Raw genomic sequence first — 72,089 nt, 5'->3', positions numbered from 1 at the left:
TCATCATGGACGAAACCGTGACGGTGCTCGGGATTTCTCAACGGCGGCGGGTGCTGCTTACGAGTTTGTGGTTTTCGCTAAACGTGCTTACTGAGACTGTGTATGTGTCCGTGAGGTGCACCTGCTCGGTTTTATTAGCTGAACTACCGTACATCAGGAATATACCCAGCGGCATTGTGAGTACTTTGAAAGGTATTTTTCTTTGTGATAAGGATGTCAGTTGTCCCTGTTTGATGTGATCCCTTTCGTCTACAGCTCCTTGCGCCGGGTTTGAACAAGCGTTGCTTTTTGAGTTATAATCTGCATGTAAAACTAAATGTCGGCAATAAATTTTCAGTGTTTTGACCTGCATTTTTGTCTATGGTTCACAGTCATTTGGGCGTCTAAAGGGTTGATGGGCTAAAGGGCCTGACGGGTTAAAGGGCTGTGGGGCTAAAGGGTTTTTCTATGGGGTATCCTTGAAGGGTTTTTCTGTGGGGTATTTTTGAAGGGTTTTGAAGGCCTGTGAGGTCCCATAATCCTTCAAGGCTGACGGGCCCTTTAGAAATATTTTCAATAGGGATGTAAAAGCTAAAGATAACTTCAATGGATCTCGAAATTACCGTTCTTACACTGTCTAAATGCAATTACCATATTAAATGTTCAGAAAAGAAAGCGCCCAAAACTTGTTACGTAACATGTTCAATGATTTCCCTTTTAAAATAAATTTGTTTTTCCCGTTGAATACGTTTACTTTGTGGTGAAAATATGATGTAATTGCTTTTATTATTACTTTTAAATTTTATTCTCCCCAGAAGTATTTTTTTACAAAATCATATAAATGTATATTTTGTGTTTGCAGTTTCCTTATAGTGCCATTCATGAAAAAAAAATAGTTTGAAAATGAACCCCTGCGCGACGCCATATTTTATTCTACCCCTATTTGACTTTCCGTGATTAGCGTATGTGAATTCTGAAAGATTTGATAAATAGCGTTTTATTAATCTGGGCGATTTTGAGCCCATTTTATGTTTTGAGATTTTTTCCGTAAGAACATTATGCTTCACTGAATCGAAAGCGATCTTTCAATAAAGAAACGCTATTAATGTATACAGCTTCGCCTAGAAATTGTCGATTATATAATTTTTTTTATGTTTAACAACACAAATATAGACGATTTATGCTCTTGAAACCAGTACCGTTGCTCAGTTATTACGTTGTTTTGTTTGCGTAAATTTAAGAGTCATTACAATCGCTAGAACCGAGATTGGTCTACAATTTGTTTAAGTGTTTTCTGTCTCCTCCTTTGTAAACCACCAACAGCCTTGCAATCTAGAATTTAAAACAAAATATCCCGGTACTGAAATCTAGGTTACATATGTGTAGGAGTGACCCACTGATGAAGTAACTTATTTTATAGGCTGAGCTTTTCTATACTGCTTCACGGACAAACGAGAGAAGACGATGAATAATGAACTGAAAGTAGAGGTTTAATCGGCGAACCTGTGTTGAAGGAAAAGAAGGAAAAAGCGTCCAGAAAGCAGCAGGGAACGCCGGAGCGTCGACGTGACGGCTGGCTGTCGCGAGGATGAATCATTGAAATGAGTCGGCAAGACCATCGCTCAGCTCCTTCTCTCCTACTTTCGGTCAGCCGAATATTCGACCTCGAAAGTTCGGGAGTAAGCTAGTGCGAGGCTGAGAAGGCAGGGTCCCTCTGTCTTCCTTATATTTTACACTCGGTGGAAAGAGGAAACACGAGTCTTCTACCATTCGTTCTCGGTGACTCACGCGGCAATATTTCTAATTGAATAGGAGGAAAGAAAAAGAAGAAAAAAATATATATATATACATTTACATGTTCTGTGTAGAGAATCATAGATGTCAATCGTATTATTATTATTGAAAGCACCATATATAAACAAATAGGCATTAAGTTAATTAGGGTGCATAGTCCGAGTACAAAACACGCCCTTAATTACAAGTTAACAAATAGCCCTTCTGTTACTTTTCGCGTTAATTCGTTTACAGATTGCCAGCCGTTCGTCGGGTTACTGCATTTTTTGAAGACTTGGTTTCATGATAGGCACTCCGTGCTCGTTTAACAAGAAAACCTAATTTTTAAATTGAGCACATATTTCGACTATGCTCTTTTTATAAAAAAAGATGTAGAGCTTATTGCACTGTTTTATTATTTTAAGGAAGTGCTGCATCGTTCGACGTCTTTCAAGATTTTTGTTATTTTTTTAATTCTACTTTTTTGAAACGCTCGAACGTACAGTCGCGTAACAACTGCTTGAAAGAGGTCGTGTGATTCAATGATACCATCCAAATGAAAGACATTTCTCCTGTTTGTTTTATGGAATAAATTATGAAACAATATAATTGTTGTAAACACGAATTGTCCTATACATAATTGGCGCCTACATTGAGCGTTGTTTACGATCTGTAGAATAAGGTGCGAAAACTAAAATTGGTAAATAGTTACTAAGACCCCATATTAGTACCCTTGATTCCGAATCATTCATTTGATAGTTTAAAATGCTCAAGCCGTGCAATGTTTGAGACACATCAGTTACACTCGACGGGACGTCAATTATATTTTATGAACAGAATATTAAAAAATATCGAGCAGTTTTTGTTTGCCTGATTCTGCAGATAAATGTATATACTGAAGTTCCCAGAGTTAATAGCATGTTTAAAAAATTGAGCGCACCATTGCAGCATATTTTACAGATATCTTAAAATCTGTGATACAGTACCGCAAGGTACAGTCATATACAGAATTACAAGAACGGTACCTGCACAACTTATTATAAGATATTCGTAATACGGATCAATTACGGTAGAGCCTCATATAGCGTTGAAATTTAAGTGCTCTTTATCATAGAGCGCTTCATTTCTCCTATTATAATATCTAGGAATACTGAAGTGCATTTGTGTCCCGCGCAGTGAATAATATAGCAGCCATTTGGGGGGGGGGGGGGGAACCAGGTTTCAGTAGAAGCTAACAAATTAAAATAATGTCTAGCTGATTTAGCAATATTTAATTGCACTGTCTATACTCATTATGTTTTATCATTTCCTTTCTTATTCGCTTAAATGTGTGTAGGTGTTCTGTTGTTCTTTGAATAGGTGTAGCTTACCTTAAGAATAAGACGTCACAAACCTTCTTGTATGGGCATCGAACTTCTGTGACTGCCTGGCTCTCGTAAAGAGCTAATAAAAGCATACAAATAGGAATTTAAAAAAAGAAAGTTTCAAAACCTTTTGCTTATTTTTGAGTTTTAGTGAAGCAACTTAAATTCATTGTCGTCAATACGTCATTAAAGCAAATGAAAGAATCATAGTCATAATAAGAAAAAGGCTATGGAACAGCGCCTCGACGAACAGGGCGGATGGGGTGACGTGTTTCTATTCAACGACAAACTTAATATCAATAATCAGACATATGAATGAGACCTGAAGCAGGATGAACGCGTCCTTGTAAGAAACCGCAGTGAACGGGGTAAATGACAAAAAAAGCAAGAATACGACCCGGCCGAACTGCGAGTAATCAATTTAAACGCACGAAGTATATTAAACAAAGTCACTGACGTAGAAAGCGTATTTCTCTGTCCCGCACCACATATACTCATTATAACAGAAACATGGCTTACGCCCGACGTAACGAGTGACTGTGTCATCCCGCGTAATTACAAATTAATAAGAAAGGATAGGGGCTCTCGGGGAGGAGGTTTCGCTATTGCTGTTAAGAGTGATTTACATTGTATTGTCTTAAAACATTGTTTGGGTGAGATGCTCTTTTGTAAAATAAAGTATTGTGACTTATCTTTTCTTGTTGTCGCGGCATATCGTGCCCCGAACATCCCCGTTAATTTTTTGAAGATCTCGGTCTAATACTGCATAAATGCGTTAATGACGATACGAGAGTAATTTTGGCGGGTGATTTTAATTTGCCTTCTGTTAATTGGGAACTTTTGCAAGCTGGATGTGTGGACAAAATAAATGGCGAAGAAATGCTCAAGAATGCCTTCAACCACAGCATTACCCAAAAAGTAAAAGAATTCACTAGAGTAGCTGACACTAGTCAATCAGTGTTGGACTTAATTTTTGTAAGTGATAATATTAGTGAATACAAAGTGTTTGTGGCTAATGGAATATCTGATCATAAGATGTTTAGTTTTTTATAAATTGTGAGAAAACATCTACGACTTCAGTACCAAGCAAGTTTACGTACAAGGACTATCAAGGTGCAGACGACACAAGCATTCTTGATCATTTGAAAATATCATTTAACTCCCTCGAGTTATTGTGTGGTAGTGGTTATATTCAGCGTGCACCAAATTACTTCAAGGACACAGTTTCTCAATGCATCGATAAATACGTACGCAATAGAGCGAAAAAGCCTTGGAGGAATAATCCTTGGATCACAAGTAATATAATACACATTAAACGAATATTGAAAAGATGTAGAAAAAAGAAGAATTTAAGTGTTAGCATACGGCAGCTAAGCCAACAACTTAAAGAAATGCTAAAAGCGTCAAAACATATTTACCTTTCAGTAACGCTTCATAACTTCCTATGTAACAACCCCAAAAAATTCTGGCGATACCTAAACCCGAAAAAAGAAAATATTGAACAAATCATCCTGGACGGAAAGGTATATAGTTACAGATATCAGCGTACTTGCAGATAGTTTTAACCTGTTTTTTCAGTCGGTATTTACACGCGAGACACCACACGGTAATCCGCAGAACACGACTAAAAGAAAGGCAGGACAGGATGTCGGTGATATAGAAACAGGGCCAGAGATAGATCGAGTAAGTGATACCGTACCCCCCTGCCACAACTGACAATAACAAAAGAAGGAATTCTGACAAACTGTTAGACCTCGACGCAAAAAAGCATGTAGTCCAGATAAAATACCGACTACTTTTTTCAAGAGGTACGCGGAATGGATTTCGTTTTATTTACATTGTTTTTTAGTAAGTCCTTTACAGTCATCGCAGCTTCCCTCTGATTGGCGGTGTGCACGTGTTGTCCCGATCTTTAAAACGGGCGATAGACTGGCCATAGGCAACTACACGCCAATTTCTTTAACAGCAATAGCATGTAAAGTCATGGAGCATATAATAACAAAACACATATTTCATCACCTTGAAACAAACAAGTTGCTTTATTCTGATCAGCATGGGTTCCGGTCTGGACTTTCGGCAATAACGCAACTGGTTGAGGTAATCCATGACATAGCTTCGAATTTGGGGGTTTTACGTGCCAAACTTATGACGGGCATCTGACACGCCCCAGCGGAGGACTGAGGATTAATTTCGACCACCTGGGGATATTTTGATGTGCAACCGAAAGCTCAGTTACACTGTGCCTTCTCCGCAATAAGCCTCCGTCAGATTGCGGGCGCCTCGGCCGGGATTCAAACCCGCCACATGGGGATCCGTAGGCCGGCGCTCTCGCCTGGGAGCCACCGAGGCACATGACATAGCTTTCACACTTAATAATAAACAACAATCTAATGTAATTTGTATAGACTTTTCTAAAGCCTTTGATCGCCTGCCTCACAGGAAACTAATATTAAAGCTTAAAACAATCGGAATTCACTCAACGTTCACCGGGTGGATAGAGTCATCTCTAATAGAAGCCAGTATGTAGAAATTAGCGGCCACGCCTCAAACCTTCTTCCAGTTTACTTGGGCGTGCCCCAGGGCTCTGTGTTGGGGTCGTTGGTGTTCTTAATATATATAAATAACATAGTACATGAGACTCCATCAGACATTCATATAAGGCTCTTCGACGATGACTGTATTATTTACTCAGCTGTTAATTCAACCGATCGACAAAGTTCACGAAATAAATATCTTAAACGCATTAAAGAGTGGTGTGACAAATGGGATATGAAAAGAAACTACACACAGTCCGTGTATTGCCATATCACTAAGAAACGAAGCGTTCTGCCATTTAAGTCATGCATTGGAGACATAGAATTGAGCAATATAGAGCACTTTAAGTACCTTGGTGTCACGTTTTCTAAAGACCTAACCTGGACCGAGCAGGTTGACACCGTGTGCACTACGGCATATAAAAAGCTTTGTTTTTTGACACACAAGTTAAAACATACAACGAAAGAGATCAAAACGGTTGCTTATAAAATATACGTTAGGACCATTTTGGAATATGGTAGTGTCGTCTGGGATCCTTACACAAAAAAAGACATCGATAGGCTAGAAACGGTCCAGCGACAAGCTGCGCGTTTTATTCAGTCTAACTACAGACGGACAGCATCCCCAAAGGAAATGCTCAGATCTAGTAACATAGAACCTCTGCACATAAGGCGAGAAGTCTCACGTGTGAAATGGCTTTATTTAATGATCAACGACAAACTAAATTTAAGCCCGAATAAATACGTTCTCCCATCCAGCTCAAAACGATCAAGTAAATTGAATTATACAAAAACATGTCAAACTTATAAAAGCCAAACGTGAAAACAGCGCAACAAATTGAACAAAGGACAAGTGAAAGAAGTGCACGGACAAAGCGCTGACTGTCAACTGAAGTTTAATTTTCAGGCGAACAAGAAAAATAAACACAGGGCATAGGAAAAAACCAATAAAATCACGAAAATTATACAACCCAACCGACACCATTTCTACCACGTCATCACCCTCACACATGCCTGCCATTCTCCCTGATAAAATGGACCTCATCATCCCCCAAGCCGAATAGATACCTTTAAAGACTCTTTCATTTAAAAAACTATTGAGGCTTGGAACTCCTTGCCCAATGATGTTGCAAATTTGGAAACCGTGTCCTCATTTGAAGATTCCATTGCAGAGCTGTTAACATAATGAGAGCTTAAAGTGATCTCCTTTAAGTGTACAATTTGTAATAATTATGTTGGTTAATTTGTTCAATTTGTTTATTTGTTTAGAGGACCAAGGTTGTGCATTGCTGTCATTGCTCTTCGAAGAGCAGTGTCTGCTACATTAACAATTTCTTATGCTTGCGTTCTTTTATGTGTCATAACAACGATGGATACTCTTCCTCTAATAGCCCTCAAGACAGGGCTGACAGTATTTTCAAAAATAATAAATAAATAAATAAATAACAACAGTGTGATTTTAATCCAAAAACATGAAAGACGTTTACAAACCCCTGTAGCGCGTAATTGGGGCGCAGCTCTTGAGGAAAAGGGAAGGGTATTGAGGGGAGGGTATTCCCCTCGTCCCTCCTCCTCCCCCTCTTCCTCCTTCCCTCCCCCTCGTCCTCCTTCTCCTCCTCCCCTCTTTCTCCTCCCCCTCCTTCCAACACCTCCTTGAGAAGAAGGCCTAGAGCTCTTCTCGTGACGTCGGAAAAGAAGGCCATCGGGGGCGCGCGTCGAGGCGAAGGCAAGGCGCGTGGATCGACCGTCGTAAAGCGATTTAGTCTCATACGCGTGTTATGTTAGCCAGAATAAAAGCTGCACTTAGCAACGGGTCTAGAAAACATTTTATTACACAGCTCAATAACTGGTACGAAATGACACGAGGTATGCGTATCAGACGTCTATAGAAAAATGTGATTGTTTTAAGTCGAAAACATTGAGTCACGAAATTATTGTTGTAGGAATGCATATTTTATACAGAAATACTTCGACAATATGGCGAGACACGCAGTGATTGGAAACAGCAAAGCAGATCAGTTAAATATCAGGTAGACGTAGTCAACACGGACAAGGCAAGAAAATTGTGTCACTTACGATCATGTAAGCGACGTTATCGCGTGCAGTCACTGAATTCTTGCATCATACCCCGCCCACATGGCAAAATTAATGTAATTTCGATCGAATGACATTATGGGGCCGACAAATCCGCTTACGGCGCTCGTGTAATCACTCAAGACTGCGAGCTGATTAAATCCTATATCACTGATTGTAAATATATTAACTTTTCAGTGTGGCAGTGGTACTAAACTTACTACTTAGTCCACTAATTTACTTCTCCCTATCGGCTCGAGCTGCATTAGAACAAAATATCTTATTTTGTATACAATAATACTATTACCTTAATACAGTTAAGATTCTTGTAGAAACGCGGTAAAGGCAATAAAATAAAATTGGTATAAATAAACACAGAACAACAAACAATGCACTTTCAATAATCGCACAAACGTGTTTTTCACCTTCCAGTGAAAACTAGATTGCCGCGCATATTTACAAATGTTGACACAACTGCACACGAATAACGACAAAGGACAAAATGCCAATTTATCACGCGATTAAAAAAAAATTGCAGCATTTTATTTGCGTCCTCTATGACCAAGAAAGCCCGTAAATAAGTTGCTCTTCACCTGTCGATCGTATCCATACGTCTCACAATATCCGCGACGAAAATATTTGAACACGAACTCCAAGAAGCCTCTCTCTGTCGAGAGAGGTCTATCGATTAATCGACCTGAGTCATCGTTGGCTAGTTGTCACACATGGCACTCAAACCGTAGAAGGACTTGTTTCACGAATCCGTGTAAATGCCATAGTATCAAGCGAACGCAAAAAAACTACCCGAGACTACGGTGATGACATAAATACAACGAGAAACAAGTCTCAAAAATACGATACACGATAAAATACATACACGAGAGCAGAGGCGAAGAAAGGCCGAACGTTGTCGACCCATCTCTTGCTCGTGTGCGCTCCCTGCGACAATGACTGGATGTTTTTTTTCGATTTCCTCCCCTTCTGAAATGTCTCAGCGTTCCTTTTCAGACAGTCAGCAGCTCACACACAACGTAAATTTACCAAAATCGGAGCTCGTATGAGGGAAGATGTCGCATGGGAGTGATCAGAGCCGGTTCATTCGAAAAGTGTGGGGAGCTGAGGGACTGCACGTAGCCCCGCGGTTACGGGGATACTCATAAATATAAAATTGGTACTCTCAGCCTTGGTAACGCGCTGTATATTACGTTTATATTATATATATAATAAATTCAACAAGAGTGCGCATTTAAAACGTATACTAATATCGGATAAACGTGCACGAACACCACCGCGCCGCTTGAAAATAAACATTTTTTTTTCACGTCGATAGCATCGATAGCAGATTTTTTTCTCACGTAGTTGCGCCATGGCCTTGTTTAATTCGACATTGTGACGCATCCTCTCAGAGAGCTATGACCTTCTTCTCCAGGAGGTGTTGCTCCTTCTCCCCCTCCTCCTACCCTCCCCCTTGTCCTCCTTTCCCTCCTCCTTTCCCTCCTCCTCCTCCCCGCGCGGTGCATTATGGGACATTTTCCATCATGCACCGCGTGGTTACACCGACGGGGCGACACCTACGGCGACGCCGTTCAAGCCTCAAACGGGCGCCTAAGAGCTGCGCTCTAAAAAAATCATCTTCATTAAGTAAAAAGGAGCATGGGTAGCCATTGAAAAGGAATTTTTATTATTCATACATACATACCTCTAGGGCTGTTAGGCATTGGAGAGGAGATTGGTACATAACATAAAACAAAAAATCCAGAGTAAAATGAAGGTCCCAGTCAATACACAGTAAGACACAATATCTATGAAAAGGTTAGTCAATTACAACATTAACGGCGGCTCGAAATAAGTCTAACTCGTGAAGGGTGGCGATTTAAAGGGAAAGGTGGTTTAAGTCATCAGGGGCGCGTAAGATCAAAAAGAAATGAAAAAATGATTAATGTTGCATGAAATGCCTACTTTATTATGGTGATCCAACCGCGACTATATATTTAAGGGTAAGTGGGTTGTGTACTGCCATAAAATGTGTGATAATATATATTTTCGAAAAGTCCATTATTTCTTAAAGTTTACTAGATGATGTTAATATTTGCAGAACCAAGTTAGATATGATTGAATATATACTCGCATTACGTTGATAGTGGGAATAAAGTAAGCGAAGTGAGTTGTTTTGTATTATTTCTCATTGACTTACGAGAATTTTGATGTCAGGATATCATATGGAAGAGGCCTACTCTTGCTGGGAACGAACGATAAATCTGTAAACAAGTGATTTAATGAAAGTAAAGGCTGAGTAAAAATTACGTTTCAAGTAGCCGAGCATGTGATTATCTTTGCTAGTAATAAAGTCAATGCCAGCTGTCCATCTAAGGTCATATTTGATAGAGGCACCTAAAGAATTGCTTGATCTTACAAGTTCTAGGGGAACACAATTGATCTGCTAAGAAGGCAGGTAAGTCGAACTAGGAGAGATGAGTATAAATTTACACATACTAACATGTTGGATCATCCGCCGACTGTTTCAGGAACACAGGTACAGCGTTAACACCTAATTCGCGCGCACGTAAGTCCCTGTCAGTAAAGGCTTCACGGAAACCGACACAATCGTCGGCAAACAAATGAATCGAAGGAAACAAACATTTAGGAAAATGAATATTATAAAAACGCTGAGACCCAAGGCCGGTTCCTTGGGGTACGCCAAAGATGACCGGGTGACAAAAAAAGCCACGTTGTTAGCGGAAACAACTTGCTGAATATTACTTAGGAAGTCTTCAAGCCATGGTAAAAGGCTACTTCCATGCCGATTTTTTTTTGTAGTTGCAGCAACAGGACACGACATAGGACTTTCGAAATGCCTTTGGGAATATCCCCCAAATGCCTTTGGACAATATTGTCACGAATAATAAATGATGTGGTGGCTAGTAACTGGAGGAACTAAACATTTATTAGGGCGAACTTATGTCCCTCCCCCCCCCCCCCCCCACACACACTAAAAAAAGAGAAAATATATATATGACAAGGTTGGCGTCTCAGGCGTCAATATCGTAGAAAAAGCAGGATCGAGCGCAGGGGCGTGACTGCCTTCGGAGCACCACCCTGAAAGCTTTTTCTACGCGCGTGGGTTTCTGGAACATTCGGCGTAAAACGTTCGGCGCAATCAACATTCGTACCTCGATCGGACAAGGTTCTCAAAATGTAGAGAACGCTAAATTGAAAGAAGCGGCCGTTCTCGGAATCAAACCTGGGGCCCTGCGCGAAAGCCAAGCGCGGTAAGCATTCCGCCACGCACTCGCTCGATCGGTGGCGCATGTGGCATTACTCCCCTCTTTTAAAACTCGCGGCGCCCTGATGCAACACGAAACAAAACAAGGCAATTAAAATAAACGGTAATTTGGAGCTCAAAAGGTCAACAGTCATACCGAGCGTCGAATGGCTCGAATCGAACTACGTGAACCAGCTTTGGTTGGGGTCGGCGCCGTAATGATGCTTGCCTTCCGTCGGGCACGACTTCGTAGTCGACCTCTCCGAGGCGGCGAAGTAACTTAAATGGTCCAAAGTACTGTTTCAATAGTTTCTCACTCAGGGCATGGTGGCGGTAGGGCGTCCTCGCTCACACCCTTTGCCCGGGCTGGATGTGTACGTCGCGGCAACGAAGGTTGTAGCGACCAGCGTCGAAGCGTTGCTGGTCTTGCATCCGGAGTCTGGCGAGCTGGGGGATTTCTCCATCCCGTCGGGCAACCACCTGGGCGTCGTCGATCCCATTGTCAGCTGAATTGCGGGGCAGCAACGTGTCGAGCATGGTCATCATCCTCAGACCATGTACCTGCTGGAAAGATGTAACTCCAGTAATCTCTTGACGAAAATAATCCCTGGAGAAGTGGAACAAGAGAGACAAAAGAAAGCTGGTGGGTGACCGAAAAATCCCACCTGATCCTGGTATTGAACCTGGGACCTCCTCATTTCCAGTAGAGTGCTCTGCCAACTAGGCTAACCAGGAGTTAGACGTCAGTAGAGCAGACAACTTTTTTCAGCTGCCATTAGTCTAACGCCAACAAGGGTGAACTGCTTGCATTATTTTAAGGTTATGATGATAATGCAATTAAATCCAAACGTGCAAGCGAGTTGCACAAGAATGAAGAAAATATTCCCTGGAGAAGGGGAACAAGGGGACAAAGGACAAACACAAATCTCCAGACACAGCTAGGGGACTGGTGCGCGACCAAAAAAATCCGCCTGGTCCTGGTCCTGGTATCGACCAAGGGACCTCTCCATTTACAGAAGAGCGCTCTACCAAGTGAGCCAACCAGGAGCTAGAAGTCAGTAGAGCAAAAGTGCTTTATCAGCTGCCACCTGTCTAACACCAACAAGGGTGAATTGCATTGTCACCATATCCTCCAATGAATCCAAGCCGTTCACTTCCGGTCTGGAGACAGGATGTGGGTGTGGACACCCATTCGTCGACGCAGCCTCAGCGAAAAGCTGTTTAAACGGTACTTCTTACCCTAGAAGGTAATTCTTTGCCTCGGGGAGCTCAACTACGAAGTGGTTCCCGACGTAAAGCAAACATCATCTCGACGACGCCCACACCCCAAGTTTGTTCACGTCGTTCGACTCAGGCCATTGCACGCTCGGTCGGACTACGAACTTTTCGTGTTCCAGAGAATTTCTTTAGCTTACCATTATTTTGTTTTGTTTTGTGTAGTGTTGCATCAGGCCATAGATTTTAACTGGGGGGGGGGGGGGGTGTAATGCCGCGTGCATGATCGAGAACGCAGCTGCTCCCTTCATCTAGAAGATTCGCTTATAGTCTTATCAATGAACATAAAAGATAAGGAGGCCAGAACGATGCCTAGTCATTTTCAACCTAGCTCTTTCCCGAACATTCTAGGTCGAATATTCGAGATGACGAGCATAGCAAAAAAAAAAAAAAAGCAGAGTTGTGAACCGTTTGCCGATTTATTAACTGATTGTCTCTCTCGATAGCCAGCTGTTACGCTGACACATCATCGCTTACTGCTACCACCGTCGACGCTCACTGCTGATTTCTCGACGAGTGTTCTTTTCCGTTTCTGGCGCAAGTCCCCCCCCCCCCCCCCCCCCGTTTTTAATTTGTTTAGTTTATTCCGTTTTTTTCTGCCTCATCGTCTGTTACTCGTGACAGTATTCTATTTAAGAGTAAAAAAATGCAATGATTAATTTTACTTTTTTTAATTTTTGCTCTAGTTAATCCTTTTCTTCATGTAAAGGCTGATTTGTTTTTGTATTTCCGTTCATATTCTTGTAGATATTGTGTTAAACAGTTGCTTTCCCCCGAGACTGCCATATGTCTCCAATCCGGCCCCTTATCTGAACGTTTGGAGAATCCTGTTCTAGAGTGTAACTATCGCTCTTAGCTGCCACGACGAACTTGTGGTTACGCGATAGCATTGACCTCGAAAGAAGGGAAATTTATTGATGCGCTGCTTGAGTCACCACAGCAAACGTTAGTTTTTATTTAGTTTATATGCACTTTTGTGGGCTGTTTTAACTATTGTTTAAACAATAACCTACTCCCCCATGTTGCTGCTCTAATAAAGAGCCATAGCTCTACGTGCTAAATGCACACCGTGGTACGTCTGCTCCCTAGGCAATGGAACCCCACCTGTCATCAACGAGCTGCCCGCTGGTGGCTTTAATCGACGGTGACCGGATGCTCGATTCTTCTTGTTGAAGCTGGCAAGTCCCGTTGCGGGCCGAAACGTCTTGTTCTTCTAAACCCAGAACCGCTCATCCTTAAAAAAAAAAAAAAAAAACATTTAAAAAAAGTGAATTTGGATTGAGTTACCAATGGCGAGAGCATGCAACAGTAAATGTACCAGCCCCGCCGGCTGGAAAAAGCGCCTGTTTCCCCTACCGGTCGCATAAATGGTCATTAATCTCAAAACTAAAAAATAAGACAATCACTTCTTTGCGCTAAGAGAGCTCTGCCATCTGCTCGAAGTGGTTCACATCTATGAAACCTTTCACCGAGCAAAACTGCCAAATCGCAAGACGGTCTCAAAACTTTGGGCTCATACTAATCTACGGGTTTTCCCGCCCATTTCGATCTAAATGCTGGTCAATTTAATCATAGTGCAAGTCAATTGAATCCAAACGCCATTCAATTAAATCTTAATGCCACCCATTCCCGGGGTAAGTCAATTTCATCCGCATTATATGCATGCACGTTTTTTTGTCTTTTGTGATCGTGCTTTGCTCGCTATTTGGGAAAATTAGACTAATTATTTATACAATTAGGTCGTCTTGGGAGCTACTGATATTTCCATTATTATTTGGATCACTTGTTTGACTAGTCGCACGCTTGACATGTTGATTACTGTTTTGGAAAGCTTGAGTTATTAGTGGTGCACATGAATTTCGGTTAGCTTCAGCTGAATCGCCGTTTGTTTTTCGACTTTTCGTTACTTCGACCTATTATTAATTCAATTTACATGAAAAAGTTCAACAAACATCCTTATGACTCTGTTGAATACTTAAAAGAATTATTAACAAAAATATAACTTTTTAGAAACTCATTTGACTTTGAGATATCGTTTTGGCTATATAGTCTATTATTGAGACAAACAACTTCATAGAAGCAAGTTTCGTTACCTAGTCGATTACTTTGAAATAATATTGACAAAGTGCGACTTCAAGTACAGTTAATTGGATTACACTTCTGATTAAATCGTGCTACTATTCAACAGATTCATTTTAAATTGACTCAATAAAATGTATGGTTACATTTAATTTTCCACTGAAATATTACACACAACTGAGTTGATATCACCATAACTGGCATCATGATTACTTTAATTAACTAGTGTCTTTTTACTTTAGATTTATCTAAAAGACATCCCAAGCAGCACGCTGTGAATGGGCCATCGCCCAGGCAAGCACACTATGGCCAACCAGATTTTTGATGATCCAAGACTGGGCAAAGTGCTTCGAAATAGCAGTGTTTTGGTGCTTGTCTCGGGACTGGCCGTTAACATTAAGCCAGTTGATAGCCATTCATTTTAGGTCAGTCACTGGTCATACACTTTCGGCGAGCCAGTGGCAGTTCATTTTTGACCAGTCCCTGGCCATTAAACATTGGCAAGCCACTGGCCACTAACTGTCGGTTTGTGACTAATTGAAAGCAGCTGTAGTTGTACACTTCATATTTAATTTATCACAAACTGCCAGGAAAGCGGGGCGTTCCTCAGAAGACAGACATATTTTCGGGACGTCAAGTTTCAGACCTTAACTCCGGAAACTTTTACATATTATTGACACGCGAGGCTGCTGTTAGATTGCTCAGTATTTATTTGACTTTTTGTGAGCAGCATATTCCGGGTCATAGTCCTCGGACTATGCATGTTTAAAAGTTGAAAACATAGGCTGTGCGGACTGCCTACGCGTGTGGTCTATACAAGAATTTTGTTTGTCAAGATCGTCAATTATGAGACGACGCGACAGATTTCGTGAATGAAAGATTATGTTAATGATGCTTTGTATATAATACAAGCTTCTTTGTGAGCTAAGAAAGCAGTCATTTGTTGAGGTGTGCCATGCATGAGAAGATTTGCGTGTCTATTAAGCACCAGGTGTAGACTATGCACGGCAGGGGGACTATGCACCGGGTGCGGACTATCTAAGAGAGCTTTTACTCTTGACCCCAAATTTTCTCCTGTGGACTATATGCCGGGTGTGGACTGTATCCCAGAAAATACGGTACTACGTCTTACGACGCTGGTTGCGACCACCATTTCAGTAGTCCGTGGGACAACAAGTAGTCCGTGGTCCCACCCTTAATATTTTCCCGGACTGCAACTGTAAAAACAAAATTAGTTGAAGGGACAGTGCAACGATTTTCAGTTGCAACTTTTTTTCACTTTCCACAAGCTTACTGTCACGAATGGAAAATCGAAGCCTCTAGTACCTCCGGTACGCGTCGGAGACTGCCGGAATGTAGTGGAGGAGGATGCTTTAAAACAACAAACAAATAAAAGAAACGCGACACCTTTTCGATCTCAATATTTCCTTCGATGCTTGTCAATCTAAAAAGCTTGCAAGCACTGTACGTGCTCTCATTAGATAAAAAAAAACGCCTGTGCATTGCCTTATTCTTTGGAATATTCTAAAATAAACAAGAAACAAAATCGTCGCTCAAGGAAGGGTTTACTTTATTTTCATCTAAATCAACGCAGCTTGGTTTCTTTTTTTCGACTGATCCTGTTGATATTTTTCAAGATAATAACGCAAGTGGTACAGCTCGCAGCAATATGAACAAGCACAGGTAAATACAAGCTATTAAAGTAAAATTACATTATTTGAGCACCTGGTGCATCAAGTAGTTAAAAGGAATGTAGGAATGAACGGCTGCTTTCTCTTTTTTGAGTAAAGTTTAAGTAAAACAAAAATGAACGCAATTTTTCAAATGATTAGCGGTACTTAAAATTAACTTACCGAAGGACCCATTTATCTAAACAAAAATGTCTGCATGCGGGTTGTCGTTTGAAAAAGATATGACCGTACGTACCCCCCCCCCCCCCCCCCCAGGCATCCCGCTCTTTTTCAAACATTGTTTGTAATCCAACTCTATCGACGACTCCAGTTTTCTTCCGCATAAGTTGACGACGTCCGAGGCTCTACATAAGTTCATTCGTTTATGTATCATCCAGATGTTCTGAAGAGCTTGGCTCACAATAGACCCGAAATTATTCCGCAACTTCAACCAAATCATCGTGAAGTCAAGGATGACCGGCTACATCATCAGCTGTTTCTGAAATATGAAAAAAGAAATATATCACGCAAAAGCAAATGAATAGACGCGATCGAGCCACGAAAGGCAGGGCGGGCTCATTTGCTCTAAGAGAAGCATTGGGCGCGGCATACTCTCCGCTAACCAATGCTTGTTGAAATGAATCGCTCTCAAGCTACATCCGGCACCCAGGCAAGTTATTCGCTAACCCGATATAAGTACCGTCTGGAAGGTTGGATATATCAAACTTATGTAAGGCGTCCCAAATTAAATCAACCCATTTAAAACATGGAGCAAACGCGCGGAAAAATGTACTTGCACAGGTGTAACAGGCAGGAAAACAGACACAAAAGATTGTTTTGAAATCTACTAGAAGTTTATTACACACAGCATATTCGGAAGGCAAGTACAAACGTGCAAGCGATCTGCGAAAGTAAAGAGGTACTACTAAGCTTTTATACAGCTGAGAAGATTGCAAAGCAAACAAGACCCGGGGCGATTATATTGGCTATTCCCCCGGCAGCTGGAAAAATAATTTCACCGAAATTATATCGCCCGACGCCTCTCATTGGCACTGCAATCAGTTCATCGTACGACGTTTCATCACCAGATTGTTTTACTGGCAGCTATGGTTACCTTTTTTTTTTCTTCTTTTTGGTAACAACTCTCCCTTGACTTTTGCCGCAAATGTCTTGCAAGGTTAAAGATTTTGTAATCAGCCGTCGCGAAATGTCGGCGCGAAGCTTTATGGACGTGTCTGCCGGCCAGTGACACACCCGAGTCAAAACGTCCCTGCAGCGTGCAATTCGCGTAACGAGTCTCGGTGATATGTTAGTGTCAACGAAACGTGTATATGAAACGTGTCCATGAAACGTGTATTTACGAAAAGTTGTTTATGAAGCGTGAAACGGTAGTTGTCGTTTCACGTTTCATTTCAAAAATTTTTAAAGGATGTGAAGGGGACTTTAGGAATTTCTGAGATGTTTGAAGGGGACACCGATATTTCCTGGTAGGCTCGTTGGCCCCGTCAGAGGCTCTCCTGAAATGTCTGAAGTTCTTCACACTTCCTTGAAATGTCCAAAAGCCTGTCAAGAACTTTTCTAAGGGGGTCGGGAAACCTCTAGGCTTCTTGAGATGTCTGTGGGGCCACGGCTTAGGTGGAGAAAACACACTTCGCAGAATTAGAACTTAGCTACTTGTTCGCGACGGGGAAAAATAAGTATTTGGATAATTCCGATCGTATGTGTGTACGTGCAGATTTTTATAACTGCCCTTCTATCAAACACGAGTGGGCTCCTGGAGCTGTCTGTCACTGCCCGGGTGTCCGGTCGCCAAGGTGGCCACAGGGGCAACCGCCCCATGTGGAGAATCGACGAGCCGCGGGCCGAGTGGTGTTGGTCGAGCAGAGTTTTGAGGCAAACGCAACCCTGCCCGCTCGAGGCAAGATCCGCACAACAAGCTTCGCTTGTTGCACGAATAATGAAAAAGGGGCAAGCCGAGAGCAGCGCGTTGCCCGGAACATTGACGCGGGAAAGATGGGAAGGGCGAAGCGGGAGCGGCTCGTCCCAGGAACAGGTTCCTCAGCGGGGGATAGTCCCCAAGAAGCAGAAAATAAACAGAACCATTTTGCTTTTTACCAGAGTCGGAGGTCCTCTCTTTTTCGTCGTCAAGAACACGAATAGCAACAGAAACCCACACTGCGCTTCTCTCGACCCGGCGATGGGGTAAGGGTGCAGGTACGCGCCTCCAGTGGTCGGCGGTACAGAGTGGTAAGCCGGGAGGCCAGTATAGCCATTTTTCTCAGCTCGTGGGTGGTCAGGTTGTTACCGCCGCCGCCGCCGCGGATGTCTGGAGCGGACCAATTTCCTCCAGGAAGGTGAGCATGGCTTTAAGGGCTCGCCCCTCGGTCTGTTTTGATCCGTGCAGTTTTTTCCTTGGTTCCGCAGGTGAACCCCAGTTCGGCGTTGGCCGCATTCAGCACCGCTCGAGCGCCACCGTGTTCAGCGCATTCAAGGAGATGGTGGCCATTGTCGGCCTACGCGCCGCAAGCCTGGCAGTCGGGGTCAGCGTCCCACCGCATTTTGGGCCTGTGGACCGGGATCATGGCACTGCGGGTACTGAGACGGTGGATGAAGGCCACTGTCCGGCCTTGTTCCTTGAGCGTCTTCGTCCGTCCGGCTTCAGAAGCGTCCAGCAAGCGAACAATACGCCGAAAACGGCGCCGCGACGTCATCATGGGCGAAACCGCGACTGTGCTCAGTATTTCTCAACGGTGGCGGGTGCTGCTTGCGAGTTTGTGGTTTTCGCTAAACGAGCTTACTAGGACTGCGTACGTGTCCGTGAGGTGCACCTGCTCGGTTTTATTAGCTGAACTACCGTACACCAGGAATTTACCCAGCAGCATTGTGAGTACTTTGAAAGATTTTTTTTTGTGATAAAGAACTCAGTTGACCATGTAACGTTAGTTTTTATCATCGTTTTGAGTTATAATATGCATGTACAACTAAATGTCCGCAATAAGGTTTCAATACCGTTTCCAAACGCATTTTTGTCTATGGTTCACAGTCATTTGGTCGTCTATAAGTTGATGGGCTATGGGGTTTGGGAAGAAGGGTCTGACGGGTTGAAGGGCTCTGGGGCTGAAGGGTTTTCTATGATATCCCTGAAGGGTTTTTCTGTATGGTAGTTTTGAAGGGTTTTGAAGGCCTGTGAGGTCCCATAATCCTTCAAGGCTGATGGGCCCTTTAGACTTATTTTCAATAGGGATCTAAATCTTACTACAAGGAATCTTAATTTTATGTTTAAAATTTCGTACCTAGAATTTTGCAAACATTCCCAAATATGCCTCTACAAACATCTTTGTATGAAACATTTTATTTGTTTCCGAGAATAATTTTTAGAGCATGCCATTGATGTCGATACGCCCCAGAACATATATCTGCTTTAGAGCATACGAAAGTTTATTTTCATTATTTTTTATAAATAAAAATATAACGCTGATTATGCAAATAAGAGTGCTTGGTACTCTATGTTTATTAAACCAAATTTATTCTGTGCATTCAAATAATAAAATAAGCTCCTTGCCGCAATTGATAAAAACAAAAATTGGTTCCATAGTAAGTACTCTAAAAAAATTCGAGTCCTTCTTTATAGCAACTACGTTAAAGTAACGTGACAAGATGACTCTCCTTCTTTCTTCATTTACCGCGACAGAACTTCGAAATATAAATATTTCGTGGTTAGTGTAGGAATTGTCATATTCGGGGTAGGGAGTTTACGTGGGTGCAGACGTTACCCGTGCTCTTTGAAACTAGAAAGTGAAGAATCGAATAGCGATGGTCAGAATCGCCAGAAGCAGCGGAATTCGTAGGGTAGCCTGCAAATGTCTTTGCCTGTAATAAACAAAGCATTACGGCTCGTGTCAGTATCCTCGTGAAAATCCGGCTTCGTTTCATGAGTAAATTAATTACATAAAATAACCATAGGATTTGGCACCTATAGTTTGTTGAACGTTAAGAAGAGAGAAACATTCTTTACCTAATGTGCGCTCCTCTTTTTTCACTTTAGCGGAGCGAACGCTAGAGAGGCCGGTAAGAGGAGGCAAGGACAACACCATTCATAGCATGCAGAGAGCTTTGTGAGAAAGGCTCGTTCTGCTGTTCTAACCGTCAACAGACTGGCGGCCACTTTTTTTTTTTTTTTTACAATATTAGCACTACACGTTGGAGTATGTTGAATAAGGTTTGGGTACGTAAATGCATAGAATCCTTCCTTTTAGGGTCTTACATTTTTCGAAATTCGGTGGTAAAAATCGGGTGCTTTGTTCCAATTTGGTGATCGAAGTAAAACCTGGGTTCTTAATCAATTTTATTAGAGTTCGGCTTTTTTAAGTATGTTTTAGAAATGTATGTGTAATTAACAACAAAAACATTCGTCAGTTTCAATATATTGATTAGCTTTTTTTTACAATAAATTCAATAAAGTATTTCCGATAACAGATGCATGGGATAACAACTCACACCAGAGCTTCAATTTTTAATAAACCGTGTTGCTAAGAAAGTCATATTCATGAGCAGTATCTTTGTCTCTCTCCTAGGTCGGTCCGGCTTTTAAACATGTCAGGATTGCGACAAGATATGAACAACATACTTGCTGCTTCTTTTGAAAGAAAGATTTCAGTGAATTTTTTCATCTTTTGTATTCATTATAATATTTCTGCACTGATTGAAACAGAGAAAGAAGTACAAAAGAGTGTTCACAATGGACATGAAAGCGAAATTTTGGCACCATAGCTATGTCACTGCGGTTCACTGAATACAACAAAATTTAGTTTGGTTTCCAAGGGCAGGAGCAATAAAATATTTTTTCTGAAGACAGTAGTTATTAACATGCTGAAATTCAATTTCTTAATTTGGTGAAATATGCGTCAACTCGATTTCGAAGAAACATGTTCGCAGTTCAAATATTGGGAAATGGTGGGATTTATCGGAACACGAAGGACCCTATAGTATGTGTATGTTATTGGGCCTAAAAACATAAGTTATTGGTGTCGTTTAACGGTACGCCTATCGCAACCATGTGTCCTTGGGTTTTGATTCCGGTAAAAATTGCATCCTAGAAGTTTGACTTTACAAGAATAACACAATATTGTAACCTTAAGCTCATGCGCGCGAAGGAGAAACTTGAATTTGTACTCCTAATGACCAAATATAAAATTCATTTAGAACTTTTTTTTAAGAAAAAAGAACAAGTATACATTTGAGGAATGAAACTACATTACAAGTGTAAATGATTTCATTCTATCTTAAGGGTGCAGAAATGTTCCGTTTTACCTTTCCCTCTGAATCGGCGAATCAGAAATTGTTGTAGTCTGATGCTTGTCCAGGTACTGTCGAATTCCTTTCACGTAGTTCTCCCCAGTATATTTCCCAATTAATGCAGCGAATGTCCATGTTAAAAATCTGCAAGATGTTCGGCAAAGTACGACAAGACAACTTCATGTTTTCTACGTGCTCTGTCATAATATAGATGGTAAGGGGAAATGCGTACACAAAGGAACCCAACAAGGAGATTTCGTCCTCTCCTGTACATGGAAATAGAATACGTTAAACAATAAGTTTCTCTTAATATTTCTCGATTAAATACTGCGGCCGACTATAATACACTCCGGAGCCTTGGGTTTGACAATCCCGAACCCCCAGTTTGAGAAGCGCCTAAAATAAAAGAACTTCTAAAATATCAATTGAAAATTGTAAAGCGCCTAGATCGGGCACGTGTTTCATTAAAGATTGCAACGAAATATATACTTTTGGTGCGCAATATTTATGCCGCGAGGCGCGATTTAGGAGGTATTATCCCTACTTCGCTACCACCATCATTAGCAGGATGTGCTTAGGTAGCTTAACACCACTTCTCAGATGTCATTGACTAAAGAGCTTATTTACCTGTGGAATGTAAGTTGAAAAATGTTTTCTGCCCCGCCGTGACTGTCTTCTATTCAACGTATTTTAATATTAGAGAAAATAAAATATCTCAATAAAGTAACAGCTGTTGGCAGCTATAACACTAGATCTGTGTTTATAATGTGACTTTAAACGATAAAAAACATGGCTCTCTGCGTTTCCGACGAGTGGTCCCATACACCGCGTAATTGTTGACCTGGGTTGTTTCTATGAGTGCGAGTCGTTTCTCGTTCTCCGAGATGTTTGGAGGGAGATCTCAATCAACTTGGTTTACAGCAAACATCTGTCGTAAATGAACGCCTTCAGAGGTGTTGTGCGGCTGCATGTCTTTCTAGCGGCACTTGCGTAAGCTCAGCGTTCTACTTCAACTCTTTCGCTTGATATGGCTTGATTTTTGTTTTGCTCGTCTTGATTTTGAATAAGTATGTTTGCTTCGGGAGAAGTGCCTTCGCTGCTTCGTTGAAATGTGCAAGCGTCGTTATTGTAACCATGAGCTAAGTACTGAGAGGATACCTACAGCTACAAATTGGCAGGCCACATAGCTCGAAGCCATCGGGTATTATCCTAGAATCATGTTTGCGCAGATATTCTCCTCTTGTAGCACACTGCGGCCCGTACACTTGTCTGAGTGTTTATTTTAGGCGATAGTGAACGAGGAAACTATCAAATTGATAAAACAGTTTTTTTTTTAATTACACGTAGAACAGCTTGGCGATCAAGGATCACTAGTTCGTTGGCCATCCGGGTTGCTCACAGAGTCAAGGTTTAGGCAGGCGCTTCAAATTTGAGGCTCTGTGTCCGGTCTGGAAGGTTAACGGGTGCATTCAAGGTCTAAGTCCGCGTCGAGGACGCGTTTCTCTGTGCTGTGAACGCTCGCCGCTGCAGTATTTTTATTCGCAGCTCGCAAGCTGCATGCAAGCTGGCGGTCCATTCTCGGTGTCTCTGGCAGACCCCGGGTATCCGCACTCGGCTCCTATTTTCGCCTCTTTTTATTTTCGCCCTCTTTCCCCCAAAAGTTCTTCGTCCACGACCGTGTCTCACTTCTCACCTTTCACCCTGCGCAAAGAGCTCGCACCCCTCACTTCTCCCGTCTTATTTTCCCCGCTCTGTTTCGGATCGAAGAATCCGGGAAAAGCGCAGGTGCCCTGATCAAGGTCACGCGAGGTGACCTTGATGTTATTTCTCTTGTCACTCGCGATCGCCTAGAGACGGTTAGGGGGTTCACCGTCAGTTCGCCCCGGAACAGCTTTCAAGTTTAGGATAACGCACGTGGCTTGTAGCAGTGAATATTGTTAGTTGTCCGTTTAATTGTCTTTTATGACACTAATCCACCTTGCTCGCGGACAATTGAAAGAAAAAAACATTTCGAACAAAAAAAAAAGAAGGAAGGTCTGCATAATTAATTAGTTGAATTAATGTTTTGTCCTTTCCTACGTTTTTTAGTGGGCGTCAACAGACGCTGAAAGACACTTGTATTGCGTTGTAGCTTGTGCGCGATGGATGGATAGAAAGCCGCTTTAATGGTCGAGTCTTGATGGTGTTGAAGAAGATTATAGTCGGTGGTGGAATAACACACGATGCAGGAGGCTGCCGCGAGTCTGCTCGCACTACTAGCAGGTGGTGTCATACACCAGACTAGACGCACGGGATGTCGCGACAGGGATCGACGCACTAGGCGCTTGCATGCGTTCGGATGAGCAACGAAACCGAGCAAGTAGTAATAGACGGGTCCACTGATCTCTGGGTGGGGCTTAGAGCGGCCCGTAACCTCCACGTCAATAGTGCCTTGTGGCGCAAATATTGCTCACAATACGGGCACCTTTTGATGAAATTCTCTTATGTGTTATACGAGTTTTATTGAGGTACCTTATTTTCTCATTTAAGCGTCCCTTCACAGGGCTTATTTTGGTATCTCTTCTCAAAGTAGCGATTAAGAAAGACCTCCACAAAAAGTTAAGTTCCTAATATGCTTAGAAAATGTTTCACTTACACACCTCAAACATTCTGACCTCTCAGATCACTAATGAAGTGTACATTTGGGTTTACTGCTAATGCAGGGAAAAGCATAAGCAGTAAAAAAAGGACTAATTGTTCGGCTGTACGTTTCATTGACTTGTCCCTTGTCTCTATTTGGGATGCTGCTATTCCGCCACAGGCCTTCTGCGCTCAAGCTTCGAACAAACAGTGGGGCTCTTATTTTGGGTATTATAACCTGGCCTGACTGGACCTCGCACTACTTACGTCACCTTCGCATTGCTTTTATCTTTCTTAGCAGTGCTGAAGAACGGAAGAACACTTTTCAACGTCCGAAATCGGATATATTAAACGCGGCAAGACAATTTAAAGATGAAACTTAATGCAACCCCCTCCAGGGTACGCATCTTTCATCTGTGCGTGGTGACGTCAAAGAATCTGGCGTCCCGAGGCTTTTTTTAGACATTATTTTAACCCTGGAGAGTGCGGACAAGGAGTACCGCACGACATAAATCTGTGCTGTCTTCCTTGTCTTCACATACCCGGGTAAAAATAATTTCTTTACTCTACCAGCTCACCTTCACACTTGCTTTGGATTTGCTTTTTTTTTTTTTTGAGGGGGGGGGGGGACGCGTAAAACGACGTCTTTTTTCCAAGCTTTTAGCATCTTAGTTTTGACCTGTGCTTCGACGGCGTTCAAATTTTCTTTGTGTCTTTTTATTTTTCTCTAGAGCTTGTTCTCCGCGCCAGACCAGGCGCGCTTCTCCATGCGTGGCAATTCGTTACACTCAAGTGTGCAGTACTCAAAACAAGTCCAAACGTGTCACTTTTCATAGCGTCCCTTGGAAAATTCAGAAGGCCTATATCACTCCTTTTGTGGGTAACCTTAAGGTACTCAATACCTGAGAAAGCAAATTCACGGTGAATCAACCGATAGGAATGTGTTTTATGGCTGCAGGAATTTTCAAATTCATATGTTGAAACTTTTGTAAAGATACTAACCAGTAATGGGGACTTGTGCGATATTTCAGACATCTTGTGGTGGCGTCCCAAAACTACAGGCTATTACTAAGGCTGGAAACTATTGGTCACCGTTGATAATTTGAGAGCGACATGGACGTGCATTTCCATTGATTCGTGCCAGGTCACTCTTTACGCAAGAAAATGTGAATGGTAATAACGAAGATAGGGTCCAATTTTGTATTTTGTGAATCACGTCAAAAACTACGATCCTATAGCTTTGAATAGTAAGGGTATGCTCACGCGTGCCTCGCATGCACGGGCTGGATATTAAAATGAGCTTTAAGGCGGAGCAATTATTTCTGGAGCTGTACGTTATATAAAACCTTCTATGAAGAGTGCAGCTTGCATACAAGCGCTGCCGCAACACAGCATTCGAAAGCTATTTGTGCAAATGTGCTCCTAAATATAGCCGTCGTATTCTAGGACAGCGATGGTGCCAGGCAGACGAGTAATATCAAAAGCATGAGAAAACATTAACAAGAGCTTAATTTTTGGAAATTCTGGCATGCTGTGTTATGTTTTTAAATATCCTTGCCTGTTTTCTATGAGATACGGCTTTGCACAAAGAAGTAATGAATGCCGTAAAACGTGACGAGATCAAACCCTTCCGTTACAGAATGCACGAATGTATGCGTCAAGTTGCACATGCAATAAAACATTGTATGTAATTAACTCATAGTTATTGATTACATACGATAACAAATTTACAAGATAAAACAATACTATCGCTCCAAGTTTTAGTGTTTCGAGGCAGCTCTCAATTATGCTTTTCTTTACTTTTCCGTTGTTTACGGTCGGTCGTCTTCAGGGGCATAATATTGTTAACTTTGTAAAATATCGGTGATCGGTGTCAAGCTATTGTTCGATAAGATAACTTAGGAAGTTTGCTTTTTCGCACGACTGAGCGTGTAGACATCATAATAACACCCTCCATAAACTTTCTACCAAGTACTCTCCAGCATAGTCCTTACAGAAAATTCGAAAAGGGTCTATATCTAGGTGTGTTTTTCTTTCTTTTGCCGAATGGCTTAATATTGAGCTAGGTATATATTTATTTTATTTGTTTTATTTTTATCTTATAACACAGTTAGCTTCCTGCAAAAGGTGGAGGGGTATTGTAGGAGAGGGTTACAAAATGTGCAATTGAATACAGTTCGACATGATAATGCCACTCACTTGCTATGAGGTGACCAGCCGGGGCAGAAAGTTTTCAAGTGAAACTGAATTAAGGATGCTGCAGTAAGTTTATTTCAACCTCATCTGGTTCGAGGAAGATACGTGCTTTGAAAGAAATTTATGTGAGTCTGGAATTATTGGGGTATTTCAGTGTGAAACTGCAGTGCTAAGGTCCGTTGCAACTCATGAAGATAGGGCGAGGGTTAGACAGGCTGGGAAGGAGGAAGCAGATGGAACGCTGGAGAAGAGAGGGGGAAACCTCCTTATCTCTTTAGCCCTTCCGTCTGCTTCTTCCACCCCTGCCCGCCTTACCCTTGTTCTACCTTCTTAAGCTGCAACGGACTGTAGTTCTGGTGGTATCTGGGTGATCCGGCACACAGTAATGATGCCAAGTAAAAAACTTCGGACCTAGTTGTATATTCTTGAATACATAAATTCGTCTAGAAACAAAGTCGATGTGTGCGACCTTCGTCAGTTATATCTCGTTTACGCAACACGAATAGGAGCGTCGACACCATCCCGGTGATTTCGGGAAGGGGGGGGGGGTGAGCGAATTTTTGCGCCCGCTCTTTGCTATTAATTACATTAAACTCTGAAGTATGTGAGGCGAAAAGGTCGCCCCACCATGAACCCCCTGTGTCGACGCCACTGAACACTAAATGCAAGTGACCTATTCTGCAAAATCGCCAATTATAAACTCAGACGAAGGAACAGGCGGGATAAAAGAAAGCCTCATGCACGAGAGTATACAAACCTTTCTGTCCAGCGGGGTGTTATGCGCATGGAGCTCGATAAATTTCTCGGAGTTGAATTTCCAGCTACGTGTTGTGAAGAAGCGTGTAGTGAAGAAGAAATATTGATATTTCTTCAGAATATCCACCATCCTGTGTATAGAAATAATGATCAGCATTTTATTACACGGAAACCTGCAATGGGCGAAGCTTTTTAGCATTTATTACATTTTGTTTTCAACTGAATATTTCAGGAGACAAGGGACACTTTGGGGTTAAATACAAGCCCAATCGAAATCGCTCTTTACAAGATTTGACTTTAGATCTTCATCAGGAAGCATGTAGATATTTGAAGAGAGTATTTTAAGAGAGGTACGTAGGGTAACGTTCGTATATTCATAAATATTTTTGGCTCAGTCGGAAAGCGGCGAAGAGGCTCCCCGCGCATGAGAGGAAGAGGCACGAAAAAGAGTGAAGGTGCCCTCACACGTTAAACGAAGCTCCACGCAAGCAGACTCAATTCTCCTTGGAATGTAGCAAAAAACTCACTGGTGTGTTATCCGTCCGTTGTAGCTCGTCAATAACTAATCGTCAAAAGGCAATCGGTAGGCGAGATACTCCCTTTTACTTTAAACAAACAATGAAGACGATTTGGAAGATAGTAATAACCATTGTAATAGATGAACTCAAAGTATTAACCCAAAGTTCCGCTTGCGACACACAGAAATTAATTTAACAGGTTCAGTAAATTTCACGCTGGGACCCACAACAACGACGCCCGAGTCTGATAAAACAAAGACCACATTTGATTGACGTAGAGAGTGACACCAAGTAAGGCACATCAGATGATTTGTCCAACTGAGCGGAGTCCGCTCGTCTTCGAGCAGACCACAGTGTTGAGCAGTTCATAGATTACATTGAGCGTCCTCTGCTTGACGCGCCTACCGGGAAATGATTCCACATGTTGATTACAACCATACGTAACTCGGTCTTCTGCGATAACATCCTTGTGTGACTCTGTCAGTTTTATTAATCTATTTTTTTCCAGGAGGGGAGCTACACTTCAAAATGTCACCGGTTGAAATGTAGCGCCTTAATACATTCACGGTGATAATTCAAGTGTTCTATGCGCAGGCGCAAACTTTCCCGGCTTGTTTTATAACACTCAGCTTCATGGTAATAAAGAGACTTTTCAAAAAGTGAAAACCGTGTTTTTCACCCCGGGTAAATAAAATATGCAACGCAGAAAGCTGACTTGTTTTTTAGAAGGTGACGCACGTGTTTGGGGATAGAGCGCTAAATGTTGAGAACATGACTTTTCTGGATCCAAGGATAATTATGCAAAACGAAATTTCCTTACAAGTCCACAAAAACCTAAAATTGTCAAAACAAGGAATCGCATTTCTTGGTGCATGTGTCATCCACTTAAGTGAAAAAAAAACTTGCCAGCGAAAAAAAAAAAAAAAAACGAAACGATACCATCTTTCTTACTGACAAGGTACTTTTTTTAACTTTTATTCATCGCACGGACATCCAGAGTGTCAGCTTCTGCTTCGACTATAATAAGCTTAGGTGGACGTCGGCTCGTAAGAAACTTTAGTTCATTTCAATTATCTTTTGATCCAGGCAACGTCACCTTTTCAAATTTTCGTGGCATATTCCAATCGCTAGCGTCACATTCTCGCGGCGTTTAAGATTTCGAGAGATGCATAGTTTCTTTACCGGAGCCGAAAAACACAGTTCTCTTTTCTCGGGAGCTCATTGTACATTATACCATGCAAGGAATGTATATGGATGCAACAAACCCGAGACAGAGATGTGTTTAACATTTATATCGCCGTAGAAAACCGTGACACTAAATTAGAAATTAAAAATGCGGAATGAATAGAATGCCAACCTCATATTTTGTTTTTTTCTTGGCTGCACAAGGTCAAAGAACAATGCCGGGAGATAGTTGAAGAGGAAGACGGCGACGGCCGGGTAAAATGGACTCATTGTTATGTCCATTCCTGGACGGCAGAAATTGGTCTCTGGCGTGTGCTTTTGCCCCAGCTTGGTGGTAAGGACCGCAACTTCGCCGTAGGAGATCTTGTTGATGGCGCCACTTGTGCAGTTGTACACCGGCAGATCCTGGCTGTATTGCGCTCGGGAGGTTCTTCTGCTTGGTTGCAAAAATCAAAATGAAGTTGTAACGCTTCTAATATGTTCGATAAATATGTGGTAAAATGATTATTGTATGGAAGACAAGACCTGCAGACGATCGTGTAGCAAAGAGAAGAAGAGGACCTCCCCATCGACACTAAAGATTGACACATCCTTCAAGCGACTATCTGGAGACATTTTATTTACTGCTCAGAACGGGAAACACGGAAAGCATTTATAAACAGTAATTTTGTCTTGGACTACGGGTCGGCTCATTAAAAACTCGTTAAGAAGGGCTTTCACACACCGCGGAACAGCTTTGGAATGGAAGCGGATAGGCTTAGAAAATGAAGGTGACCGTAAGACCGAATGCCACACGTGGCATGCACCTTGTGTAGGAGAGCAAAGGTGTCCAGGCCACAAAACGTAGTATGGAAAAAAGAAACGGGTAGAGATCTTTTACATAGACAGGGTGCTTCATAAATAAAAATATTAATAAAAAAACACTTTGGAAGGTTCTTTCGAGTCTCAGTGTTCTTTTCAGCAATGAGCGAAATTTCGCCCACTGTAAAGGTTAACGAGAACAACAAGGCCAAAGTGTATAATAAGCATGGTAACACGCTTATGCTTGCACTTCGGGTGCTGTGCGCGAGATTCCGCTCTCCTATAGCACCAGCTACTTCGTACAAACGGAACGCTGAGTGAACGATACATAGGCACAGTGAGCACTGCTCCTGTTTGGGAGCTCCAGTCGGAGGATGCCTTCCAATCCACTGTAGGGGATGCCTGTGCCAACCGTCCGCCTGCGACATAATCATCTTAGGAAGGCACAAACAAAGTGACTCGGGAGGTATTCGAGGCGCACTGCAGGAAGGGGGGGGGGGGTGATTCACTGATTGCATCAGTGAATCACCAGTGACGTTGTTGAGCCAGCAAATAGATTTCCTGCAGATCACATTGGGGTGCTGCACGCGCAAAGGTGGTCGCCTATAAGGGGCCGGGGTGATGGATACGAGCCCGGAGGTGTTGAATTCAGTTTCATTTCTTTTTCATCATTTAGTACAATACCATCATTAATTGCCAGTTAGCGCTTTATCCTGTCGTGTTCTTTCTGTTTTTTTGTGTGCATTTGTGTTTTCAGCGTGTTCAGTCATTGCAAACTAGATCAGCTACCAAATTCATTACTGAATTTTAGCTTCGCTATGCCATGACGAGAGAGGTTTAGTGAGCCGCTTTAACGCACACTGCTTATCCACAAACGATTCACTGAAGCCAGCGCTCATGGTCGCCTGAATTGTACAGCGCGTCTCCCCCAAGACTGTATAGGCTTTCTTCACACGAGAAATAAACTACGCGCGCCGAACGCTCAATATCCACCCAAATGTTGCACTAGCGGTATGCACCAGAGGCAAAAGATTCAAAATTAACCCAACACAAAGTTTCGAGGACATGGCGGTTTAGTTGCAGATTTTAGCGACACGTGGCCTAGCGACCTTAAAGCATTTTTGAGGCGTAGCTTCGCGCGTCGATCACAATCTCGGCATTCCTTTACCGCCGCTCCTCCCCTCGTCGTTCTGCTACTCTCCGGCAGTGCCCTCTCATTCTCAAGCCGTCCCGCTGCTTCTGCGGCCGCGTGATGCGGCATATGCAAAAAAAAAAAAAATGTTTAAGCGATAAAAAAAAAAGAAGTAAAAAACAAAGTCTGCTTATCGCGCACAGTAGCCGCTAACATTGTGGAACATAACAGAAAAGGGAAAGCAGACGCGAAAGAGATCAAGACTTCTCTGAGAAACCAGATTTATTCTAGAGGCCTATTTCACAGTTGTGCCTAATCACGTCAGGAAGATACTGAAAGGAAAGCTTTCAAAATCAATCGCTTAGGGCGTTCAGTCGTAGGTCTACGCTTTTTGTGCCTGTCTTGTCCTGGCACTACGGACTTCCACTTCTGACCGTTCATCCTCGTTCATTGTCTCACCACAAGCTGAGTTCTCTGTGTTTCTCGTCTGCTTTAGAGCAAATAGAGAACGTAATATTGAAGGGCACAATATAGTGAGCGCACCAGAAAAGGCAGGCATGCAAGCACAACATAATAAATGAAAAACACTTAGAATGAGCCAACGCAGCTATAAATTCGATATTTCACTGTTTTATTATCCTGTTTTGCTATATTGTAGTCATCCCACAGGTCCTTGTTCGTCTGATCATTATTTTAATATATCCAATTTGCTTATTTCCCCGAATCTTTTAGGTCATCTGTGGACCGTTTTATCGGGGCTCAGTAATAGTACAGGCCTCTATTCAATCCGTCGGGTAATGCCAAGCTTGCTTGTTAAAAAAAACAAAAAAACAGTCGAGTTGTTCGTTGTTATGGCTGCATTTTGAGCTTTGTCCGCAATATATTCAGCAGTTGAATATCAGCAGAGCGAACATAGTTGGGCAGTCTCCTTTATTCCCAAGACAGGTAATTGCACGTTTTCCACCATGCTGTCGAACCGAACTCAAACCGTAGCCGAAAACCTAACCAAAACTGTTTTTTTAGAAAACCGGAACACAATATACCCTTTCTGAAATTCAGTCTGGCCACTTTGATCAGTATCAGCATCTGTGGAACGGCATCTGTGCCACACCAATGGCGGCCTTCTAATGACTGATAAAGGAAGACGTTGAAGATGCTCCTAAGCGGATGATGCGAGGCCTGTATGTTTGGGGGTCAGCACGACGCGACGTAGGAACAAAACAGAAAAGCTACGTAAGTGTTTATTTCTAATAACTCAAATTCAGTCAATCTGTGGGCGGCACACTTTGCTTTAAAGCCCTTTGGTGTATAGAATTTTCTCGAGGCATCTGAGTGGATTGGAGCTTTGTTCTCAATGCAGGCTCTTCGTCACCATCGAACTGAAAGTGATCGAGAAAGAACTCGCACTAAAAAATTCCTCGCGTGCCGTTGACTTGCGAAAGTGACGGTGCCGATACGAGCTCATCTCCGCCATTGATATGGCAAAACCTAAACTGCTTTACGATCCACCAGATGGCACGAAATTTCGGAAAGGGTCTATTGAATTCGAAATCAAGCATTTGCTAATGAACCCAAACCAAAAACAAACAACAACCTTATGCGACGGTTTTCGGTTTATTTGGGAAACCATTTGGCGAAACGAAAAGCCAGTCAGTTATTAGAATCTTGCGTGCATATCGCACACATTACAGCGATAGCTGGTAGCGGAGCGGACCACATCATATAGCTGAGCGGGCGCATGAGATATCAGTCCGGGTAGCATAGGATAGCGAAGCACGCAACATACGGATAGCGGACGGGGTCGTAGAGGGTAATGTAGCGGATCTCATCGCATATCTGAACAGGTGACCTAGCAGAGAGTGGATCGGGCAGCATTGGTTAACAGATCGAATAGCATCGCGTGGCTGAGCGGGACTGAGCGGACATCAGAGTGAGCAGCATAGGACGGCGGCAAGAGGGCCATATTGAATAGCGGAGCGGGCCAGATACGGAGAGCGGGGTGGCGTAGAGAGTTGTTGGAGCGGAGCGCATCGGGAAGGGAAGCTGACAGTAACATCAGGGAGTTTTAGTGAATCTTTTCCGCTGTGCCCGCAACACACTCCGCAACCAGCTACGCTAGCCGGAGCTCTACAGTCAAGGCCATCGGCGCGCCGGCGCAGCAGCGGGTCCTTCGTTGAGGAGGGTTTAGCGGAGGGGGAATGCGGTCTACGAAAACTCCCTATCATCTCAACATTTTCATCGTAGCGTATAAAGGGACACCACGGCGTCTCTCAGAAGGACGCCGTCGTGTAAGTCATACAGTAACTGCGACGCAATTTGTAAACTTTGTCGCGCTGTGCGCAATAGCGTGAATGCGGTTGCATACGGAACGTTTGGATGATAAATCAAAATAGCGCCTTAAATTTTTTGTATGAAGGCAATAAACTACTTTATCCGCGTCAATATACACTTAAGAAACCCACGGGACGTCCCGGCAACCAGCTCCCTCATCGCCCCATGACCACAGCCTACAAAACTCTTTTCGCGGCATTTTCAAGGCGGAGCTCGGTGCTGACATGTGGAACGCAAGCCGCTTACCACGCATTTTTCTTCAGGTTGGTTTTTCGTAGAAAACTGTGGCTCGCCACAAAGTTAGACGTGTTTTGTCGGTACCGTGCCTTTTGGCCTTACTATGCATTGTTTTTTAACTCTATTTATGTTGTTCTTGTCCTTTGCTACGTGGCGCCTATTGTTATGAGAATGTTGCTGATTGTCTCAGGAGATGTCAAGGCGAATCCAGGCCCACTTACTCAGGAACAGGAGTAAAGAATGCTGGAGGTAATGCAATGCTGCCGAGCATCAAAATGACGCAAGAAGCGCTACTACCAGGAGTTACAACCATCAAACAAAAGCAGATAACGGCAGAAGAAAAGCTTATGTCGCTTTCTATGACGCTTAATTGCCTCAAAAATGACGTTGCCTCATTAAAACCACTTGAAACTGAAGTAAAGAAAATGCAAGCCACGACGATGGCAATTACTGAACAGTTGGAACAATTAGCCACCATTCACAATGATCTGGAAAATCGCTCCCGGACAAACAACATAATATTTTATGGTGTTGCCGAGGGAACAAGCGAGACGTGGGAAGTGTCGGAAGCAAAGATTGCGCAAGTCTGCGACGAACTGCTCGGATTTGAACTTAAGGGTGCACATGTTTAACGTGCTCATCGTCTCGGCCGGTCACAAACAGGAAAGTGCAGGCCGATCTTTCTGAACTTATCAACCTTCAAGATTAAACAAGGAATACTGTCTCAAGCCTTTAAGTCCAGGAACAGCAGAATAGCAGTTAAAGAGGACTTCTCTGACAACCTCCGTCATGAAAGAAGAAAACTTCTAGAATTTGCTAAATCCCAAAAAACTAAATTCCAACTGCGTTTTAACTAACTGCTTATTGGTAAAAAGACTACTATGTTGACCCAACTGACATGTGCGTCGAAGAAAAAGTTGCATAGCTACCGTCCCGGCATCCCTTCAATTCTGTAATCAAAACGACCGGACTCGTGAACGAACATGATGTATTACTTCTGAACTGCCGCAGCATTAAAAATAAAGTTGATGACTTCGCACAACTACTTGATCTGACTAGGCCTAGTATAGTAATAGGCAGAGAATCTTGGCTTGATGAAACGACCAGTGACGCGGAAGTGTTTCCGTCTGATTATGTCGCTTATCGACAGGACAGGAACAGCCATGGCGGTGGCCTATTCCTCTTGATTCATAGCAGTCTACAAAGCATCCCCATTGATTTTTCGGAATATTCATTTAAATCTGGTGTATACTGTCCTTTCGTAAGGGTAAATTTGTTGTGATCGGTTCCCTTTATACACAACCAGCGTCTAGCGTCGAATGTATCCAAACTTTATCAAATGCCCTGTCCTCAATCTCGTAAGACCATCTTGTATTGGGAGGGGATTTCGATTTTCCAGAAATACGCTGAGACGAGGGAATTCCGGCTGCCTTGAACGCATTTGTGCAGTACAGGGCGTTTGTGAACTTTGTTTCGAGTTTCGGTCAACATCAACACGTTACATTTCCTACGCGCTTAGATGCTAGGAGAAATAGTACCTTGGATATAAGATTGAGCAATGATAGTTCTATTGTGTCATCCGTTTCCACCCTTTCTGGCATGAGCGACCATCTGCCAGTAATCGAGAAAATAAAATGCGCGAAGAAACAAACGGCAAATATGCCTTTGATGGAAATTCTTCTCTACGATAAAGGTGACAACGCGAGTATAGCTGACGAGCTTTTTAATTTTTTCCCTTTGTTTAAAGAAACCAGTATTGGTGCTGATGTAGATGCATTATGAATTATGTTCAACACCAAGTTGAAGGCACTTACTGATACTTATATTCCCTCAAATGTTATCACACCGAGAAGACGGAAAGATAAACCATGGGTAAACAAAGAGCTAAGAACTATTGCCAAGAAAAAGAGGCGTGTGTATGCGAAATATATACAAAATGGCAATTTTGATTTTTTGGGCCGCCCAAGGAGCTCACAGCGCTTCTTAAGAGTAAAGTGTCTTACTTTAAAACTATATATCAAAATTTCCTTGGTGATAGGCTAAAACGAAACCCGAAGGAATTCTAGAAGTGTGTAAAAACACCAAAGAAAGACCTCACAGGCAGACCTCCTATCAGCGATTCGGCTCGGCTAGTTGAAAATGATAATGACAAGGCGGCCCTCTTTAATAGTTGTCTTGAATGTGTATTTTCTTTACCTATAGTGGGCGCCATTTCCCCCGTTTCCCCAATCTTAGAAGATAGCATGCCTGACATCGAGCCAAGCCAGGACGGGATTTTGAAACTGATAAATGGCTTGAATGAAAACAAAGCTACCGGAACGGACGGAATGCCTTGCCGAGTACTAAAATAGTGTTCTGAAATTTTGTCATTTTTCTTGCATGTGTTATTTGACAGATTTTTGTCCTCTGGCAGCCTGCCCAAGGAATGGAAAAACAGCCCATGTTGTGCCGGCTCACAAAGGCGGGAAAAGAAACAAAGTAGAATACTATAGACCTATTTCCTTATTGTGTGTATGCTCAAAAATATTAGAACATAAAGTTTACAGTAGCCTTGCGAAAGATCTTGGAAAGAAATCATTTTTAATTCCGAATCAGCACGGATTCAAAGAGATTTTTCATGTGACACTCAATTAGTAGAATTCTATCACGATATCGCTTATTCGTTTGATTAAAGTGTACAGGTAGACGGCACATTTCTGGATTTCCAGAAAGAATTTCACATGGTCCTTCACAAATTAATTTTGCAAAAAGTGAAGTTATTGAACGTTTCAGAAATTGTTCTTAACTGGCATACCGACCATTTAGCAAATAGGAAACAAGCAGTATTGATTAACGGAGGAACGTCAGCTTACTCAAATGTAACGTCGGGCGTTCCCCAGGGGTCCGTGTTAGGACCGCTCTTATTCTTAATATTTGTAAATGCTATTTATGCAGAAATTAGATCAAACATTCGTCTATATGCGGACGACTGTGTCCTACACAGTAGCATTAAATCGGAGGCAGATTGCCTGGTGCTGCAATAGGACATTGATCGCATTCCAAGATGGTGTGCTCAAGGGAACATGAAGTTAAATATTAACAAGTGTAACCTAATGGCTTTGACTAGGAAACGTCAACCAGTTACTTATTCATACATGATTACCGATGTTCCGCTAGAAAAGGTTGAAGCAGTAAAGTGTCTCGGCGTCCACTTCACTCCCAGTCTTTCTTGGAGCTCACGCATAGACTTCATTACTGCCAAAGCAAACCGCATGATAAACTGTCTAAGACGAAACATTAACAAATGTCCCCGGAAAGTTAAAGAAACCCTGTATAATTCTAACGTAAGACGAATCCTAGAGTACGCCAGTGTGGAACCCAAAAGAGCGCTGTCTCGCAAACAAACTGGAGCAAGTTCAGAACAGAGCAGCTCGACGTGTTACAGGAAATTATAACTACAGAGAAAGTTTACTGCTCCTAAAAACCAATTAGAATTGGAACCACTATGCTCAAGAAGAAGACGGCTGCGCTTGAAGTTTCTTCATGCAATATATCATGATGGTATGCGTGTTAGTAAACCTAAGTTCATACAACCACCTCACTTCATCTATCGAAGATTGGACCAGTCTAAGAAAATAAGAAGATACACAGCCCGAACCAACATTTCTAAATATTATTTTTTTCTTAACACCATAATAGCATGGAATGAACTTTCTGACGAAACTGTTTCCATTGTTTCCGAGTCTCCTTTTTACGACAGACTGCCATGGTATGGTTGGGCAGGCTGTCATGACTGAAGAGAATATAATATCTTCCCTACGTTTACCTTGTCTTGTGGAAAATGTGCCGGGTACTGTGAGTAGCACTGTATTGCACTGTTTTGCGCTTTTTTTTTTCGCTATGTTATACATTTCTGTGCCTCTTTTTTCTATTGTGGTTGATGTGAGTGGAGGGGCTTGTGCCTCTGTTTGTGCCATCCAAACGTTTTTTGTTGTTTTTTGTGTTCTGTTTGGCTGATAGTGTGCACGTGTGTATTCACCTGTGAGCTCGTGCTTTTGCTTATTTGTTCATTGTGTACGCAAGGTCCATGTCACCTTTTACGCAAATGTAGTATCCCCCCTGCTATAATGCCTCTGGCGCTGCGGAGTAAACTGAAATAAATAAATAAATAAAAAAGAAATCCGAGCACTCTATATAAGTTTTCAATTATTGTGACGACAACAAGATCACAACATATTTAACAGGTGCACACATATTTGAAATACCACTTGCAAAGTCCCGTCGCAGTATACCAACACGATATTATGGGGAAGCCAATTCCAGTCACGTATCATTCTAGTGAAAAAGGAATAGCTATATACGTCGATTTTATATTTAGGCAAACATTGTTACATAACTGCACATGAACGTACTCAGCCATAATGAATACAAACACCACAGAGCGGTTCACCTTATTCAATGACGTCTTGCTGTCGACTGAGAAAACGAAAACCGAAGCGATTGCTCTCGCATCAGGAGTGAGGTCCCGTCTGACTGTTTTCATGCCAACCAGCATCGCTACTATGCATTGGGTTGGCGAGATAATGAATATGGCTGGATTCTTTCTGGATAGGCCTCGTATGTACATGAATTAACCGAAATGATCCAATGGCGTAATTACTACGAGCGCACGAAAAGCCAAACATGTTCGCAACTCCAGGATAGAAACGCCGGGTATCTTAAAAGACGTATCGGAAACGCTGAAAAGACAAGGCTTTGTTGTGCAGCGGTTAGCATACCTCACCGTTAATCGAGAGAACCAAAGGTCGAACGCCGGATACGCCAAGAAATTTGTTCTTAAAGGTTTCGGATCAATTATTCCGCTTGATGAGTACGGTTAATTATCTGCATATGTTTGCTTAATATTAAGAACTATTTCCCGAATGCTCCTTTTCTTAAGCTGTGCAAATCGTCTCGAGTGCGTTTAACAAACAAATACAACTGGAATCGAAGGCATACTAGCTGAGAGTTATAATGACAGAATGAGGGAAACCTCTGAATCTGCCTGCATTGAAAAAAAAAAAACAATTTGACGTGAAATGCACTAATGAGGAACCATTTTTCTTGAGTTGAATGCTGCCTTCATTACATACAGCCGGTGGCGATATAAGCTGGCCCAATCAACTTCTAGCCGAAAGGAGTAAATTGACGCATGGCGTTCCAATCTTTTATCAAACATTCCAATCATTTCATTTTTTTTTAACAGCCCTGCTTGTCCGGCCTTATCCGTACGGTCTTCGTGCCTTTCCGGCCTGAGCTTTGCTGGTCCAGCTAAACTTCTAGGTAATTTGTTTCCTAAAATAAAAAGGAAAAATTAGGTGCCAAACCAACGAAGGGTGTTTGGCCCGCCCCAGCAAAGACTTGAGGGAATGGTTTTGACAACCTGGGGATCTTTTGATGTGCAATGGCAGTTTGATTGCACGGCGCCTTCTCGGCAATACGCCTTCGTCAGATTGTGGGCACTTCGCCCGTGATTCAAATTCGTACACCCGAATTCGTAGGCCGGCACGTTGCCTCGATACACCGAGGCGGCAATTTGTGTGCTGATTACTTTAAATTTGTCTCACCTGCCTCGTAGTGCTGCTTGACAAGCAGCGATGATCAGTGCATTGGCCACGACGTCTACCGGAATGATGTCCATAACTGCAGTTTTGTCTGCCACGACAGTCGTTACCACGCCTGTCACACCCTGCGTTTAACGGCGGAAGTTAAATTCACCGTGTGTTTTCTTTTTAGTACCTGCAGATTTGTTTACAAAAAAGCCGTTAAAGCTAGACTATTGCGGTTCCTGTACGATAGTTATCCGGCCAATGGACATACTATCCGTGGCTACTTGTCACGTTAACTCGGTTAATTACCTAGATTATGCAAATTAACTTATAAATACTAAAGTTAACATACTGTCTTGATTAGAAACTTGCTGAGTGCCATCAAAAACCACTACACCTGTGAATTTCAGAAAAACAGGTAGCACGTAAGAAGCACGGTGCAGCGCTAAATTTACCACTCGTGCAGCGGAAGCAAATTTACATTCTGCGGCGACGCGCTCGCGCCTGCCGGACGAGTAGTAAATTTAGCAAACTACAGCGCTTCCCGCGAGCTCATTCTTTTTGCATAATATTGAGTTAGTAGTCTTCAGTGATGTTTAGAAAATTAACATTTGTAACTATATGTTTATTTTTTTAATTAAAAAGTAATTAGTAATTTTCAGTTACTTGTTCGACATACCGCGACGATCAGCCTCCAATATTATGTCACCCTGGCCGTATAACTCAGCTGCGCAGCCTGCACCAGTTTAGCTTTCATGACTTTTTTTTAAAACAATTATGTTAAATCTGACAAACACAGTGCGTAGTGGTAGCACACCATACGAAGCAATGTGTGTCCAGCTTTTCATAAAATAGTTACGTGACATTTGACAAAGTTTATGTACCTCAGATAGCAATAAGGCACCTTTACTCGCGTAAATACAAATTTAACGTATTCTTGTATTGGTTTCTGTTTTTATTTTTGAGAGGTAACGTTGGTATTCAAATACCTGATCAGAAATTTAGAATTACCTTGTGTTTTTTGCCTGCTTTTACAGCTCGTTTTTCCTATTGCATACTACCCATTCGTCGTAAGCTCTGCTTTTTTTAGGGGGAAGCTTTTGAAGGTGAAGCAAGAGTATGAATAACAACGCTGGCGAGCTTGAGACCGACATTCATAGTAAACCCGAGACAAAGGTTCACGCTTCGTTGTTTTGTCATATTTTTATTATACCTTTGTCTCTGGTTTTCAGTAGAAGCAAGAGTATGCCCTGAATTATTAAGAACTCATGACCCTAGATTACTACGGAACGAAATGTTTGGTCATCTCTAGTATTCGCTTGAACTTAAAAAATTGCCTTTTATATAAGCGATTATGTGATAACAGGCATTTAAAGATGCAAAGTACATATAAAGTCTCGTAGTCAGTAACCCAAATTATCAAAGTTGAGTTGAATTGAATTTTGAAATTCCGGAGAGTTTTTTCACCAAGATTTAGCCAGGAAGAGCACTGATTTGGTAAAAAAAAGCAGGGAAGCAAAACATTTCCTCAATCAATCACCACATATAAAAGAAAATATATATGGTGCGAAATTAGAAGCCGGCCGATTATTTTTTTTGTAGAGGTAGAAATACAAAAATTTCGTCGGTATGTAAAACCATAAAAAAAACATTCGTTTGATAATGCTTTATTATTAAAATGTTTCAATTGCCCGCTTAAAGTTGTTCTTTCACATTAAACTAACATAGCTCCCGTACACAAAAGTCTAAAAAAATACTGCTTTATATTCGTAATTATTATGCCTATATTTTTAATTGATATTTGCAAAATAAAATCAACAACCTAGACTAGATTGTTGTCATATTCAAGTTTTAAAACGCGCGGAATCGATGTTTTTTTTATTCATATTTGCAATTCGAACATTCATTTACCTGACGCTATTTTTGGCAGCATTGCATTTATAGGTACCGCAAAATTCCTGCATTTTAATAAAAACGTACTTCTCAAAGTTCGCGAGAAAATCATACTCACTGATGCCACCAATAGGTTTACTCCTTGTAGTCCGTCCAGCCAGCCCTATGAAATTGCCAAAACCCTGAACATTATTTTGTGTTTCACACTAATAGGCCTGGGATATATTTTATGTATAGTGTCCCTATTCAGCTACTATGTGATCCTAATTTAGTCAGGCTGATAGTGAAGATCTGAAAACGTCAAGTTTTTCCCCCAAATGTTTGTATAAATGTTCAAATTATGTAACGAGACTGCCCTTCCTGTTTGAATACCAAGCAGAGAACGCTAGACTTTTCTGTAGTGTAAACAGCTCAACTAAGACCTATCGGGGTGCACAAGAAAAACCTAGATGAATTCAATCGTGATATAGATTATGGTTTCAATCGCACCAATCTAACTGATATACAAAATCAAACATTTTCCGACAAAAAAATCTCGAAGGCATTTTGCAAATACCAGTTTTCCATCATTCATGTTCCGCTTAAAAAAGTATTTTATATTTGTATTTTCTTGGAAAAATAAAAGTACTATTATTATTAGATTTATATCCAGCAGCAACCTTCAATAACACATCGAGTGACGAAGATAATTATTCATTTTTGTAATTCTGACATAACGAAAAATACTGCTGCAATAATCCATTCCAAATAATGACTTATTCTGCTAAGAGACAAATTGAGCAAATAAAGCATATTAAATCTCGAAATAAGCTGGAATAAAAATGTAAATAAAAGTAGTTTAATAAGGGTAAGCATAACTGGAAGAGCAAGAGACAAGGGGTTCGTCCCTATATTGAGGCTTTGGTTATGCCTTTAAAACTTCATATATCGCACAAAAAGCGAACATACTCGAACATGATATATCTCTTTCATGCATGCATTTCAGCACATGTAGCGACAAGCTCTTGTGAATTATGCACGAGCAGATCTGTTGGAGGAGTTTCTGTATCGGGACAATCGGCTTTTTCCTATTGACCTAATGCATTGTATCTAAGCGATATTACTTTTGGCGCAAATGAAAATGTGGAATTGAGTAATATTCCAATTTAAATTTTCGTCTCTTTAAAAATAGGTAAAATTTTATTACTTTTATTTAAGTTTTAAAGTTTACATGAAAAATTCGGCTATCCTGAATTACGCATAGGATAAATTACTTCAAGTGGTATACCAAACAGTCCCCAAATTCTGACATTCTAAACTTATGCTTAACTATATGTACTCAAATTCAGTCTATTTAATAAAAAACTAACACTTCACCAAATTAGAAATATGACAACGTCACTTTTCATTTGTGCAGGCGAGTCTTGCGCAATAATATCAATGTATATCCCCATGGTGGTGCTAGTCGTCATGCTGGGCAAGGCAACGAGAACAATGAAGGACTAAACTCCCATAAATGCATATCCAATGTGACTATTATTTGCTCATATGTTTCTAGGAGCTTTACACAAAACTCGTTCTACAAGGTGTCTAAAAACAAAACAAAAATTTATTTCTAATTGCAAGAATAAAGTGCATCTTTCAATGATCAGATTCCCCCCAAATGTTGCACTATTAGTCTAGTCCGGATGCCAAAGTTTCAGAGCAAATCGTTATCTTACACAAATGTTATAAGCAATTTTTTTTTAAGTTTGATTGGTATGCTGCCGTCAGGAAAAGCCCACGTATGCAGTGGGCTGAATGGTGCAAATTACAGAGAACGGGTACAATCTTCTCATTGAAAGATAAGAAACAAAAGCTTTCTAATGTTACTTTAATTTATGATATTAGCGAAGATTTCCTGGATGCACGCTATGTTGAATAACCTAAGCTCAGATTTATTGTTTTGTGCTAGCGTGAAACAAGGCCAATAATTCCTTTATTGTAACAGCTAGTTTTCTGCGCACGCAATGCCATGCTCTCACTACTCGAATTAAGCCATAGTGGTTTTCAGACTTTTCTCAGCGATGCGCACCCTTTAGTGACCAGAATAGATGAAAAATTGACGGTGAGAAGTCCGGACTAGGGGGGCGATGAGAGAATACAATCCAACAAAAGTTGGCGACATCCTCCTGGGTTCGGAGAATTTTGTGAGGCCGGCCATTATCTATATGGAGATAAAATGCATCTTGCATTCATCTTACGCCGCATACGACGGGAATGTTTATAACTGGAACACTCCCAATAGAATGGAATACAGCGAAGGTAGTTCCACTGCATAGGTCCGGTAACAAGCATTCTTCATTAAATTATCAACCCATTTCACTAACAAGTATTCCCTGTAAAATAATGGAGCACATACTGCACTCTCAAATTTTTAATTACCTAGAATCAAATTTATTTTCGAACCTGCTCAACATGCTTTCCGTCCCTCATTTTCTTCTGAATCGCAGCTGCTTCATATCACCCATTCTTTGCATGCTATACTGGACAAAAAGCATCAGGCTTTCTGTATTTTTCTGGATTTTTCTAAAGCATTCGTCAAGGTTAATCATAAGTTAATAATGCTTAAACTTTATTCATTAAACCTAGATCCTAATTTGTAAACCTGGCTGGAATGCTTTCTTACCAACCGCTCACAATATGTAACTTTAAATGGCATTAATTCACCACTAACTGATGTGGTATCGGGCGTGCCCCAAGGTTCGGTTTTAGGCCCACTACTCTTTCTAATATTCATTAATGATATACCAAGTTTTGCTTCTTCCTCGATGGATTTATACGCAGATGACTGTGTAATTTATCGGGAAGGTTATGAGGATGATGGTGAACGCATTTTGCAATCTGATTTAAGTAATATTACTCTTTGGTGCTAGAAATGGCGTATGGAACTAAAGCCTCACAAATGCAAACTAATGCGGGTTTCCCGGCAAGACGCACGCCCTTCAGCATATACACTAACCGACATTCAACTTGAATTTTTAAACTCATACCGTTATCTGGGTGTTACTATATCGTCGACATTAACCTGAAAACCTCATAGCAATATAATAAACACCAACGCTAACCTCATATTAGGATACCTACGACGAAACTTCAGAACGGCCCCAGTTAACTTAAAACTTCTTTATAACACTCTTGTACGGTCAAAATTGGAATACGCAGCCTTTATTCTGGATCCTAACCACGCCTTTCTGCATAAAGCGCTCGAACTAGTTCAAAATAACGCCATTCGTTTCATTTTGTCTTATTATAATCGAACAGCCAGAATATTATCAATGAAGTCCAGTTTGCTGTTACCCTCTGTCATTCAGCAGAAAGTTTTTTCAACTTTGTTTGTTTCATAAAATGTATCATCATCAGTCGCTGCGAGACCATTTCTTTACATTGCCTAACTATTATTCTTGCCATCTGGACCATCTGAATAAAGTTGGATTAACACGTTGCCAAACAAACACTTTTTTTATTCATTTATCCCGCATACGTCAAACAACTGGAACCACCTTCCAGCAGATATCGCAAGTATACCCGATTATTTTCTTTTTGGCCAATCTTTGTTTACAATTCTGTTTGATGAGTCAACATGAATCAATTAATTTTGTTCGTGACACATATTGCTTACTGCTTTTGCGAATCGCAGTGTATTTCTAATATTTAAAATTCTTGCTGAATGTTTTTTTTTGTTTTGTCAGTTTGTTTTATTTTTGTTTGCTTTGCCCACCCGCTCTACAAGGCTTGGGCGCTTGAGGGTATGTACAATAAATAAATAAATAAATAAATAAACTGCTTTCTTTGAGGACCGAAAGCTCTAGGGCAACAGCTTAGCTTGTGATCTACCGATTCACCTAAATAAATCCATCGGCGCGCTGAAACTTGTCTGGTTTGGTGGCGGTGGCAAGATGCTACAACTGGGGCCGATCATCCAGGTCTCTCCTTCCACTTTCTGAATTATGTTCACCCAAAATCCAACCGCGCTCCTGTCAACTGCACCACTCCTCTATACCACACGCAAATGGTTATGAATTTCTCCCCTTTGTTTGTTTCTCCCCAACTAGCAACTAAAATCACAGATAGCTCTTTGTCATGCAGGTCAGACACGGGCGCCATTTACATGAAATGTTATAAAGCCGTACTATGCGGGACGACCACAAAATTACACACTTTTATGCAGATGTCTATGGTGGAGTTTATTCTTTTTCATAATATCTCTTTTATTCTTGGGTGAGACAAAAAATGTGGACACTGCGTTATTTTTTTTTATCAACCCTCGTACTCTGGCCTCTTCTCCGGTCAACCGGCGTTAAATTTGGAAGAAGGCTGAGTCTTTGACGGTACTTATTTTATGTTTAATATTTAAAAACAAACTTGCTGGACTCGCTGTATATACGTTGTTCCATCACAAGGACCGAAACTAACTATAAAAATATCAAGAAAATACCACCATATATTCGAATTTTCGTCTAGTAATCCTGAAAAATGTTTGATTTTTCAAGAATTACATCATTCCCCGCGAATAAATGCGTAATAAATCTGTTACAAAATTTTTAGTGATATTATGTTTTCGTGAGCATTCATGAAACACCTTGTCATCTACCACAAGTGTTTTATTGGCATATACATTTTAAAAAAAAACCTCGTATCAATCATTCAAGTAATCGTCGTCTGCGTGCTTCCGTCTTTGTCTACTGGGCTGTGGAACATAAGCATGCGGATGCGCAGTAGCTATTTTCTGTAAAATATCTTACGCCACGCAGGCGTCTACATCCCTGTGAGGCCGCATTTTTTTCGCGTGGGTGATGAGCAGCACAACGATGTTTAGAAGGCGCAATAGGCGGGAACACCGAAAGCGATAGACAACTCAGCAGTACTCACAAGGGTAAGTTCCAGTACAAAAGAGAGGCATCCAGATATTGCAAAGTTGGTATACACACCGAACGCCAGCCCCAAGTTTTTGATAATAGCGCATTGTTGACGTTGTTGTGCACACGCACCGTAACTGGTTCTTTCCACGAAGCAGACACAATGGAGGGTTGGACGATGACCAAGGGAAGGCGTTGGCCATGTTCTGCAACGATCCACTCAGCCAGGTGCTTGGTAAATATGTATGTGTTTGGTTTGGCTCCCAACAGCTCTGGTGTCAATTTTACGAGATCGGCTTCGTCCGTTGTTCTTCACTCAAATACGCGCGGGTAAAAAAAAAAAAGCAAAAGACAACGCAGTAATGTTCTTTTCCTTTAACACTGAAGATTAGGAATTAGGCCACAAAACCGCACTCACGAATGTTGGCAAGCCATAAACACACCACAAAGAAACACTTCCTACTTCTTGAAGCATTAAGTCTAGCTTCCCGTACATCACGTTAGAGGACAGTCCTGGTTTTAGACTAGGGAGCCTTGGCGTACACTTCTGATTTGAAAGCCCTTTGACTGTAAAGGTCATGTTTTGTGGGCACAAATCGTTACCTCTTAAATTTCACTCATTAACGTGTTCCTGCAGAGGGTGTTTATTGCTTCTATATGATTATTGCCAGCAGCAACCTTTTAGACAAAGGACCCTGGTGTTTTTTGACGCTGTAAAAATATGTCGTAGTGAAACAACGAAGCTACTGACGTTTCTACTGGTTCTTTCCTTACAACCTGTCAAAGCAATCGGTTCCGCAAGCGATGCACAGTCGACACCCCAAAACCGTGGTATTTTAAAAATGATTTTAAATGAATGCATCATAAAATTTATGACATTTTTCACTATTTCAACATATACAAAAAAAACATGAATCTAAGAATGTGGCTTTAATTTTTCTTCCTGCAACTGCTTACTTATGGCTGAATATACTTAACTCGATATCGACGATATTCTTCAGTTTATTAGAACCGTTCATTGTGATCTGTCGATAAATTTAGGAATTATAACATCGCAAAATTGAGTTTGAGACACGAAAGCATATACTATAAAGGACTTTATGAATCAGAGTATAACTCTGCTTCGTTCTTAAGAAGTTTTCTAAGTGTCAGTTACAATATTAATGCTCTCACTGTTAACTTGTACTGCTCCAATATAGTTTTGAACATCCCTAGATTCCGTAAAAAAAATTACACCTTCCGACATTCGCTTTTGTACTAAGCAAATATCGTATGCTTATGTCATTTAAAAAAACTTAAAAAGTATTGATTTATTTGCAATTTCGCCGTTAAATTTCCACAGTACACACTATTGCAATAGGAGTTTACGACTCGCCACATATGTTTAAAAGTGAAATGGCGTCGGCGCACATTTTCTTAGAAAATCCGAAAGAGGAGCGGTCAGTATTGTTTTAAGAATATATTATAGAATACAGGTGCTTGGATGCATATAACAAATTTCTCATACGCAGAAAGACATTGATAATTGCAAAAATGTGTGGCATCGTGACGGAACAGAGCTGAAATTACTATTTACCATAATTTCACTGATAAACATTGTTGTAGAGGACATATAAGAGCCTTACTTTGTTAACGTAATAATGTCATCCGGCTTCATCGTTGGAGGGTATAGTCGTTCCTACAATGTTTCATGATCGCAGTTTACGAATGCTGCCGACACGTGAACAACGGCCTAAAACCAAACAAAAAAATGATAGTTTATTTGCAGCGCTGGTGATTTGCTTATTGAACAAGTTACGATGTGCCCACGAGAAATAACTAAATTAATATTTATATGTATATTTACGCATATAGCTTCTTGCTACATCAGAGACTCCAGAGCTTCCACAGTGCAATGCTTCAGCGAAAATAGAAGTATAAGCTTCGCCGTCTCAAATACTTTAAATGCGAAGTGCCGCCTATGCAAATACTATAACCATTACTCCGCCGGCTTCCATCATAGGTGGATCCCGTTATATGAATCGAGCCTCAATAAACTTGACAGAAATGTGAATTCTGGTAGCCGTATCCACCAGGTTAGACTTATTGTGAATAATTTATATTAGGTATCGAATTTAACTTGTCGCAAATTAATTGAAAAGTGTTTGACAAAGAAGCAACTAGAAAATAAGGTACGCACGTGTTCTTGCTTGGTTGACAGAAACGGGTGACTATCTCGACAGGAATAAGTTTCGGATGTGTTATAAACCAAGACTCCGGAGCCGAAGAGACAATATGGAGACGTGTAGCGGATTCAGAACACAGCAGTCTTCCTCTTCTTTTTTTTTTTCACGCGGCTCCTTCTGTCGCGAGGACTCACTCCGTAAATAATATAGATCTCGTGACATCGACTAGTATATAACATTCCTTTCCCCTTAACAATGAAAGCCCTGTACCCGCTTCCGCACGTGAGTTGAGTGTCGTTGTTGTGCGCTTTCACAGACTTCACTCGAGGTCTCAGGTGGTTGTTGTGGGCTGGACTGGCCATGAACCTTCGACTTGGCTGATGGGCCTGGTGACGACCGTGGAGGAGCCGGGATGACCTCGTTGTTGTCTGGCGGCCGTTTACGTAGTTGGTCCGCATGGCGTGTTATCACTTTGGACGGAGTTTCGACGGTTGCCATGCGGACCAACTACGTAAATATTATAGATCTCGTGACATCGACTAGTATATAATAGGATGGTACGTAAAATTGATAAGGCAGGAATGCACGTACTGAAGCGCTAATGTGTAAATTAGGTTTTGTATTCAAAATAATACTCAGAAATAAATTACCAAAAATTCTTATAACGAGAACCTGGTTGTCACAAAACAGGTTTTTCAAGTAACACTTAAAATACACAGGAGCGACATAAAAAAGTCGCCTTTCCAGAGATGACATCGATGAAAGCTCTCGTAGATTATGGAGTTTCGCGTAGTCTAACGGCCTGCTAAAATGATTTTGCGCCAGCTCTTATTTTTAGGCATGTCTATTTCTACAATATTATCTCTTACTTTGTCGGTTCATAAACCCAGCATTGCTGACGAAGACAGCGACGACGGTAGTGTCTGGCATAAGTCCGGCGGCACGAGATTGAACAGAACCTTTTTCAGCTATGGTCGGAGTCGGTCGCACATCTGTCCATAACATCTAACGCTTTACACTAAATTCTTTCCAGATACATTCTTTAGCTTTCCCAGACACTGAGTGCTTTGTTAGCGCTACAGAGGGGGTTGGGGGGGGGGGGGGGGGGGGAGGGTGTGGTGCGCTGAAGGCTATTGAACACATGCATCTGAGTCGCTAACCACCTACTCAACACTGGCTGAGATGGTCCTATCTTTTGACTGAGGTTTGTTCGTCGCTTTTTAATTTGTACAAGGCGCTGAGCAGTGCCAGTGAATACCGAATATTTAATTAGCCGCGAATCACACTCGCCGCGTGATTATTTAAGGATACAACATAATTAGTGCGACGCTAAACAAGCGCTAGCCAATCTTGGTGAATTAGGCTTTACGTGCTTTTTTTCGCACAAATCCAAATTTCTCCACTGTTTTTTTTACTACCGCGCGCGCGGAGCTTACAATTAGATTTAAAATTATCCGCAAGCGTAGCTTTGCCAAAAATACTCTAAGAAAAATTCACGTGCCTATAACTGCCGGAAGAAATATCTTGATGACGCGTTGGTACGCAGGGCTCGATCGCTGTCGTTGAACATTTAATTGTTCCAGTCATCGGAGGGTCTGGATATAAGAAGCTGTGGGCCGCCATTTTTATAGTCAGACAATCGTTAGCTCAAATCCCGCTGTACAGTCGGCGTGGGCGCAGTTGATGCCGGATATTGTTTTTTGATTTCGCATTACTTTGTCACACTGAAACCCTTGTATTGTCACTTTACCAGTGTATGTATTTGTGAGAATATGTAAAGTTATTGAAAATATTTTTTTGAATTCTTTATTTTACAGAAGTAGCGTTTATTCATGCACTTCATGGCATTAGTCAGAACCATGATTATATTTATCAAGTCTCGATTTGCTTTAAGTAGCGATTCAGTCAAAAGCAAAATTTTAATATTCATCACTAATCATTCGGTTGCGCAATATTTGTGATCAATATTATATTGCAATTAATATTATCACTCAACTACCAACTTTGACAAAATATGCCATTTAGATGTACTCCGAAAATAGGTCAAGCAATTATATTAATTACAACGGCCCGTGTCGTAGCTTGACATGTGCCGTTTCGTATTATGCAGACAAGCCATTTCTACGGGACCGTAAAGTATATTTTTTTCTACTACACGAATTCAACTCACCTTCACATTTTTCAAGTTATTGCAGAGCTCCAGCACACTTTTTGTGCCTTCCATGTTGATCTTCACAGCGTTTCTGAAAAGCAATGCGCTCATTCGTAGAATCAGCACGAATTTAATTTTTGAGAGCCTCGTCACAGTCATAAGAAAGCCTTTGGAAATAAGGATAAATATATATCAAGGAATGCAATATTCCTTATGCATTTTTCGCGCCACCTTTCGGCGCGTTGAGGGAAAGGCCGGGCTACAACCCTCAAAGATGACAGCCCATTCTCCTGCATTACGACCCAATTCAGGACGAGGAGTTCAAAAATCGCGGTGACCAATGGTAAATATTTTTCGCCCGCTGACATTTAACAATGGTTGTTATGGACCACAGTATGCAATCATTGATTATTCATTGGTTTTATTACTCTAGAGAAAAGAATTTTGAAGCAAAAAGGAGCTAAAAGACAGGTTTTCCAGATTTCGGAGTTCATTATACAAGGCGCTAGCGTCCGGCAGAGTTCACCATACAAGGCGCTAGTGTTCAGCAGAGGTGCAGCGTGTCCCTTTGGAAAGTGCGGCAAATTAACTTTCATAAAGGCCCTTTAAGGTGGTGCAACCTTCAGAATTGTTTCTTAAAGTGCTTTTCCGCGGCATTTCACACAAAACGTTATTGCCTAAATAAAAAAGATTATGTGAGATAATAATACTACGGGGCGTGGGACGCGTCTCGGACTGGTATGTTTACCGCGTTCTAAAAACGTGTCCCTTGAATTTCGCCCGATGGCGTAATACAGGTGTCATGATTTCACCGGCCGCGAGCCTTGTGGTGTTACGATTTCGGTGGTTGACGCGGCAGACGCCTGTTTTGCTACAAAATTCTCTTCAGCTTAGCATTCAACGGGAGCGTGACACGCCACGAAGTGAGACTCTACGAGGACAGCGACACTCGCGTTCGCTCCAACTTTCCGCCAAACACTTCTTGCTGCAACCGCCAGGATCGCGGCGTCCGACAATAAGACACGTTGGCATCAGGTACGTCATTTGTTGGCCCTACAGGACGACTTTCGATGTATGCCTGTAATGGACTCTAAACGCGCCAATCAAAGACGCTTTTCACCCGCCGTTATAGATACTAGGAACGCGAGTTGTTGGCTTGCACGCTTATTAAAAAGAAAATTGACTCGGCTCACCTACCTCAAGGTGTCGTTGAATCTGAGAGTTGCCGCGCAGTGAAAGACAATGGACACCTCTGAAGCGAGGCGTTTGTAGTCATTGGATTTCAAGCCCAATTTTTCGTCTGTGAGCTTACCTTCCACACCCACAACCTTGTTCAAACTCTCTGGATATTGTTCATGCAACCGCTTGAAGCACTGAAATGGGAGATAAGGCAAGAATTAAGGCTCATTGACGCAGCTGCGTCGACTCGTCCTGTGTGTTTTCTCCTTCTTGTCCGTGTGTTATTCGCGCTGATTTTCAAAATTGCGCTGCGTTGCAGCGCCTCCCCATTGACTCGTCCTAAGAGTCGCCATAGCAACAGCATGACACAACCAGTCCGAACGTGGTCAAATGCGGTCAAATGCAACTGTGTGAACGAGTCCTTAAACGCGCACGCACACACAAGCCCCATTTCGAAGTACGCTTATCAGCCGAGTGCATAGTGAACTTGCCACAGCAAAGAATTAAAAATATTTCGCTTTCTTCCATCAAAAAATGTTTTGGTACGATTGCCAAAAAATAGAGGCAATTACAAAATCCAGATTTTTTTTTTCTGTTTTCTTTTCGAGGACCGGGGGGGAGGGGGGTGTAAATCTAATTTTTTCCATGTGCGGTAAGAATCCGAACACGTATAAACTCCAGTACTCACGCAGCTGCTGATATTTCCAAAAAAAAATTTCTTCACTCATCAAATTGCTTAAGCCGTTGTGCGCAGTTATGATTTTTTTTTTTTAAATTTTGTTAGAACATAGTTTTGCTTAGGAGACCAAACAAAAAGATTCCAATAGAACGCTTTACTAGGTCCGGTGTCCGGTGTCCTATGGACGTACAAAAAGCTCACTGATTTCGAAATATTTAGAGTTTAGAAATGCCTAGAGTTACAAGGTAAAAAAAGAAGCTTCCAAGAGCAATTTGTGTCAAGTTGATATTGTATTATCTTGGTACATTTGGCGTTTTTCAAACTTTATTAAATAACATAATTGCCCAAATATTATTTTATTTCATTTATTTGCCTCAAAGGCATCCAATGTGGCATTTCATGAGGGGGAAGAAAAAAGGAAGGAATGGTGACAATAGTGACCTATAAAGACAAAAAACAAGCGAACAGTTTATACAAAAGTTAACCAGCGATCACTGGCTAATTTTTGTATAAACTGTTTGCTTCTTGTTTTTTCAGTAGTGTGTCGTTTTAGTAGTGCATCCAAATACTAGTAAACCCGAAACTTCAAAATGAATATACAGATACTCCATAGATCAAGCAATACTACGATACGCACAGTGTAAGAGAAGAAATATGATGGCCAAGTTTTGGTGATTGACGTTAGAAGAAGAAATTAACTAATTCAATCTAAATTGCTTTTCTTAAATAACACAGGATCGGGTTTAGTCACTACGTGTGCGGCGAGGCTGTTCTAATACTATATATATAATGATTGTGGGGAAAACATGAAAAAGTTAGTACGTGATTTAATTGGTTCAACTTCGCAAGTGTGGTCAAGCCAGGGAGCTATGAACCGCTCAGGTAGGCAAGCAGATGTCCGAAAAAACGATTCGTTGGAGTAAATTTGATGGAAAAGCATAAATGAGAAATCTTACGTCGATTTCCTAAAGAGGTTTGATCCAGGTTTTTTTTCAACTATAGGACACTTGTCAGGGACGCGTACTCTCGGCAGATGAAACAAGCGGCCTAGCTTTGTAAAGCTTCTAATTTTAGGGCTAGACTGTTTTCGTGTAAATTCCATATCATGCTGGAATATTTGAGTTTTGGAAGGATAATTGACTTATAATAATGAAGTTTAGTTTCGTGGATAGGGGAATTAATGTTTAGTATAAACAAATCTAGCTTGCGGGATGCTTTATTCACTTTCATTCCAGTACACACTTTGTGAAATTAACTCCTAACAACTTATATAATGTTATATATGAATTTACTTGGTTAAAAAAGAAGTAACAGAAAGGTTATGTTTTTTTTATATGTAACTGGTCATCCACAGCCTTTACTCGAGTTGATTTTTATTGGCCACTTAGCACACCAAGGACAGAACGAGCGGGTTGGTATGGATAATTAAACTTGAAGAAAACGTTTTCTCGTTTTCTTCCTCAAGTTTAATAGCACACCATTCGCTGATTTTATTAAGCTGATTTAAAAAAAGATGAGGTATTTGCTGGAAATAAAATTTCTCTCAAAACCGCACAATTGTCAGCAAGGAGTCTAATCGTTGACTGAATGTTTGATTGCAGGTTAATAATAAATACAAAAATGAAAGCCGCTTACAACTCCCTGTAAGGCCGAATCAGAGCGTAGCTCTTGAGGAGCAGGTGGAAAGAGTACTGAGGGTAGGGTATACCGCTCCTCCCTCCTTCTCACCTCCTCACCTGCCTGCTCCTCTTCCCTCCGAGCGGCGTCGCCGTCGCCATCAGCGTAACCGTGAGGTCACGTGACCCTCGTGACGTCACGCGACACTCGTGACCTCACGGAGGTCAAGTGACGTGACCTCACGGGGTCCCATGACGTCACTGGGGTCACGTGACCTCCCAGTTACGCCGACGCCGCTCACGCCGGAAACGGGCGCCTAAGAGTTGCGCTCTAAAAAGTAGTGATCCGTGGACGCACCCCTGGGGTACTCGAGAAGTCACGTGTACCCGGGAGGAAACTGCACTTTTAGTAATTATGGATTGAGCTATGTCGGTGAGGAAGGCCGAAGTTCAATTTGCTATTGATGGGTCAATTTGGATTGGAGAAAGGTTTAAATTTAATCGTTCATGAGGTACCCTATTAGATGCCTTGCAAAATAACAAAAATATATCCGTCTTAGTTTTCGCGTGAGTATCACATGCCAATCATGAACAAATTCAAAGAGCTGGGCGTTCCAATACTGTTTCTTTCAAAACCGTGTTGATTAGAAAAAACCATCGGTTTATCTGATCCAAGTGCCGAGATCCAGATTGTTGCAGTGAAACGTGGGGTTTTGAACTTGTGTATTTAAACGTCGCTTTTTGTCAAGAAGACCGCAAATCATTGCTATAATTCTAACAGTTCAAGATTTTTCATAACACCAGCATTTTGTATGTTGGTTATTTATTCTCTCCCTTTTAGAAACAATTCATTTCGAGCGTGGAACATTCAAAGGAATTACAGGCAGTTCACCCTTTCCACAATGGAACGAAACAAAACTCTTGAAACCTAGTGACGTTCGCTACGTCAGGTAGTAGTCTATTTCAATTAATAATTCTTTTGGGCAAAAAATTCATATTTTTTTTCTACTTATATGTTTTTGGCAGGCTTTATATTTGCCGTTAGTTAGATAAATCTTTGGCTACTTATTTAATTGAATGTTTTAAGGTTAACGAACCCGTATAAATACAAAAAAAAATTTTGTGGGACAGGCATACTAAACATAAATCCCCTGTTTTCATCTTCTTCCATCTCTCAAACGCAACAACCTTTTTGGGGATCCCAAATTGTGCTTCTATAATGTAACTTTCGATGGTCTAAAGTTTTGCATAAGAATGGTTTCGCCTCAATAGAAAAAACTCAATAGCAAAAAAAAAAAAAACTTCTACTTTTTGCCAACTATTTGAATAAGAGGTCATTTCTGTTCAAGGTCTGATGCAATGGTCGTCCTTAAATGCTACAAGGAGAAATAATGCTACCGTTTTCAAAACAATAATAAAAACGCAAAAGCTCTATTTTACTTAAAAGGTTAAAACAGCGCAAAAAACAACGGACAGGGTAAAGAAGGACACAAACAGAGCGCTGACTCGCAACTAAATTTTTATTGAACTCAACGGTGCAATATATACGCACAATTGAGAACAAAAAGGAGAAAATCAGCTTGGAAAACACACAAAAGCAAAAGCACAAAAACGAAGCATCACCTCAAAAAAGATAAACCAAGCTAATCAAGTTGCCAGAAAATCAATCTCCTTCCTAGATAATGCAACAGAAGGCCTGCTGACACACATGACTCCCAATCTGTCTGTTTCTGGAGCCTCCAAAATTTCTCGTGTCAGCTGGTACCGGTGGCACAGTTGGAACTGAGGCTGGCATCTGCAGTCACGGCAATGCATGCCGAGGTGACCGGAAACCGTTGAAGAGACGTTGTAGGCATGTTCCCTTAGCCTGTCGTTGACGGCAGGCTAAGGGAAAATCTTTTTTGAGGTGATGCTTCGTTTTTGTGCTTTTGCTTTTGGGTGTTTTCCAGGCTGATTTTCTTCTTTTTGTTCTCAATTGTGCGTTTATATTGCACCGTTGAGTTCAATAAAAATTTAGTTGCGAGTCAGCGCTCTGTTTGTGTCCTTCTTTACCCTGTCCGTTGTATTTTCCGCTGTTTTAACCTTTTAAGTATGTCACACCAACTCGCCCAGGTTTCAACCTTAGCAACCTTTATTTTACATACGATAATATGTTTTTTTTACATACTCAATTACCATCTTCACTGGATATATAAAAGAGTCAAAATTAATTTTTGAACAAGGAGTTGAACAATTTCAAGTCCGCAAACGTTTCCTTTTTCTCGACAGCTAACGCATCTGCCAACAGTATTAGCAAGGCTGGTATTCCACCCGAAATATCCCTAACAAATATTGAAAGGAACAAAAACGGGAGAAAATATCCTAGTGTGGCGCATGAAGACACGTTCGCAGTACCGGAGAAACTACATTTCAACGCCGCAGAGTAGACGCTCAAAGCATGATGATATTTTGCTCGCTATTTTCAGTCGCGACGTAGTTTGGGCTGCAAAATCGTGGACGGTAGCTGCGATGCTCGGCATCATTACTGAAAATTGCTAGCAGAATCGGACAAAGTGAATCAGACATAAGTCGGTGATGGCCACTGGTAACATTGATCAACGCATCGTTGTATCTACTGATTACGCCTAGCCTACTTACCTCAACAACAGTGAAACTTATAAGTCTTTAGAGGCCTGCGCTTACTTCATATCGAAAATACATGGTCAACTTTTGGCTTACGGCCCGCTGTCGTTCCAACGAGCAGACGGCAAAAGCATAGATCTTTGAAAGAGCAGACGGCAGTTCGAACGATCAAGCGGCCGTTTGAACTTAAAAACGCACTGAACGTAGTCCGCGGGTGGTCCAGACAACTTGGAGGGTTTCTAGCCATCACGTTGGAAGAAAAAAAATATATCTGACCACAATAATTCTCCGTGAACTTAACCCAAATTGCTTTCCACACATGCAATCGTGGTCCAACGGCGTCTGTTTCTTTTTTTTTTTTTTTTACGGCACTTATTTTTGTTTTTGGACGAACCGAGTTGGCAAGAAACGCATGAAAGCTGGTATTCAAACCTTTCCTGACTCTTTTGGTAGAGCCCCAGTCGCGGAGCTTGAACGAGAAGGCAGGTCTTGTCTCGTTTCTTTCAAAAACAACACAAGAATGCAAGTCTCGCATCGTGACTTCCGCCCAAAACCCTAGACAGGAAGTGCGCCCGACGCGCCGCCACCACGGCGTGGCGTAAAAGAGTTTAGTTGGTGTATAGGTGAGCTATACAGCCAGGGAATAATAAAAGCGGAAAGCCGTTGCGATAGGCTAATGTACTTTTAAGTTAGAATAAAAATACGAATTCAATCAAATTACAAGCATGGTACGCGTATTCAAAAACTACTAAATCTGTCAAAATTATAAAGATTTTAAGTTACCTGTCGGTTAACAGACGCGAGGCTACCGGTACGAAAAAAAAAACGCCGACTGTTTTTTTTCCTTTTTCGTTATTCGTCTCTTCTGTCCTCCAGCTTTGCACCTGTTGAATAAGTGGTAACTTTAGCAAACTACAGTGCTTCCCACACGTTTCGAATCTCAAGATAACTATTTTACTGGTTTTCGATGACGTTTTTGTAAATTGGGACTTGAAATTATATGTTCATCTTTCCTAATTAACACAATCTAGTTAGTTATTTTACCGATAACGGTTAGACCCTATAATATGTCCCATTGGCCGTATAGATCACCCACACAGACCGCATTAGTCAAGCTTTTACGGCTCTTTTATATCGTATCTGTCATTACTAAAATGAAAACACATTATATATAAACGTAGAACATATTAGCTTGCCCTCGCTTAATAATTTGAGGCCAAACTCGTTTACTGTATATATTAGGAGGGGACGATAGCAACCTTTATTGGCAAACTATATTGGGCACGAGTAAAAGAATATTTTTCTCATGATATAACAAATACTTCAACATCCCACGTTCCAGAATACTATGAAAACAATTTTTTTTTATCGGCGACGGATATGTGGTTATTTATTGAAGCTGTACAATCCAGCGACTAATTAAACCGTGTTTCAAACCCCCTCCCCCCCCAAAAAAAAAATTACCGTCGCGTAAGTTTAGAAAACACGTACTGATTCCAGATAGTTATATTCCTCACCTCTGACTTTAAAAGAGCTTCCAGCCTTCCTGTTGGACTCGCATTCTTTTTCGGGCGAATCAATATGTAAATTCGCCTGATGCCTGGGCATGATCGCAGCAATTTTTCAAGAAGTGCCTGGAAAGAACCATTTACAAAAGTAATACAGAATCCTACTAGATTTTTACCACAATAAAGATATAAAATGGAGGCCATTATTCAAAGAAAAATATCACGTAAGTTAGAGGAAACATTACGTTGGAGAGTCGAAATGTAAATTAATATTTAACCGTAACACGGGAAACTTTTTGAAATACAGGTGCTACTGCAGTTAGTATACTTTAAGCCTCGCCACTTTCTTCGAGTATTTTATTGTTTCTTTTGAACTTGATCGTGATGTGATAAAAAACTGTAAGCATCCTCTAAACGCACTAACAAAAATCCCCTTTCATAGATTGGATTTTCGGTGGTATTACTGACAGCGAAAATTCTATGCAATATAAATCTTAGGTATTTTATAGACCGAGTTGGATACTAGCACCATGTGGTGCTCGCTTTGCTGCAAGAATGAAACAAAACGCTGCACAATCTGCTCTCACTTTCGGTCTGGTACATGACAGATTAGTTACAGCAGGATAAATGTGATCTTAGTTTGTTCTCGTTCCACCTAATTCACAACTCAAACGTACACAACAGTACGACAGTTAGAAAAATGATTTGTCATTGAGAGTCCGAATCCGGTTCATAAATTGCGCTATGGGCATATTCGCACCTGCTGCAAACTTTTTACTTAAACCCATTGTTATACAGAGCACACGTTAGATGTATTCTTTCTAGCACTGAGGAAATATTGCGTCATCAGAGATTGTAATTTAAAAAAAAATGTACACTTGACAAAATTTGTTACATCTCGTCTTAATGAACAACCATGAAAACAGAAATCCTCGCATGGTCCGCACTTGTAGATAGAGCGTAACACGTAATATTTCGGCTACTAAACATGTCTGGTGGGGGACTAGAGGCCGGAAAATACGGTGTATAACTCGCGTAATGTGGAAGGTTAACGTATACACCAACACGTTTTAAAACAGGACAAAACAAGCATGAGGCAATTTATTTACGAAAAAAAAAACATCACTGAAAAAACACTTGTAAAACAAAGCTATTAATTTACAGTTTACAGTAATGGAACGGTTTAAGATCAAGTGTTTACACCACGCACTTGAAGGGATTTACTGGCTTTCACCCTAAAGTCGTGTCTCGCCACATCAAATTTTATTTGTGACTAGATGTATGATTTTTACACGATCTGAAAGAGTATTGAGTAAAACCCACACGCTATAGTGCTTTTAATAATAAGGTGCCGTACTCTGCAGCCACGAATTTAGTGGAAGACAATAAACGCAACTTAATTTAAACGAGGACGTCAAGTAATAATTTCAGCGTTCACTCTTGGAGCCTTGGATGATTATTTTGTAATAAAACATGGTTTAGTTGAGTGCGAATAAGTTAAAATATAAAAAAACACTATCTAATAACCCTGTTGCATTTATTTCTTTGCGCTAAATGTCACACTCAAGGTATTTTCCCTAACAAAGGTAACCAGCTAAAATAACATATTTTTTATGCGTACAGATTGTGGGAGCCACTGGTTTCCCTCCCCCGAGAAGGCGTAAGCCGAGGCCGTTCCGGGCGAAGCCGGCTGACTTCGAGCCCGGTCGCTCCGTATCGTGTTGGAGAGATTACGCCACCATGCTGGCTTACTCTCTCGCACTCCTGCGCGCGTCTCCCCCGATTTCGGGGGAACAGCGATATCACGCGAGGGAGAGTCGGGCCTACCCTCCGAGTGGACGGCCGTGTGGTCAGGGAGTCCTGGATTGGACTCCGGGCAATGGGTCGAGTCACGGCGCGAGCTCGCCCGACCGGCGATGACTCCACACTAGCGATTCCCCTGGCTCTGACAGTCGGCGTCCCCACAACCTGTGGACGTCCGTCTGCCGAGAGCCCTGGCCCCGAACTCCTGCAACGACGGGTAGCGGCGTGAGCTCGCCCGACCGGCGATGACTCCGCTCGCAATTACCCGTTCGGCTCTCAGGTCGGCGGGCGATGCGGGCACACGGTGTCCACGGCTCGCTTGACCGCAGTGTCTTGTTGGGGACCCCTGGTACTCAATAAACGCTGCTGGATACCGGGATCATCGTTGTTGGCATGGCGTTGGCCGAACCCGGCGCGGCGACCGCCCTCGCTGGTAGCCGTCGGCCGCGCGGTGGGACGGGCAGCGGATTTCCCCCTTTGAGCACCGGACCGATCTCCGGACGTAAAGGTGCGTGATCCTCCCTCCTTTTTAGTTCCCACAAAATGGCGGCCAACGTGGGGCGCCATTTTGTGGTAAATTAAAGGAGGGAGGGTTACGCACCTTTCACGTCCGGGGACCGGTCCGGTGCTCAATGGGGAAATCCGATGCCCGTCCCACCGCGCGGCCGACGGCTACCAGCGAGGGCGGTCGCCGCGCCGGGTTCGGCCGACGCCATGCCAACAACGATGATCCCGGTATCCAGCAGCGTTTATTGAGTACCAGGGGTCCCCAACGAGACACTGCGGTCAAGCGAGCCGCCGCGGGCACAGTGTGCCCGCATCGCCCGCGGACCTGAGAGCCAAAGGGGTAATTGCGAGCGGAGTCATCGCCGGTCGGGCGAGCTCGCGCCGTGACTCGACCCATTGCCCGGAGTCCAATCCAGGACTCCCTGACCACACGGCCGTCCACTCGGAGGGTAGGCCCGACTCTCCCTCGCGCGATATCGCTGTTCCCCCGAAATCGGAGGAGACGCGCGGAGGAGTGCGAGAGAGTAAGCCAGCATGGTGGCGTAGTCTCTCCGACACGATACGGAGCGACCGGGCTCGAAGTCAGCCGGCTTCGCCCGGAACGGCCTCGGCTTACGCCTTCTCGAGGGAGGGAAACCAGTGGCTCCCACAAGCTAAGTCATGGGAGTAGATGTACGCACCTTTCCGAGGAATCCAGTGGCGCCAGTGATGAAAATTACTTCGTCTTGATAGAAACTATGCACCTCTGAATACTTAGATTCTCCTGCCACTGCAAGATTAGGTATGAATGTGAGGTTTATGTTTACTTAGCCATCGTTCTAGACCCTTGTTAGTCCGTCTTCTTTAAGGCGAGATATTGACTTTAAAATAATAAAGCTACGCAAGTAAGTAAGTAGAAGACTCCACTTCATTCCGACACACAAAATGAATTAACCTTCCACTAGTCACATACGTTCAATAGACAGTGATCAACTCCAGCATGCAGATGTGGACAAATTTAGTCAAATCATGAGGTGAACGCGCAGTAATTTTTTGTTTGGTGTATAAAAGCTTGCGGTGAAGGCTATAGTGTGAATGTAGCACAGGAAGTGAAGTCCCAACATTGCAAAGCAGATCTTAACTGGCGTTAATGCTATTACGTCTAAAAAAAAAAAAAAACTCGGTCGCAGAAATATGAAAATAATAACAGACAATAAGCATGAACGTTTCCATCCCCAAAAATTACTGTGAATAATGGTAATGAAACCAAACCTGTGTGGCAAATCTAAGAACTTGAACGATTAGTAGAAGTACTTAAAGTTATGTTTAACTTCACGCCCTATGCATTATTACGTAGTTTGGTAACAGAATGCAAATATAAAAGACACGGCTAAAGAGGAATAATAGTACGCGGCATTGCCTTAGCATCATAATTGGATAGAGACGACTGTACTTGAACAGGTTTAATTCACCCTAGACAGCCCTAACATATCGTTGCTCGCTATCGCGAAAGCAATAACCAAACTCCCTCGATCAATATAGGACGACTCTTGTCACTACCACTCCGGCCGTGTTCCAAAATTTACTAGATCTTACTCCAGGGTAAGAGTTTTGTACCCTTGGCGTTCTAAAACCTACCCGCGACCAGCGTTTTTCAATCTGTGCTGTCACGTGATATGATCCGGACCATGGACCACAGCCTCCGTGTCTCGCAGCCGGCAGAAATCCATGCATGCGCTCATCCAGTTTTATTTATTCGTCTGCTGGCTAGAACCCGTTACACTTGCTACCTTTCTACAGGGTGCCTCAAATAGCAGCCAGGCTTTTTAAATAGGCCGCAACAGTCGGTTTATTAAGTTATCGAGGTCCGAAGTGTGCAGCGTTGCCCACTGGTGGTGCACTTTTTTATATAAAAGATGTAAAGAGCGGACTTATCTGAGGGAAAAGTAAAAAATAAAGAACTTTTAACTCCTATGTAAATGCAGCGAAGCCACCGGTCTTCAAACAGTAGGGCGCAGTGTGTCACAGGAGACAAGAGATGGCGCAATCGGTCGTGACGATAACTGCTGCCAACGAACGAGCATACGGCGCCGAGAGCCGGCGTCCTTAGCAGGCGACCTTTTCTACTCAAAAGCGGCGCGCGATCCGCACGTGGCGAGAACTCGGGAAGACGCAGTCGCAGCATACGCTTTATCGTGATGCAAAGCAGACCACATAAGTACCCCGAAACAAAACCGTCAAAATAACCCGACAAACCACTTTTTAATCGATTATATGTCCATTTAATGTGCTTTATTAAACGCTGATAAGATTATGTATTGGCAACTGACAATGAAAAAGCTCGATCCGCTTTTGAGTCGAAACTATCGTCTGCTATTTGACGCCGGCTCTCGGCGCCGTGTCCTCGTTCGTTGGCGGCAAATGGCGTCGCAACCGCTTGCGCCATCTCTTGTCCGCAGTGCCAAATGGTGCCCTATTGTTTGAAAAACAGTGGCTTTCGCTGCTTTTCACGTAAATTTGGGCATTTTTCTAGTTTCACTCTTTCCTCCGGTGAGCTTACTCTTTGAAAATTTTATAGAAAACAAAATGCACCACCCGTGGGCAACGCTCCACAAAATCGTAGCCCGATAGGTTAAGAAACCGATTTTCTCGGTCGAATTAAAGAGCCTGGCCGCTATTTAAAACACCCTGTAGAGTGTGTCTTGTCCTGTCGGCTCAACCCAACGGTCTGTTTTAATTGCACGTGCACTTGACAAACACCAGCATTCTTGTCGTGCCACAAGCACTAATTGTTCTTTAATGGAAGGAATTTTTGCATCTACAATGCCTACTACTGTTGTCTGGTGACATCGAACTCGTACGCAGGTCCTCCGAAAGACAAGCAGATAAAAAAAATACAGTGTATCGTTGAAACAATAACAGTCGGCACGATCAGTGTTACTATGCCTCCCTAAAACAGCGAAACCAAGCAGGAGAAATTTTGAGAAACAACTGACAGCTTATCTTAAAGTAGTGAGAAAAAAAAAAACAAAAAAAAAAAACAGATGTCCGAATGGATGATCTTGAAACTCGTAGCCGACAATTTGTTCTAATCTTTTTGCAGTGTGATTGAAAAATTAAAAAGCGATGAGTCATTGCTTTTTAACACATCACATGAATATCACTACAACCTTAAATGAGAGCGCAAATAGCGCTGGTTAATTTAAACGGCAGGACAAGAGGCAGATTGGTATAAAGTTTATATCCTGAGACGAAAAAGAAGTCTGGTGTAATCATTTGTTGTGACATCTGTGATAACTTAGCTACAATTCTGTTTACATATCATAGCATTGCGAAAAAGCTGCCACAATATCGTACTAATCAAAACTAGCTAAAACAAATATTTGATCTATTCATGAATACATTTAAAAATTCTTCATGAAAAACATTTTCCCTTCAGATTTCGAAGAAAAAAAAAACAATTTGAAACCCAGAGATTTTCGAAAAGTTGCTGGAAAAACAAAGCGAATGTCCCCATTACAAGAAGCTATTTAAGAAAAACGGTGTAAATTATATAAAGTTATTTAGTTCTTCAAACCCTAGAGAAATTGTTTTGGTAAAAATGCAAGGAAACGGTGTGGTTTTAGTTTCTCTTTACTACGGCGTCTTACCGCATCAATATTATGTGCAAACCGCATAACTCATGAGTACAGCCTCAACGTACAGTCCACCCTATCGACATGACTTGAATTGAATTACCTGATTTTTTTTTTCAAAATACTTTTTAGTTACTTCTTTTAAACCTAGTAGTAGAGCAGCATAGAACTAATGTTTGAAAGCAAAATCTAACTGAACCAGAGCACAATTTTCTTGAGCCCGCCTCCTGAAGATGAAGTTGCCTCTGTAGTTCTTAAAGCAAGAAAGAAAAAAGGTTGTGACCCCGAGGCAATTCAGATTATACCAGTCAAGCATGGCCTCGACATCATATATTCTTGCCTTGTGCATATCTTTCATCTTTGCTTAGAAACTGCGATATTTTCTCGGAGAATCCAAACGGCTAATGTAACAGTTTTACATACAAATGGCTACCAAACGACTTGGAAAATTAGAGACACATACGTATTTTTTCAATCTTTTCAAAGAGACCTGAAACCATTATCAAAAGTCGAGTTATAATTTTACATAAACAAATATCATTTTTACTATAACACAATATTGTTTATAAAAACAATCGATCTACTGAGTTACCATTACTTGCTCAAAAACCTATACTGGACAATTGTAAGCATAACAATTCGGTTCCTGGAATATATGTTGCTTTCATAAATACATTCGATTACCTGAATCATAACCTACTTCGAAAATTACGTTTCGTTTATGTTTAGACATCCTCTAAGTAAGTACTCCTCCACGGATGGCTTGTCTCTTAGCTGTAGAAGAAACATTTAACGAGTGCAACACAACCGATAACCTGACGTCTTTAACGAGTACCACGCAGCAGTGATTACAAGAACGCGTGCCGGCAGGACGCTCACCCATATCTAATAGGGTAGGGCATGGGAATCGAGCCGAGGAGGTCCTGCAGCGAACGCTTTCGCTCCACGCTCCGAGCTAAGACGAATTCGTCCACTCGGGCACCATCAACTACTTTTGCAGAAACATGAAATATATGGCGTCAGAGGCAGTCTTACACTTGGCACTCTCCACACTAAAGAGCTGCTTAAGTCACCAAAACAAATATGTAAACCTTATTCGTATTCGTCCCGTTTAATATATTTGGCATCCGATGCTCATGACGCACTTTAGGCCAATTTTTTAAGAATATATGTATCAATGACGTAGTAAATATTAGCAACGAAGCAAACTTTTCCATTCACGCTGATGACAAGAATTTTTAAATCTGCATGAACTGGTAATTAACTAGCCACAATAGCAAATAACATACTAATTTAGTTTATATCCTGGGCTAACAAAACGCCTTCTAAAAACCAACATAAAAAATAACTTCTTGCCTTAAACTTTAAAAAAATATTTTTGAAATTCTTGCTACTATTAATATGTATTGATCTCTAATTGAGGTTACTAAAATGATTAAAAAATTGGGAGTGCATTTTTTTCAAAGACGTGTCGTGAGAAAGTCATGTCTACGCGCGCTGGACTTAAGGGCTAGAAGGAGACGAGAGCGTGCGGAAACGTCAAGGCGCCAAGCTCTTGTTTGAAAGATTCGTTGCTAGACATAAAGCTAGCTGCATCTGTCTCCACTGCGCAAGTAGAACGGATTTTGAATGCGAGAGCCGAACACAAGACTTCTGCGTTCTGTGTTTTAACTCGTTCGACGAGTGTAGTGGAGTCAACGTATGCCTTTGCCTCCACTGCACTCATTGAACACGTTCGCAGGCGAAAGCGAACCGCACAAAGACGGCGTTCCACGTTCTAAAGCGTTCGATGAGTGCAGTGGAGACAGAGCTGCTTGCTTTCGCTCTAGCCACTCATTGTTCAAACAAGAAGTCGGCGTTCTGACGTCCCTTTGCTCTATCGTCACCTCCTTTACCTCACTTGTTCGGCGCAAATTATGAATTGAGAGCTAAGTAGTGTAATCGGTTTAATGTTTATGCATTTAGACATGTACTTCCACCAGTATCAAGTGCCTTTTGTACCAATCATTATTTTGTGCTCAAAGGAAATATTGCCATTTAATGTGAGGGATAACCACAAAACGAAACTTTCAGAAAATGTACCTTCTTTAAAGAGGAGCCTTCAAAGTTACGTGTAATGTTGGCTATGATTTTCACGCAAAAGCTTTGTTTCACAAATCAAATGTCACAAGTATTTTATATATTTTATAACCTTATATTATGCACAAAATGTGCGATAAAATGTAAGGGAAATAGAAACTATTTTTTTTCTGGTGTCATTGCAAAACAAGAGTTTAAGTTATTAAACGCACCACTGGGAACTCTGGCTTGTGACCGGTATCGTACCAATTACGGCCTTTAGAGGGTCAGAGAATTTTCCAATAGCTGTTAAACATATTCACCCCAAGGAACCTACATAAAGATAAAGCGCTAATACAAGTGCACTATTACTTCATGTCGAACCAAATATTATTCAGAATACCTACGTCCTTTCGTTTTCTTTTATTTCTTTTGTTTGTTTAGCTAGTTTTGTATATTTGATAGTGTTAAGCTATTCTATTGTATTTATAACGATTGTTCTTAAACACTCTGCCGCCGCGGTTGAGACTTCGCGGTACGGGAAACCTGTTCAGCTGTTTAAGACCTTTTTTTCCGCACCTTCTATTGCAAAAACTCTAAATATTGAATTTAATTCAACACTGGAAGTTCACACATATATTTACAAATTGTGTTAAGCAAAAACTAGTCATTAGCAAAATTTTTCAAGTGCAAAACATTCTTCAAAGGAACGACTTACATTTGTTCACTCTCATGGTAAAGTCGCTAGGTCGGTTTCCCTGTTGTGCGATGCAGTAACTTTCAGGTTCACAGGTGCCTGTGTGTTTTTTTCTGGTCACGCAGCTTGCTGGAAGCGAAAGTCGACCTTCTCGCACATGGGGATTTTTCCAGAACCACGATGGGCGGAGCTTACTGCAGTAAAGTGGATAATTGAGCTAGTTATTTAAAAAATTAAAAGCACCGAAAACAGGACAAGAACAAATTTGAGCCAGGAAACAAAGTAGTAGGTTTTGGAAGTAACTCATATATGGCTCTGAATATATGAACAATATACATCTAAGTTAAATCAATTAAACTTTGCACCGGTATAATGATGACAAGAAAAGCCGATGGGGCCTGTCTAGCCATCGCATTATTTCCGCATAAACAAGAGCAGTGAGTGTGCCGTCTTACATCATATTTGTCTTTCGTCTTTCGACACATTTGTAACTTTCGACACTTATTATCGTGATCGGGGAATCAAACGGAATTTTTAATGGCAACGCGTTACTCGATCTACAGCATGTAACGTTCGCTCGCACCTGCTTATAGTGCATCCGTTTTTTTTTCTCGTATCGCAGTAGTAACCAATCATTGATTTAATACCATGGCCATTCCCAAATAAAAATCGCCTATAGTCATGTCTGAAACATCCTGCTCTGCGCCACGACAATATGTAATATTTTATGGTGAGCTATAAAAGCCAAGATAAGTAGCCATCGCCAGGCATGGACAATTCTAAGCCTCTGAAGCTAGTGATTCGCAACTATTAAAGTTTCATTCGCGAACTATAAAAAGTAAACGACTGTGAAGATAGAGACATGATGATGAAAAACAGCGAGAAAAACACACACGCACACAAAGGAAAGAATTACACACAGGAGAAGGCGCTGGCTATCAACTTTCTTAAATTGAAAAACACGCGGGTATAGGGTCTTCTTTTTCTTTCACTGTAGGGTCGCTTCTTTCTCGTTTCTTTGAAGGAAAAGTTCTATAACGACAAAAAAAATACTGTCCCTGATGTTCACAGATGGTTTGCTTTCGGATGTTGTAGTTTTCTTTTTTGCTATAAGGTAGAACTCAATTATCTCCCTAGACAACTGGAGTTCGTGTCTGTACAATATATTTGTGTCTCTGAACCGTGGTTCACAGCCCCAGTCACTGCAAAGGTTTGATAAATTGGAGTATGCTTCACCTTTTACCAAACTGTGATGTTCGCGAAGTCTGATGTTTAAGTATCTCTAGATTGACCGATGTATGAGTGTCCGAAAAATGGGTTATCAGAGACTGTCCCCTTTCTAGAAGGCACGAACTTCATGCCGTGCTTAATGCTCCATTCGTCGTAGTCTGTTTGACTGTTTCTGTTTTCGCGTGTTACCAAAGAAGAAAAAAAAAATAAACATAACCTCTCGCTAGCAACATCATATGTTTTTTTTTTTTTTTAGTTTTTGTGCTTCACCATGGTGCGTTCATAAGCTTCAAATGTGTTGCACTAAGTAAACAAATATTAAGAGACATTTACCACTTGGGCCCCTAACGTCGCCCAGGACCTGCGTATACGAGGTAAGATGTCCAACGTCAGAAAGTTTGGATACCCGCCGAGACAGAACGTTCAATAAGACCAGCTTATCTAGCGAATCTGAACGAATTCGCTAGAATCTGTTCAGATTCTATCGGGACCTGAAGTTCATCACAGTTTCCGAGTAACGATGGATGCGAAGCCGACCCTTTTTCGCTTGTGTCGGAGCCACGGTTTCCAGGGTGAAATCCTTGAGCCCGGCAAGCTTGGGAGGCACAAACGGCAACCGGCCGGCCGTCAGACTTGATGGTGTTGCTGGGGCGAGGCCAGGGTTTCTTAGGAGTGCAGCAAGGAATGGTGGTCAGAGATCGGATGCCGCTCCTGTTCGACGGTGTTGCCCTTCCTGGGATGGGGCCACGATTTCTCAGGAGCGTAGCCTGAGCAGGCGGGAGTCACTCCGTCTCGACGGGGTTGCCTTTCCTGGGACGAGGCCAGGGTTTATCAGGAGCGTAGCCTGGGCTGCCGGGAGCGCTGTCCGCCACAGTCGTTCGCTTGTCCCCGCTCGAGACACACACCTCGTGCCCTCCGCTTGCCTTCAGCTCGCCCTTCTCCTTTTCTTTATCTTCACCCCGTTGTCACTCCAAGAACGTGACAAGCATCTAGCATTTCGATTTCCGGTTTATGACCACACATTCCATATTTGGTTGGAAAACATACACTGTAGTGCGTGCCTTCGTCCTGTCTTTGTCTGAACGCATTACCTTACAGGCTTTGTTGTAGATTTTATTTTTGAGACTGATTCTTTTCTTCGCAAATAACGCAGCCGTGCAGCGGGCGACGACATATGTGTGCGTAAAGCGAAGTGGCCGAAGAAAAGTTGAATAGCGCGAAAAGATATTGTTGAAGGTCGAAAGGGAGGCTTAGAGTTGCGGCTCATAGCGAAAACGAGTTCTGTCTTTTTTTGTAGATTTCGAACCCAATTATTATTTTTATTTTCTATTCAGTTTTCTAAGAGTTTAACAAACAGGTAGTTCTGGAAATGAATAAAAAATCTACACTAATTAGAACAGCTCATCTCTACCTTCAAGTATGAGCTGATGCAGTCATATTCGAGCATAGAGTTATCCACGGGGTAACTTGCTAGTGCTCGTCCCAGGTACTGCTTTTGTCACAATAAAGTTAGAAATATAAACAGGTATGACAGATAACATTGACAGATGCGGATTTCTGCTAAATATAATTATATAATAGTTGTAATGAACGTGATTTATTTAATATTTTACTATCACCGTGCTCTGCTGAGAACAAAGAGTTTCAAGGAGCGAACGGGCAACGCCGCAAAGTGAGACAGGTTGAATGCATATATACGGAAAGTACACAAGATGCAGGTAGCTTAAATAAGTGTTAATATTTGGTTACTCTTCTCTTGAACTATTGCCCTAATTTCACGAGAAACTATTGTAATCTACCGTTCTGATACAAATGAAAAATGTTGTATTTATTCTGCTGTGAGTTCCATAGCATCCAAATCATTTCTAAAACAATCATTTTGGTTCCTACTTCTAAAGACACCAGAATGTTTTTTTTTTTTTTTTTTTAATTAGATAAGCCTGAATACAATTAGATGAAGTGAAAGGATTTGTAGTCGTAGGTGGCACAGTTTCCTTGATTCAAACTTTGGTGCTTGTCTGGGAAATTAAGGTTTTAGAAAGCACAAGGAATCCCAGGTAGAACCAAGCTTAACCTTCTTTTGCCAGGGTCTCGGCATCTTGGCCCTAATCCGTTATACTGCCAAAGTGTGGTTTCACTGCCTGTGGTTGGCTGTCACCTGGCGTCTTTGGGCCTAAATTGCGAAACAAGTGCCAAGGTTAGGCTTCACTTCCTGTTTCTGTATTTTCACGCGTCAACTTTAGGCCTAAATTGACAAAAGGTGGCAGATTTGGGCTCTGCAACCTCTTCTTTGGTTTGTACGTGGCATTTCTGAGTCAAGCCTTCCATTTTGAGATTTATATGTACAGCCAAAAAAAAATTCGTAGAAACCCCAAAGACAGGCACTCAAGCGCTAACTTGCGCATTGGGGAAACATGGTATTAGGTTTAGGTTATGCCCTAGGGATGCCCAGCTTGCACCAAGTTAATAGTTTTTCTAACGTGCTACCTGGAATAACATCTTTCGTTGCAAACCACTCAATGGCACAATCTTTTATTCGATCAAAGTTAAACTTATAAAATATCACATGCAAGTCTCCTGAAAGGCATTTCTGTTTGTATTTTTTATATTTGCATTAAGTACAAGTAATTACCAGACTAGCGATGTGAAAAAAGTCTCTAAAATAATATGGGACTCTTGTGTCCAGGTTTGCGCTTGGAACCAAGTGGTCAGACACCGCTAGAATTTAGGCAGCTTTAACATAACCTTCCACCAAGCCAAATACAAGAAACATCCCAATTTGCTTATTATGTTTACTGAAGAAAAACTAAGTAAGATACACTCATACCGCTTAGTTTTCAAAATAACATACAAAGAACAAATTTAAAGAACATCTGAAAATTGAGGAGTTCTATCAGCAGACTTCGCAATTTTAAACAGTTCCACACAACCTTGGATATTCTATACACGTATACCTCAAATAAAACACGCTCAAAACATCAAGGTTGGGTGCCAGATTTTTTCTAAAATAAAAAATTGATAATTGAAACATTTTTAAAAACAAGTGGAAGATTACGTAGCCATTTTTGTGCCGTCTGAGTGGATAAAAAATCTTATACAACAATGGCAAAACATCATACTGATATCTGTGGTCTTAATTTAAAACAAAATACCTGCATGTTAAAGTGTTCTTTTATATTGCAGTATAGTATAGAGGTCGCGTGTGTGCATATGTTTTTTTTTTAAGGAGGAATACTGAATTGAATTTTTTAGCCGAGTTGAACAGTCCAGTTGGCGCTGGCAAAATATGTGGAGCGGGACGGTCCTTCTAGATCCTTAAAGAAAATAAGAAATGAAATTCTTTACCAGGAACAACTCAAACAAAATTGCTTACCGGATGTCACGTGCGAGGTTACCCGAGTTCAAAGGAATCCGAAAACACCAAGGACTCTCAAATCTACCCGGCGAACCTGGCGCGCCGAATGAATAAAATGATTCGGAGGCTAGCTGAGGCCCGTAGAAACTCTCTCTTCCTCCACGCAGTCCGCAGCACAAGGCGCCCCCTAGTGTTTTCTTTTTGTTGTTTTCTGTTTGTGTTCTGTATCACGCATGAAGCCAGGCAGTAAATTTATCTATAGCACAATACAAAACCGTCCGATTTGTTTAAATACGCCGTCAGCTAAAATATTTCAAAACGTGCTTCAGGCCGATATCTGAAACATGAATATCGAGCTAAATAATAAAAAAAAGGTACATTTTTTTAACAGATCTTGGTTACAATCTCCTAAATGCACCGACACAGTCAACCAAGGGTGGCTTTTCCCAATGGCATCGGTGCGAAGCAGGTACTATGTTTCGTTTCAGGGGGACGGTTCACGACTTGGAAAAGAGCGTTCGTAAGCATCACGAAGCAGATCACGAAAGTAAAATTTTATAAATATTTTGTTCCTGCTCAAACATTGGACAATTTGCCAGTTGTGTCTTGCTAAGATCTAATTATGAAAAATAAATTAAATAAATTACGTTCCGCGTTCTTTATAGATTAGCAATGAATGTGCTTGGACAAAAAACGTCTACTTGCTGGCAACTCTAAAGCGATTACTATACGTTTTTTTTCGGTTTCATTAGCGTTCTGAACGGCAGAATCGTGGGCTTCATGCTCAACGCTTTCCTCGCCAAGTTGCTGGACAACCCTTGTTTTTCTCTTTTCCTAATTTCCACCGACAACGCAAGATAAGAAGAAAGGCACGTTTTGGGCGTCAGGCGCGAGATCGTAATGAATGGGTAGCCTTCTTCGTAATGAATCCCAAACCGCGCCGTACCGCGCAGTTGTTCAACGAACATCGGAGCTAGCAGATGCTTGAAAATCGACGAAAAGTTGGCACACCGACGGCGGGAAACGCTCCTCGATGAAAAATGGGTCAAAATCTGGTGTCAAGGCGGCGGTGAGAGGCAAAGTCATGCGGTGTCGGTGGAGCGCCGAGGAGACGCGTACTCCAGTGCGACCGGAGGGACGCGGTATGCTTTTGTTGATGTTATGCGTTTGTGGAGAGAGCGCGCTGCTTTGTTAAAAATCGGAGACAGGGCGGTAGTCCACCCAAACTGCTCTCTCAACCCGCTTTTTCCGTGGGCTCCGGACGGCACCGCGGCAGAGAAGACCCGTCTGGTCACCGAACTTTACCAACTTCCGTGTTCCAGCCACGGCCTTCCTCTCCCGGCAGTGCGACGGCCCTCCGCAAAGCCCAGCAGCCACCTTAGTGAACCGGAGTTTTATTCCATGACGCGAAATGGCATGTTTAATTATGTAGCAGATGATGCCGTCGATAGTTCCGTGGGAGACGAAATGTCTCTCTTCGACTCCTCT

The 72,089-nt window shown here is 41.7% G+C and overlaps 1 long non-coding RNA gene across 1 annotated transcript; it reads right to left on the bottom strand.

The window, feature by feature from the left end:
• Nucleotides 1-51,009: 51,009 nt before the first annotated feature.
• On the bottom strand, nucleotides 51,010-70,701 carry LOC115329873. The gene is made up of 4 exons (XR_005717651.1): nucleotides 70,620-70,701; nucleotides 66,038-66,210; nucleotides 57,347-57,463; nucleotides 51,010-51,106 (listed from the first exon to the last, which is right to left on the bottom strand). It is a non-coding gene; the product is annotated as an uncharacterized LOC115329873 (long non-coding RNA).
• Between the last annotated feature and the right edge of the window lie 1,388 nt (nucleotides 70,702-72,089).

Source organism: Ixodes scapularis, unplaced genomic scaffold (genome assembly GCF_016920785.2).
Source record: "Ixodes scapularis isolate PalLabHiFi unplaced genomic scaffold, ASM1692078v2 PGA_scaffold4__175_contigs__length_147842914, whole genome shotgun sequence".
Classification (NCBI taxonomy): domain Eukaryota; kingdom Metazoa; phylum Arthropoda; class Arachnida; order Ixodida; family Ixodidae; genus Ixodes; species Ixodes scapularis.
This window is presented reverse-complemented; position numbering and strand designations above follow the sequence as displayed.